Genomic DNA, 72,089 nt, shown 5'->3' with positions numbered 1-72,089 from the left:
TCCCGGGATAAAGTGCAGACAGTAAGATCAATAGCTTTAGTTTTAACAACGGGCCTGGAGCCGTGAGTAGCAACCGGTCAGGCAGGTCAGTCGACTGTTTTAAGGGCGAGCATAAGAATGAGCAATCTGTGAGCCCACGTGCAGCCATTTTATTAATCCTCCTTCAACCTGAGTTTCAGCTGGAGGGCACATTTTGTGAAGGGGATACACCTGGGTTCTCTTTGGAAAAAGTGGAAGAGGGACCACCGCCACAGCATTCTTCCTCACGAGGGAGAGCTGCACACTTCTCACCACCTCACTCTGGGGCCTTGGCATCAGCATGGGTTCTCCTGGCAGGAAGGTACTAGCAGCTTCCTGATTCTCTGGGCGAAAATGTGACTGGTAGCGATGGCCTTCTCCTGAATGTCAGTCTTCCAGATTCAAATGGTTTTATTAGGTACTTAATGGCCTGTAATCAGCCTTTTCATCTTTGAAATGCCTGACTAAATGCTGACTGGCGCAGTCGGAGAACCATCGTTGGGCTGACTTCCGAATACATTCGCATTCTGATCACTTTTTGACATCTCCACTGCGGGTCATTTCTTTGGCATCCCCTGATCCAAGCCAGTGACAAGTTTCCTCTGGTTACAACAGTGATCTCGCCTTGTTGTCCTATTCCCACGACAGTCCCATTGAGTCTCTTCTCAACAAAGCAGCATCTTGTGAAAATACCAGGCGGATCATGAGGTTTCTCTGCTCAGCACCTTTTAACGGCTTCCGATCTCACTTCACACACAAGCCAGTCTTCCTGACTTCGAGCCCCGTGACCTTGCTGCACAGCGTAGCCCCTCAGGCCCTGTCCCAGCTACACGGGTCCTCGTGCGGCTTCTACACACCAGCCCACTCCCACCTCAAGGCCCTGGTACGTGCCGTTAAGTCTGCCTGGAATTCTCATCTAGAAATCCTACGGCTAGCTTCTTCACCACTTTCTGATCTTAATTCAAATGCTTCCTTCTCATTGCAGCATGTTCTCATCTTTCTATCTAAAATTATAACAACCTCCTCCGCACCGCCACCCCAACACAAGCTCTTCCAGGATATGTCCAAGATTTTACTAATTTACGTTGCTTGTGATCTGTCTAGTCCACTGTTCTGGCAGGAATTTTTGTTGGTTTTGTTCATTGTTCGGAAACCAAGAACAGTGTTCTGCATATCCTAGACGCAAGCATTTTGGGGGAGGATGAATGGAAAATAGGGCCGACTTACTCATTTATTTTTTCTATAAGCATTTACAGAGCACTATGTTTCTGCACATGAAAACACTCAGTGCATCCTGACATAGGACCGAGCAGATGTATTTAAAGGTTGGCAAGGTAAGCTGACTCAAGAAAAAAGGAGACGTTGAATCTGATTTGGACAAAAGATTCTGCTTCTAGCTGTAGTTCAAAGAGTAGAAAAGAGACTGCAGTCTTTTCAAAAGAAGAATCTGGATGAATATGATGATGCCTTTCCCCATTTGTGATTCCTCTTCCATGCAGTGTCCAAGATAACTGTGTCCTTTTTAATTCAGGCTTTTGGGGACACATTTCAAGCTACAGAAAAATAACTGCATATACTATGGATTCTATTTCCATTTTTAGCTCACAGACATCCATCCATTATAAAAATGTTAAGAAGTATCTACATTGAACCAAAGCATTATGCCACAGTCACAGAATATAATTATAGAAAATGAAAGTGAAAAAAACCCCCACTAGCTTTTAGGGTTTATTCTCCATCCTCGAGGAAAGCTTCCGACTTAATAACACAGTTTTACAGCCTAACTAAGGTCTGGCACCAGATTCTATGGTCTTAGGAAGGCATAGGCTCATACATTCCACCACTGATAATGTGGTTAAAATTGAGCTTGTTTAATTCCTGTTTTGAATAAAAAGAGCCTTGAGAAGATTTCTAATATATTTACATATTGCCAGAGTCTGGTGCTGCCTTAAGCCACCTTCCTGCGCCCTCTCGCATCTAGCCTCCCTTGTCACGGGAGGGGTGCTGCTGATTTGGAGGGTATGAATGGCTTTCCACTCTGAATAGGGCAGCTGCTCTATTTTTATTCTGGAACCAACCTAAACAACACATATTTCATACTTAGAGTCAATCTTGCGTTGGGCTGAATTCAAACTGCTGAACTGGAAGTGAATAGTCTCATTTTTCTTTATACCAGACTCTGAAGTTGTCAATTCCTTGATACATTTAGAAGACGAGCTTAGCAATATCCATGCCCCCTTTGCTGTCTCTGTCTCTCTGTCTCTGTCTCTCATGTGCATACATCACACCTGGAGTTATGTTTCTAAATATAAAGAAATCTAAAATGGGGGAAATTAAAATATGAGGTCTTTAGGAAAGACTCATTTGCTTTAGGGATGCTAGGCTGCTAGCCTTCAGGAGGTGCCCAGTGACCCTACGTCTGTCACGGATTCACTGGACCAAATGCAATACTGTTGGTGCTTATAACAAGTCACAGAGGCCATGGTGCCTTTTAACCTGACAGGACTGCATTTCCACATGGGATGATCAGAGCCCCCAGGAAAGAATAAATAGTAGATCACTTCCTCTGATGTTCTGGTCAGAAGACAAGGGGTGACTAAAAAGCTTCAAGGGGTCTCCCCACTATTTGTGGGTTTAAGGTGGGGTGTATATCTCATCTTATCCCATGAACTCCACTTACATGTGTCCCCGGATTGATTCAGGAAGAAAATAAAAGTCCACCAGGAGCACTATGGGGCTTTTCCAATCTCTGGATCATCTTTGGAGTGAAAGTAGACTGGCTTTCCGTGCCGCATTTAACTGTGTCGTTTGTTTCTCCGTCTCTGGGTTTTGATCTGCTGTGTTCCTTCTGAACCCGGCTCGCTGTTCTTCCGGAATCCATCCCTGGTGATTTCATCCAATTCTGTGATTTCATTGGTCACTTCTTACTCTTTCTTTTTCTAGCCTATTGGGAACATTGCTTTCAGTGTCGCTTTTCAGAAATACCATTTGATTATTTATTTCCTTGCTAAAAATTTCAATTGTGTTAGGTTCTCTACAGAATAAAATTGAAAAATGTGATCAGCATATATCAAATGCTCAGAAATATTATTACAAAAGCTTCAAGTAAGCATCCAGTTACTTAAAACTAGTTTAGATAGCTTTTCTTCTCAAACTCACCACCCCTTTATGTCCATACATATTAATACAGGTCCCCAGATAGCTACCCAATGCTTTCTTGTAAAATGCATGTATGCATACAACAAGATTTATAAAACCTACTTGGAACAGGCATCTGACCTTGATAACCATTATTCATTTAAATCAAATCTGAAAGTAACTCTAGTCTGTCCCCTAATCTCTTTGCCTAGGTCCAATTGTTGATTAAACTTCAACGAGTTTATCTTTTATGTATCTTCCCTTGATTTAATGAGTTAGGTTGTGACTTTCTTCAACAAAGCATTGTTGCCAAAGATTAGAAGTAGAAGCTGATAAAGGTGCGGATACGTTATCAGAACTTTTGGGGGAGGGATTGGTTTTTGACAAAAGATAAAGATACGAGGCTGCTGGTTGTGCTAGTCCCTGGGTAATGGGAGAGGGGTGAGGTCATCTGGACAGAAAAGTCAAGAGTTACATTTTCTGGAAAAGGAAAGTGGGAGGACGAAGCTGTCTCCTGGTGTATCTAGAACCACGTGACGTGCTTGTTCATTCTGGCTTAGTGCCTGTGTTTAGGATTTGAAAATTGCTCTCATATAAACACAGAGATGGGTCAATAAATACAATTCGACGTCCACGTCAGGCCAAGTTGAGGAAGAGAGGACCGGACTTTCCCTCCTGCCTCCAATAAGTAAAACCCAGGGCGAAATACCAGAAACAACAGTTTTCAAGCCATTTGACGTCAGGCAACTGAGAACGACAGTACATGAGAAAAGGAACACCCAATGAAGGGAGCCCTATAGGTAATTGTCCCAACTTCCTGACTTAGAATTTCAGCGTCCTGGTGTTGAACTTACAAAACTGTATACTCTGAGCAGGTGCAGTTTATTTGATGCTAATTATTTCTCAACGGCGCTCTTAAAAGCAATGACAAAACATTTGTCCGACATCTACCATGCGTCCAGCACCGTGCTAAGCACGTTCACTAGGGATTCTCATTTAATTTCTCAATAATTTCAATGAGCCGACCTAATTTTGCCATGTAATTTATATTCATTTCACAGTTGGGTAAACAGAGGTTTGGTGAGTCTAATTACGTCGCTGGCCCCAGGTGAGACAGCTAGTTAGGGCAAGACCCAAACTCAATCAGTGTGGAGGCCGAGCTATAAACCCTGAGCTAAAGTTTTAAAGCTGAATTACCTGTAACAGGGTTAAAATGCTGATTCTTAGTTTCTACCCACGGCTTACTGAATCTTGAGCTCAAGTTAGGAGTTCTCATCTCAACCAGTGTCTGCAGTTTTTAACAGTTATTCTTGTGAATCTTATATGCGCTAAATTCCTCTCCAGTCATTCAGCAGGAATTCTGCGGGGCTTCTGCTACTGGTTCACTATATTGCATATAGCTAAGTATTTCTAAAAAAGCTGCAATAAAAAGGAGGTTTTCAGTGGTGCCTCCTCCTGGACACCTCAGTTATGAACTTATGAGACCAAGCCCAGTGCTGATGCAGACATTAGTTTAATTCTTTGATTTTCATTTGGTACCCTCTTTTCAGAGTCTTCTGATGGCACTGTACCATTGGGAAAAAAAAAAGGCAATAAAATGTGAAAAAAGATTCAACTTATTTTTTTCAGTTTTATTTTTCCCTTCTATTTTTTTTTCCAGCTTTTTGAGATAGAATTGATATCACATTGTGTGAGTTAAAAGTGTACAACACATCGATTTGATATGTCTGTATCCTGCAAAGTGATTACCACCATAGCATTAGCTAACACACCCAGCCTTGAGTAAGTGGGTCATTTTAAAATACATTTTATATATTTTCATAACCTACAATATACTGTTATCCTTATGGAGCGCTCTAGTGAGTGATTCTGTTCTTAAAGGAAAAAAGGGCTTCAGGCTCATAATAAGATGGGGTGTCTGCTGTGGGTTTGGCTATCTTTGTTGTATTTTTGAGCAAGTTATTTCTGCATTTCAGTTTCTTCACATCTAAAATGAAAATGCTGCACTTCAGCTATGCTACTCAGTAAGATGGACACTAGCCCTATGTGGCTATTTAAATTAAAATTAAATTAAAAATTCAGTTTCTCCTTTGCACTAGCCATTTATCTGGTATTCAGTAGCCAGATGTGGCTAACTTCTGTACTGGATAGTGAAGATTTTAGAATACTCCCATTGTCACAGACATTCTTGAACTGTCATGGATTTATTGTCCTCTCTGGCTATGTTGTGCAATAATTCGTGCCTGGCTTACCATTATGACATATAAAATTTTACAGACAAAATCGAAAAACTCATTTTTTCAAGTCTCTACAATTCTAAGCAAAAGCTCATTGATATCAGCTTAGAATTACACTCTCATCTTTAGAATTAAACCGCCCCAAAGATGACAGTATAACAGAAAGATATTTCATTATCTGCCATTTTCTCCCTTTCCGCTGGTTAACACTCCTAAGGGAATAAAAGAACATAGTTTCTTATTTTCAACTAAAGGTCTTTTCTGGAGAAATATCTTTTGATTCCTTCTGTTTCCTTGTTCTTCCTTTCCAGATAATAAATATTATATTTTCAAAGACTAGAGTGACCTTAGATAGCTTCTACAGTGAAGTATACAAATGAGCATATAATAAAAACTCAGCAGTGATAGATGGAGACATTTTAGAATCTTAACGTGGTTCTCAGAGTTATAGACAATTTTATATCCCTTTTGCCCTCAATTGCATTTAATGTCAAAATGATGCTTTTATAATAGTCTTACCATACTCTCTTGTAGAAAATGTACTTAGATGTATTAGCAATTCATGGAAGATTTCTGACTTACCCTTTCTTTCTCCACTGCTGTTATATACTCAGGAGCTTTCTATAATATTTTGATTCAACATCTAATCATTACAGAAAAAACCCAGAAATCTATTTTGAGGTCTTGGTAATCTTTCTTTTGCTAAGAATGGTCGAATGTAAGTATTTAAATAATATAAGAGCACAGATTCAGAGACAGAGTTAGTTATAACTTTATCAGAAATGCATAAAGAAATAAATCATTACTTATTGGCATAATTAAATCCTTGACTCTGGACTTTGGTTATAACTTTTATAAAACCAACAGTTTCTTTTAATTTGGCTTAACATGCTTGCATTTTCTAGCAAGGCATATTGAGGTGTCACGGGGAAGGAGCATGATAAATCATGATCAGGTGAAGTCATCTTCATCTCAACTAGGCTTTCTTTGTGGTTGGCCACTGGCAAGGAGTGGGACAAGTGAAACATCATCGGTTACTTTGTCCAGGGAGACAATGGCTAGCTGAGATCTAACCGGGATTGGCAACAAATTTAAGGAGTATATTTAATGATGAAGACTAAAATATAAGGGCTCCCAGACAATGGCAGTGGTATAAAAACTCTGAACTGGGAAAAATAATAGTAACTACCTCACTGGAGCCCTGTGAGGATGAAATTCTATGTATGCAACTATAGTTATAAACACACATACATACGTACACATAGGCATGTACATGTGTATACACACGTGTGTGCATATAAATAAATTACATATAGTTAAAGAATTAAAGCCAATAGCACAAGAATTAGGGTTTGGCTAACTTTACAGAATAAATTTTATGGTCTATAATATAGAAAGAATGTAATGATAGAAATAAGCTATAGAGACATTACTTTAGAAAAACGTGTTCGAGTTCTGAAGAGCCTTGGGAATATCGGTAGTCTGTGCGGTTATTACTGGAGAAGGAGGTCGTTTGTCAACTCCATTTTCGCATTTCTGCGATGTCTAGAGTATCTTTTCACAGACTCATTGTTTTCTCATAGGCTCTTCTACAGTCTCTTTTCAGATCATGCAGGGGCTGTTTAGAGAGTCCCTGACTGTCACCATGGCTTTTTTTTTTTTTAATGGGCAGCAATTAATCTCACCTGCTGGCAAACAAACTTTTTTTTTAATTAATACTAAGAAATTTCTGTAAAAACCATTTTAAAATGTGTTACAACAAATAATTAAATTAAATGACTTGTGATGAACAAATGCCTCCTGAATATTTCCTTTGACAAGTAGTATAACATTAAAGAACTGAAGAGACTGAAACACACTGGAAATCAGCAGGTGCCCTTTTCACAATTGCAGCTAATTTGTCTGGCTTGGTAAAAAAGACAAAAGAATCAAACACATGTAGGATCACTTTTGGTTCCACTGTTGACAAACCCTGTGTCTTCGGGCTGGTCATTCAGACTCACCATCTTCAGCTTCTTTATCTGAACAGAGGGATCTATGGACATACTACTTATTTCAGATGAAGTATCCAGAAAACACAGCAGCTCCTCCAAAGTGGTGGCTGCTGTTACCATTTAAATTACAGATCAAAAGAAGACCACATTTTCATTTACATAAAATAAATAGGACACTCTTCCAAGAAACGGTTTTATTCCATAAGCAGTTGTTTCTGGAGCGAATTTTGATTCTCATCACTTATTTGCTTAATTTTTTCCTTACATTTGTTGCTTCTTAAGGCTAGGTCTTTGGTTTTGCAAAGATTCATGTTTAACCCATCCGAAAGTAATATAGTGTAATTCAGCCTTGAATTCTCAAGTTGATTCCAAGAGATTTGAGCCTAATTTGTAAATAATCTTCCAAGGGGTAGTTTAGGGAAGAGGGCAGAAGAAGAAGGTTCCAATGTAAGCCTGTCGCCTCTAAAAATGACTGAGGTTTGCTGTTACCGTCTCCAACGTCCTTCCTCAGTGACGCATGTGCTTCTATAGAAATAATTAATCGACTCATATTTTAAGGACTATTCATTTATTTGCTTTTTACTCTTTGGGTTTTGAAACTATATACTTTCCTTCTGAGTAGCAAATACACATCTTTGAATTTTTCATAACTCAACTGCAGCATTTCTAGGAAAAAAGTATTTGATGTGCACAATGCCAGGAGTTATTCATTTCCAATATGAGAATTCTATCTTGTGAAAGTGCGAATGGCAGTCATTTGAAAATACACCCTTGAATTTTTCCTTTATATTTTGGTATCAACATTTTTATACCATGTTTCAGAAAACATACCCATTTTAAGGGTACAGTTTCACAAATACACAGAACTGTGTAAGTCCTGGGTCACGGCGTAGAATATGTCCATCAGCCCACAAGCCTTCTCTCAGCGCTTTGCCGCCAGGCTCCCATCCCCCCACCGCTGCATCCTGGACGCCCTCCTCTCCCTTCTGTCACCACGCATCAGTGACCTGCATCTTCATATCCTGGAGTCATAGTTTGTGATCTCTTTTGGTGTTTGACTTCTTTTGCTCATCATGTTTCTGAGATTCATTCATGTTTTCTAAAGGAGTAAATGTTTTTTTGAGTAGCTTTCCAATGTATGGACATGTCACAGTTAATTTATCCATTGGCCATTTACACTGTTTTAAGATTTTAAACTGTCATGATCACAGCTGCCATAAAACATACATCTATAAGTCGTTTTGTGGACCAGTGTTTTCATTTTTTTGGCTAACTACCAAGGAGTGGAATTTCTAGTTCATATATTGTAAAACCGCCCAAACGTTCTCCATGGTGTATAGACTATTTCATACTCTCTGATGAAATTCAGTTATCCCATTTCTTTGTCAATATTTTGTGCAGTACTACAGTATGTGCTTGTATCTCATTACAGATTTAATTTGTACTTCCCTGATGAATTATGATCTTTTCATGTGCTTATGACCATTCATAACTTTAGTGGAGGTTCCGGTGAAATATTTTGCCTAATTTGTATTGGGTGATTTATCTTGTTTTAAAATTTTACTACATACGTATTTAAATTTTAGTGTTTAATTTTAGTTCTTTACAGGGATAGAAGCAGCACACCGACTCTGTTTCTGGGATTCCTGAATTCTAAATAAGCACAAAGTGTCTACCAAAAGTCCAGTGGTTTATTCTGGGAAAATGTAGCTAAAATCCCTATTGGCTTAGTCAGCTTCACCTTGGGCCTTTATAAGACTTTAAGGGAGGTGAGAAGACTTACATGCTAAGAATCCTCTTATATTAGAAGCTATAGTCAGTATTTCTTTCAGGTCGTATCAGTAATATTAAATCCAATGTTACCTCATGGAATTGGATTTTAGTCTCAATTAGAATTGCCAAGATCGCCCAGGACTCTCAGTTTAATCTTTCTCTCTCTCTACCCACCTCCCCATCCCCAGCACACCCTCCTCTGTCTCTCTCATTTGTTCTCATTCTCACCCTCACTCTGCCACTCTCTCCCCAAGGGGGTAATTCATTTAATACTAGTTTAAGAAAATCCAAAACTGATATATTGATGGTCATTTCTGAGAAGCTCTCAACTCCTCTGACTATATGTTAATTCATTCAAGATATCTACTGACTACTGATTAGAAATGATAAAGAAATGAATTTAGATCATGTCACTAATTCCTTATGAAAAGACTGGCTATAGTGTTACATGCGTAAGGAGCACTACTCCAATAGTTCAGTTGGTCAATCGTTTCAAGATACCTTCATATAATTCAAACGCGTGGCACACAAAGCTTGCTGTAACAGGCACTTAATAACATTTGAATGAATAGTAAAAAATACAAACATTGAAAATTCTTGAATTTGTACTTCTTTCTTTTGTACTTAATTATTAAAATTAGCAAAGTCATCCAGAAGTTTCTGAAATACTTCTGCAAGTTCATGCCTTCCTAATCCCAACAATGAGATTTAACTGAAAGGTGGCACCACTGCTGGAATTCAGAAGGATCTGCTCTCCATGAACCACTGGAAATTTCCAGTGGCAATAGAAGTTCTGAACTGAAGACATGTAGCACACGTGAGTGAGTAATGACAGCTCGTGCGACTCTGCAGCATCGTCCGTGATCGGCTGCGCGTGAGCTGCGTTAAGGCCGGACTCTGCCAGGACCTTCGCCCCATGGGAGCCCCGAGGGCGGGGCTGACCGCTGAGCCTGGGCTGGGACACAGCCGAGGCGCGTGAGCCACAGCGAGGCTGCGGTCACCACGGTCACCCTGAGTCAGCAGTGGGGCGGTGCAGCCTCCCGGAAGTATGCAGTTGGCTTGGAAGCACCCAGGGCAAGGAGATACTGGAACTCTTTATCCACTTTGTTTCTTAAGGAAAAGGGTACATTCATGAAATATGAAATTGCCTTTGGAGTCACCTGGCTTGGGATCGCATTGAAGGTCTGTGTCTGACGGAGGAGCTGGCTGGCCTCCAGCTGTGCCGAAAGGAGTCAGTCCATCAGTCTGAAGGGAAATGTGACACCAGACAGCAACTTCAAGCTGTATGAAGAAACAAAGAACTCTGATGCAGATAACTACGAAGTTCAGTGTGAAACCAGAATTATTGAATTTGTTGGCTTCTAACTCCTCGATCTCGTACCTATATGATTTAAAAGACAAGTGCATAAAGCAACATTGTACATCTATGTTAATGGGTACGCAGTGTATAAAGATATAATTTATGACAGTAACCACACAGTGGGGAGGGAGCCAGCTCTGTACGGGAGCAGACTTTGTGTATGTTGTTGGAGCTAAGGTGGTAGCAACTCAAACTAGACTGTTACAAATTTAGGATATTAATAGTAAACCCCATGGTAAGTGCTAGGAAGATACCTGAAAAATATTCAGAAGAGGATATAAAAAAGGAATCAATTGATACACTAGAAAAAATCAATTAAACACAAGAGAAGTGCTGGAGGACGTGAACATGAGAGGCAGAAGACACATAGAAAACAAACAGCAAAATGGCAGAAGTGAGTTCTTCTTTACCAGTAATTCAGTTCTGTGTAAGTGGAATAGACAGCTTTCCAGAAAGATACATGGATGTTCAATGCAAGAAAAGATGCTCATCTTCATAAATTATTAGGAAAATGAACATCAAAACCACAATGTGATATCACTTCACACCCACTGGGATGGCTATGGTTAAAAACATAATAAATACCAAGTTTTGTGAGGATGTGGACAAAATAAAGCCCTCATAAGTTGTTGGAACATGAAATAATATAGCTACTATGGAAAACACTTTGGTGGTTTCTCAAAAAGTTAAACATAGAATTAGCATATGACCCAGAATCTCTACTTCTAGGTGTACACCCCAAGGAATTGGAAACAGGTACTCAAACAAATACTTGTACACAACTGTTCATAGAAGAATTACTCCCAGTAGCCAAAAAAAGTGCAGAAACATCCCAGTGTCCGTCAGTGGATCCATGGATGAACGACACGTACCTGCAAAAGGACACTAGACGGCCATGAGGATGGTGGGGGGACCAATGGATTCCACAGTGTGGGTGGGCTTTTAAAACATTCTTCTAAATGACAGAAGCCAGATACAAAAGGGCAAGTGTGCTACGATCCCATTTTTATGAATTCTCTCAAGCAGATAAATTCAGAGAGCAGAAAGCTGACAGGTGGCTGCCAGGGGCTAAAAGAGAGGAAAGTGGATGATTACTTAGTCGGTCCGGGGTTTTCTTTCGAGGGGATCAAAACATTTGGAAACTAAATAGAGTGGTGTTTTGCACACCATCATGAAGGCAGTAAGTGACTCCAAACTGTTTTATAGAAAGTTATGTGAGTAATAAATACCACACTCGTCATCTGGCCGATGGAAATGCTGTCAGGCTGAGTAATCACTCTCATTTGGGCTGGCCTCTTACACAGCATCCTTTCTCCCCCACGTGAAATCCTTAGCTGTGTTCCAGCAAACCTTGAGCTGTCTGAGTGGAAATTGGTTCATCTCACCTGATCCAAGGATACCGCGGATCATGTACTTTCTGATTTTGCTGACCCTCTGAGCACAAGGTTTCTGTTTACTATTAAAGAGAAGATTTATCTTACAGACTGCTCATACAGTTTTCTGTAATGTGTCATGGGCCTATCTGGGGCAGGTAAACTTGTCAAGAATCGGTTGTCCAAAAACACCACCACAGAGGACTTTATTGTCAATGATGGCATCTTATTTTTTCATCACATGTAATAATCTACTTCCAAACAGACTGGAAGTGGCTTTCAATACAAACAGAAATCAATCATGGCCTTTGAAATTAATTATACAAAATGACTCTTTTGTTCTGCTCTGAAGAAGCTAATCTATCCTGTACTTTATGTGGCTTTGGTCCATTTGCCCAGACTTCTCCTTTCCTTCCATTCCCCATATACCAGTTTTGTTTTTGTGGTTCACTTATATTTGTCCTGACATTACATGTAATTCTTCCCTGTATCCTGTTTTGACGTGCCCAGGTGTGCTTTGCTTTGGAACTCTCCGTGTAACCTCATGGTTCCCTCCACCCCACTGCAAGCCTTGATTCTGTTCCCCGTCAGCCTAGTATCAAGAAAGATGCTGTGTATAAATAAACATATTTTTTTTCAGATTCTTTTCCATTATATGTTATTTCAGGTACTGAATACAGTTCCCTGTGCTGTGCAGTAGGGCCTTGTCGTTTATCTATTTCATACCTAGCAACGTGCGTCTGTTTGATGCCCCAGCTGCCCCCCTCTACCTGCCACTCTCCAGCCATCTTTTCAGATCCGCCACAGCTCTCTGCGGCTGAAGGAACACTTCCTCTGTGCCTACACCCTCTTCCTGTAGCACTTGTGGGTTTCTCTTCTGAACATTTATAATTTTTGAGTTTTCACAGTTTGGTTCTTCCTTGTGTCACGTGAGAGGCTAGAGGTTCACAACTGTAGGCTATTCTGCACCCCCTACCCCCAGCCTGGAACGTTCGAGAAGGTCTGGAGACATTTTTGGTTATCACAGCAGGGGATGGGGGATGCTGCTGGCATCTGCTGGGGAGCGGCCATGGATGCCAACAAACACCCTGCAACAAACAGGGCAAACGCTGCAGCAAAGAACGTCGGCAGTGCTGCTCGGAGAGACCCTGTGCTAGATTACAAAGTCATTTCTGAGGGCAGAGAAAATGTCCTGTTTGCCCTGTATTATCTGTGTCTAGCACACAGATTTTTCAATAGAGATTTATTGAATTTTTTTAAACTTTTTTTATTGAGTTATAGTCAGTTTACAATGTTGTGTCAGTTTTATTGAATTTTTGAGTATGTAGTCACTTATGTAAATGAAGCCATTGGGGAAAAATGTTTTCATCATTTCATGTTATAAAAATGCCTTATAGGGAACTATATTCAGTACCTTGTAATAGCCTGTAATGAAAAAGAATGTGAAAAGAAATATATGTATAACTGAATCACTATGCTGTCCACCAGAAATTAACACAACTTTGTAAACTGACTATATTTCTATTAAAAAAAAGCAAAAAAAAGTCTTATAGACGATTCTTACATCAAAATGCTAGTGCACAAGGGGAATAATCAGAATATTTCATAATCTGAGCAGTCAAGCAAGAGCAGGTAAGAGGCTTGGACATCCGTTACTGTTGTACTGGTGGCTCCAAGGCTGAGTGCTGGTTTTTGTCTACACAGAACACAACCACTGAACTTTGTTTTTTTTTTTTTCAAATGCGCTCTAGAAAGCGTTGTGCTCCTGTAATAAGCCTCTACTAGAGAAAGAGTATTTTATGATACAGACACTAAAGTAGATGAACTAGTCCTCCCTTTTAGAACAAGGGCAAAAACATTAGCACCATGAGTTCTGAGCTTACCCTCCATCATCTTACCAGAATTCCTGGGGGGCCCCTCGGCCGTAATTACACCCGTCCAAAAGAGAGTGGCAGTTTCAAGCGTTAAGGCATACCTCTGCTCTTTACCTTTAGTTTCCCCACTTACCACACTGCCGCACAGGGTACTGTTGACTCATTTGATAAACTGCCTTGATAATGCTGTTTACACCTCTAGCGGTGAAATGAATGGAAATTTTATTCCATCTGAAAGGTACAACTCTTCTTTGAATTATCTCAGAATGTATCATAACCGTGTACTTTATGATCAAATAATTAAGTTAAATATTCAGCATGGCTCATTGAGTCTTTTTGCAGGAGCGCATTTAAGGAATTAAAAATTGGTTTTGGATGATTTCTTCTCCTTAGAGAATTATTGTATTTTCTGTTAATCACAAATTTAGGAAGCATTGCATAGTTCTCAGGGCTATGAACATTCGCTTCACTTCTTAATCCAGTCAGACTCTGATGCCTCTCCAAAGAACCGGGCATTTAAATGCAAAGTTTTCAGTAGAGATTGCTTAATTAGCTTTTAATAAGAGAAAAGATATTAGCAATGGCTGTGTCCTCCCCTTTATTCAGAGAAAGATAAGAAATTCCAATGTTAAACAACATCACTGTTCTATGTTCTTTGGGAGCCCTCAAGGATGTTGCATTTAATTATACTGCAGGACGCAGGACTTTGTAAATAATATTACTACTTCAATGCATATAATTTGTGTGCTTGGAAATTACAGTTCATAGATAGGAAATTAATAAAACCTAACTCTGTGTAAGCATCATTCCTTATTGTACAGTGAAACGGACAGCAACAACCGAGTTTATGCTTCAGTGTTATTGGAAGTGGATGGTCCTCATTAAATTTAGCTTTAATACAAAGGAACATGCTAATGTTTCATTCAGTTACTTAAGTCATTGAATTCATAAGATGCGTGAGACCGGGAGGAACAGAGAAGGTACGATGGAGTGTGAGCTCTTAACCCTCCCAAAGTCCTTTATCTACTAAACGTGTTACTCACATTTGCATATATACGTGCGTTATAGTTTTGCTACTTCCAGCAATGTAGGTCAAAGTATTCCTTCCTTCTCAGCATCTTTGTAAGTGACGCCCACCCTGAACCTCAGAAGAAGCTTTACATTATATTTGGAATGTCTCACATCCAGACCCTCTTCTCCCCTCATTCCCTGATGTCTCCTGACTCCAAGGCTCGTGTTTATGAAATAAACAAGCTATTGCACACTTAACACACACAAGTGACAGGACAGTTAGCATTAAAATCAGAAGGTGGGTGCAGAGTTCCTTAGAGGAAGGGAAAGCAAGGTCTTGAATGGATCATTTCACCAGAAAGTATATGTAAAATGTCTCATCTTTTGGCTCACGTCCTGTAGTCCTCCTTTTCGGTAGCTCTGACAAATACAGAGATGTAACTTTCTCATGGATCTCACTGTCTGTTAAATAAAAGTTTATCAGTTCTTTTAGTGAGGAAACGGACTTTTCCCTTTGTTACTGCATTCCAAAAGAGTCCTTATTAGAATATGAAGGATAATCAAAACTTAAGTTGTATTTTGATTAAAAATGTTAAAATGTACATGGTCATTGATTTGATCAACCCTTAGTAAAATCTGAGGATCAATCTTTAAATTTTACTTCAAAGACAGTAGTATAACTGCACAATGAGTAAATGAAATGAAGGTCTAACAACATGTCTCCGAATTCTCTTAGGGTTAATTGTTCAGTCTTCCTGTAAAACTTCTTGGTAAGTTAGTGGACACAACCTTGCTTTTACATTCCATAAGTGTGAAACACAAACACTGTAATGAAGATGATGTCTCATCTGCTGTTTTGATAGAAATAAGCCAGTGCACAAAATGGTAAACAGGACATTCATTTGTTTTAGTATATTTATAATTTCTTTGTAGGAGAAGAAATATAACTATCTCCTTCAGAAACATTAAAAATCGAACATGTGAGCAGACATCCCATGGTTTGCTTCCTAAGTTTCTTTATCCATAAGATGAACTCAAAGAGCAATTTCCCATTAATTTAGTTTAAAGTTTTGGCCATCTTGTTCTCTTATCTTTACTGGAAAAAAAAATACCCAAGTTATGCCGTTCATAATTATTTTTTCTTGGTGTTTGAACATTTTTAAACGTGACTGCCCTTCTGCAGTAGTCTCCTAACCAACCCCTTGCCTCCTTTTTCCTTCATTCTATGTCCAAACCAGATTAAATTCCTCAAAGCACAGCTCTAGTCATATTATTTTCCCAATAAAAAGCCTTCATTGATACCTTAGTGTGCAGTTAAGTCTTCTCTACCCAGGAATCTACCTACAATTCAGGGCCTTTCCGAGCTTAGACCCACCTTTGGTAGGTGGACGTTGTATTTTCTCAGCAAACGGTAACGCAATGTCAGCTCTCCTTCCAACTGAGTCTGTGCCTTGCTGCTCCCCAACTTCGTTCACTGTGGATTTCTGCCCGTTGAGCTGCTACTCGTTATAAACAACACGATTTTAGTTGCACATTTTCTTGTTGGAAACGCTATTGAAGTTAATAGATAGCTCCATGCCTTTTAAGCAGATAAGGGACCCAGGTCACTGATCTAACAAAAAAGAAAAACGTCATTAACTATGTAACTGGACATTTGAAATTGAACTATACGAATGCTTGTGTTCACTGAGAAGGCCATAAAAAGCTTATGGAAAACATTAATGTAGTCTAACTACTTGTGTTAATTGGCAGCTCCCAACAGTTACTGGTGGGGAGAATGTACTGGTTGGCGAAGGCTTTTCTCAGCCTTCCCATCCCTGATAGGTTATATATCTCTGTCGTTAATTATTCCGCGTGCACCTTCTGTTTGCTGGTATTCAGGATCGTGGCACATCCAAAGGTGAAACGATGGCAGGAGTGGTCTCTGCATCAGGAAGCAGGGGGTTGTACTGATCCAGTCCTCCCAGGACCGCGAGTGACTCTCTTGGAGTGAATTAGGCACTCCGAACAGTGAAGACAACAGAATGACTAGACAGGTCATTACCTTGGTGCTCTCTGGCAACAGAGGCCCATGATCTCTTGTGTGTGGCTGCAGTTTTGCTCAGTCTTGGGCCTGTTGCTCTGACTGAAGTTTATCCCCCATGTCCCCAGTGAGATGGCCAGACATCCCCAGATGCCTCCCAAAGGATACTCCATTTGGGCTCAGATTTTCCTGATAAATATATCCAAGGCCTGGCACAGTGAACATTCTCAATAGATGTTTATTAAATCAATAAAAAGGAAATAAACTGTTTTGGGAAAACACAAAAGCTAAAGGAGAAAATTCCTTCCATCCCCATATTTTCAGACAAAATCACATTCAAAATGATGGAGAACATGGAACAGAGGAGTAAAAGTGTGTTCAAGCAGCTTAAAACTCATCTCACCCCTTCCTTTCTCCGTCTTCTGAGAATCTAAGTTACTCTGGATAGTGATTTATTTAGTGCCTGTTGAGTCAGGAGATTTCTTTAGGGAAGTTGCCTCCTTTCATTATTAATCTAATCAACAAGCTTGAACGTTTCTGGAGAAGGACTGTAATCACGGACGTCTTGAGGTTTCACTTGACAGCCTCTTCAGTGAATGGACGTGCAGTGTAATTACTCCTGTCGTTTGAGGTCTGCCAGCGCACCAGGAAGCTTAAAATAAAGCAGGTGCATTCAAAGTAGATAAACAATCAAGGGCGATTTCAGAAGGAACCTAGCTCCAAGGCACTGGGGGACCATCCAGGTGAATTCATTTCTATATGCTCTGAAATACTCTATGCATTTCCCCATAATTTCCCTTTTTTTTTTTTTTATCAGTTTGATATATTTGTTTCTGTCAATTGGATGCACGTAGAAAGTTGTTGTCGTCATCATTGGTTTCCTTCCTTCTTTTCTGCTGTAGGTCCTGGTGCCTTTGACTGCACCGCTAGCGTCTCCCAGTTCACCAAGCTTTGTTACACTCAAGGCTTCTCATCCCCTGGAATGAATCGCATTGTTCTGAGAGCACGACTTTGTGCATCTCCAGTACCGACCCAGCAGCCTCGCTGTGCGCATCACATGCCCTCCCCTCTCTGATGTGCTCCTCACTGCTAATTAACAGTTCTGTTCCCGTGTTCCCTACCAGATCGAAATCTCCTGGGCTCCATAGCTATTTGTATCAAGCTAGAGTGTCTCAAGTCCCTTGAACTGTTGTAATATCCATTGTTAATCAAGCAATGTCCAGGTCAACGCGTACGTCTCTGATTCTACCCTGTCCTGAGGTTCCCGCTTTACCATTGATATCCAGTTGATGTTCCAAGATATCATATAACAAAGCTGAGAAATGTTTTATTTTTGGAGATGCCATTGGACAATCAGTGGCTTGTTTAACCATAAAAATAAAGTCCTACCAGCCCCATGATGAACTATCTTTTGGGTCCTGAGTTCCCCTTAAAATTATTTAAACTTCACTGCTGGCCAAGGTCTTGATCAGACATTTTGCTTCTTGGATGTAGGCTCGGGCAGTTCATTTCCAATTCCGCTATAGATCTATTCCAGTCCTTCTAGTTTGCAGGCTCATTCACTATAGGCCTCAACGAGACACAGTCTCTTTTATTATAGGGTGAGAACACTCATGATAGGACAGACTCTTTAAACACAATGGATTGCGCTCAGACAGACGTCTCAAGAAATTCTCAATCACTTCATTACATGAAGAGACTCTGACAGTAATCCTGCCCACTGGCTTCAAATCTGATGCTCTTCTGTTGGTTTCCATGTAAAAATGGACTCAGGATGCTCTAATAAAAACCTACAAATCCTATAGATCTGCTGGCCCTCCTTTAGCACATGGGACTTCCTCAGTCTGGGGTTTGGAAATGTTGTTCGTCAATTTTAGAAAATTATCAATCACAATTTTAGAAAATTATCAATCACTTCAGGGTCATTTCTGCTCTGTTTCCCTTTCCTGGACTCCAAATTTACACTCCGTTCTGTGGGTCTCTTCTGCCCCATTTTAATATTTTCTTTCTGCTCTACTCTTCATAACTTACTGCTTTTCAGGTACGGAACTTTTTTTTTCCTTCCCTACGTCATGAACCTATTGAAAACACTATCCTCTCAAACTATTAGCTGTTGCTTTTTGCCAGACTTCTCAGCCTCTAAGCCCTAAGGATTTACAAACACACTGAGGGGAAAGTGGAACCAAGGTACTTACCTCCTTTGGCACCTCGGCTCTCAGTGCAATTTGCTGGAGGAGCATGACTTCTATTCTTTGTCTTTCTAACATTATATCACTGCCTAAAGCTCTAATCAGCTCTTCTCCTTTTAGCTGCTATCGGTAAAAATGTATTTCTCAGCTTCATAAAGAAAATTAGTGTAGATACTTTGGGTTAGGGCTCCTTGTGCCACCTCAACAATGATCGCAATTTTCAGTTCATAAAGAGACTTACCATAATTGCTCCCTTAAAAATAATTCTTTATTTACATATATTCCTCAGGACACAGACTGGACACATATATTTGGCTAGAAGGTTGCTAATTTCTCCACTTTGAAAGAAACATTCTGTCAACTTGAAAAATATCAGTTCTTGGAAAGTCTTCCAAATTCGTCAAGTTCATTGATTTTTTGAAGTGTTTCATTTATCTTGGAATCTTATGTTATTTTAGATAGAATAGATTATAATCTATGGTTGAAAAATATTTTTATTACTCTATAAAGTATTTTGCCTGCCGTAGGAGATTTATTCCTTTATAATTAGTTTCTTTAGATCCCTCACCATATTTTTACAATAAATCTTCTGCTGGAGGAAATCTTTCCACTCCTTGAAAAGGTTTTAATGAGTTGTTATTTTCCTTAGGAGACAGCCATCCCTTTTGCCAAGATTAATTGATGGAAATAGCACAGATCACGGTTATAGACATTTTTATGTAATAATGAGCAATTAAAATCTGCCGTATATCAGACTTTCTGTTTGTTAGGTCCAATTCTCAGCAACACTGTCCCCTTGAGAGCAGGACCTAGCACTTTCTGGAGTTTTGCTTCTCAGGATGTGGCTCAAACATCATCCGCACGAAAACTCCTGCTAATTTTTCCACAGCAGATTTTTTTTTTTTTTTTGCAATTAACAATTTGAATGAAAACTAACAGTATGCCTCCCTTCATTTTAAAATAAAAATCCTATGTTTACAAAAAGGTTTTGTTCCTGTTACCTGCGAGGTTTAAAATAACCACTGACGTGTTAAACTTCTGTGGGTCAGAAATCCAGCAGGTCTTGGCAATTCTCTCGTTCGTCCGATGTTAAGTGGCACTTGGCTGATAGCCGTGGGGCTGGGCCAGGGCGTCCGAGACGACCTCGCGCACACCCGGGTGGCTGGACGGCGGGGCTCCGACGGGAACCGTGTCCTTCCACGTGGTCTCCGTGCTGCGAGGTTTTCCTTTTTATCTTTTCTTTCTTCTTTTAAAGGTGCATATAGGTTTATCACGTATCTTTTTTTGGGTTTGCTGTTGTTGTTGGGGGGGTAGGTAATTAGGTTGATTTATTCACTTTTGATGGCGGTACTGGAGATTGAACCCAGGACCTCGTGCGTGGTAAGCACGCGCCCCACCACTGGAGCCCTGCCCTCCCCCCGCGAGGTTCTCTAGCAGAGCAGCCGCGCTTCTCTCACGGCCCCGTCCGGGCGCGAGAGGCCGGGGTGGGAGCTGGCTCTCCGCTTAACGGCTACTTCCCGGTGCTGTAGCCCCCCTTCCCCTGCGCCTTCACGCTGAAGAGGTCACAAGCTAGCCCGGATTCAAGGAGAGTGGACACGAACCCCACAGTGGTTGTGTTCCCATAAAAAATCAGCATTATTGCTAAAACTACTAATGATAAATATACACCTTTGCATTTTCTCATGATTTTTAAAACACGTTCTCTAAATGCACACTAATGGGAGCAGTACTGAGGTATTACTATAATCAGCTCAAAGCCATTATTTTAGAAAGTATAGGCACACTTTCCTGATTGTTTTGAGCAGTTTATATTATTAGTAATTTAAATGTGATTAACATATTTTCCTGAGTGAAATATGAAGTCTCTGTGCTTTGATCCTTTGAGATATAATAATTTATTTCCTGCATTTGTCATGTTTTATACAAAAAATGTATTCCAGATATTTCAAAAAGTACCATTTCTGTCTTCATTCTCATTGACATTTTCTTTTGTTCCTATAGACTTATGTAGAAACTGGTCATATAGGATTATGTGACATTTGAATGATAATATTAATTCAGGGAACACAGTAAGCAACCAGAGTGAGCTGAACAGTTGCCCAGTGAACTTAACTACTAGAAGATAATGAATAGAATAATTCAGAAGGTCTATGAAATTAATGGGGAGAGTTAAATACATACGTCGAATGGATTAAGGCCGATTTTATAATCAGTGTTCCATAGTAAAACCAGACACACATGGAAGTTAGATATACTTTTAGAAGTGAAAATGTTTTTTGATAGTTCCACGTGAAAAAAATTTCAGAACTTCAGTTTAAATCCTTTCATTTGGTAATGATGCGTAGGACTAAAGAAAGTCACTACAAGAACTTAAAACACATTATTTTAGGCAGATATTTTTCCATCAATGTTTTCAAAAACCCATCATGCATAATGAATAATGAGATTTCAGGCCTTATAAACTTTATGCATTGGTGATTAAAATGATTTCTTTTTTTCCATTTAAGAAGATATCTCAAAGCTGCATTACTGTAATAGCAATGCAGAACAGAATCTTAAAAGGAAAAAAAAGACATCGATATCTGTGTCCTCATTACATCATCACTTTGATCATTGAGTCATTGTCGACTGATATATCTAGTTAATGCTAGATTAACCGGAAGGACTCCAATTTAGAGGTTTTCCGAGAAAGGGGAAAAGGAGATTCTAAATCCTTAATGAGATTAATCCGATTATTAACTAAAAAAGAACAAGTTCATTCAGCATACTTAGGAAGCATATTCTAGGATTATAAAAGTTACATATATATATATATATATGAACTACACACATATCTACATCTATATTCTCATTAATTATGAACTTTTAATAAAAGAGTGGAATAACCATACTGCTAATTTAATGGGAGGAAACCAAGTGAAGACTGTAACTCTGTGAACCCTTAACAGATGTCCTAATTAGCTATCATTAAGGAGACTATTTGGTGAATTAAAACTGAGCCTTTCATTTGCTACCAAAAATATATCCTTTAATTTATAATGAAGCAGTTATAGTCTGAAATACTCACCTGTGCAGTGGACAGAAAGTGGGTCTGGGTTGTCTGCAATCAGTGTCTGTCATCCTCACGCTCCTTCCCGCTCCTCACTTGAGACTGGAAACCTAACACTGTTGGCTGAAAACTGTCAAACGGAAAATAAGACAAACCCATTTTCTTAAGCAAAGTTCCGTGGAGGTTTATAAGTGGTTTGTGAAGTCTCAGAGATTGCTTTAAAATTTGGTTTTAATAAAAATAAGGTAAAGTCTGAGCATGCTCCTGTCCCATATCTCGGCTCTGCGACCTGCTGTCTGACCCAGGATCCCATGATGCTTCTGGGGATCACACTGGAGGGATTAAATTGTTGAGTTGTTCAGATGTCAGGATAGAGTTCCACTGCCATAAACCAATAACAAACTCAGTCATAGCAAAAACAGGAAAGTCTTTGAAAGACTGATCCCCGTAGGCCAGTGTTTATACTTTAATTTTATACCTCTTAAATCTCCTAATACTCATATTGTACTCAATATGTGCTTTTACAAGAACAGCCCTTGGGCTGATTAATTAATATACCTGCGGTTGTTTCATGGACCGTCGAGCACAGAAAGCTGTTCTGCTTCCTTTGTGACTCTGCTTCCTTTCCTCTCCTTACTCACAGGAAGTTCTGTCTCTGGAAATCAATTTGCCAATATGCGTGACCAGTTATTAGACAGAGCAGAGTCCCAGGTACCAGCAGGGCACGTCTCTTCACTTTTCTGTGATCACGTTTTCACGTTTGCTGTTTCTGAGTGTCCTTTATGACCACTTCACTGTAGTTTAGGCACAACCAAAGCTTACTTTTCAACTTCAGGATCTAGGAAATCCAGTTCTGTATATTTCAGAACTTCTCAATTTCAAAAGATGTCTCCCGTTCAGCCAGCTCAGGTCTATTGGGTGCCTGGAAGCCCTGACATGGGTGAGGGTGGGTGTCACCGTCCCGCTGGTCCTCCTGACCCTTCCTCACTGCTGTGCTCTTTTCACTCTCCTTCCTGGACAACCGGTCTCCAAGGACTGGGCAAGAAGAAAGGATGGACTTCAAAATCAGAAGACAAAGCATTAGTTATTTGTCAGTGCAGCACATATTTTCTTTATTAAAAATGACAGTGGCTCTATCAAAAGATGTTGTTTCTGGATTCTTCAGAAGCCAAAGCTCTTAATTTTAATGTAGTTGCATTTATGTCCATGTCTTTTCATATGGATTACATTTATTGTTCCTTATTTAATAGTCCTTTCCTATCTTAGGTGATAGAGATGTGCTTCTGTATTGTCTTTGAAAATGTGCTTTTTATAATGGAAGTTTAATATACCAAGCATTAATTTTGGCATAGGTTCTATTCCAATTTTAGTTTTTCCATGTGGATTCTGAATTGACCCAATATCATTCATTATACAGACCACATTTCCCTACTTCCTCACCATCCTCACTTTGTCAAACAAATTCTGTTTAGGGTTTGTCTCTTTAGAGGCTTTTTATTTTTCCATGAATTTGCCTATCTCTTTTCTAATATCACATTATCCTCATAAAAAATGATGCACTAATTGATCTAGATTAAGAGAAATCCTCTAACCTTGTTCTCTTATTCTAAGTCCTTTGTACTTTCACATAAATTTTAATAAATGTTTGCCACTTTATATAAAATTATGCACACACATGCACCTTAGCAAGATTTTGATTGGAATCACATTGAATCTATGCACTGATTGGGTTAGAAGTCATATTTTTAGAAAGAGAGATATTTATAATATACATATAGTAGTAGTCAGGGTTCTCTGGGGAAATAGAACTATTAGGATGTATGTGCGGAAAGAGAGAGAGAGAAAGAGAGTGATTTAAGTAATTGGTTCATGCAGTTGTGGTGGGTGGCAAGTCCTAAATCTACAGGGAGACCTAGAGAAGAGTTGATGTTGCAGCTGCAGGTGATCTGCTGGCAGAATTCCCTCTTCCTCAGGGAATTCTCTTTTCCTTAAGGCCTTCAACTGATTGGGTAAGGCCCATACACATTATGAAGGGTAATCTGCCTTACTGATTTAAATAATAATCTCATCTAAAATGTCTTCGTAGGAACATCCAGACATGTTCAACCAAGTATCACATATTACATGTTACTTCAAGAAGGAGTGTTTGGATTTTTTAAGTTTTTTTTTGAATTTTGAGTTCTCTGTGCACCAAGGCAGAATTTTTAAAACAGGTTTCCATGTTCCTTTTCACATTGGCTTTACTGGTTGTTTTACTGCATCAGTTTCTCTGTTTTGCAGTTTTTCCAACTGACTTAGATCCAGCAGGGCAAAAGGACCTGTTTTTATTTCAGATTATCATCCCTTGACGCTCCACTTGTCCATCTGTCTCAGTCTTTACTCCAAAGTCTTTATGCCAGAGTTAGAGTGGGCTGTTACAATCTTCTCCCAGAATCTACAGTTTAAGTGTAACACTATGTTAGCTATAATACGATTACTATAAAACTGGGAGTTAGATATCTACCAGGTTGCATGCTGATTCCATTCCATTTAGGATTCCCAACCCCTGTGTGTCCCGAAGTGTTGTTCTGGGTCCAACAGAAGTGATTTTTTTCGTGAGAGGACATATGCAATGACTAGATGACATATTTGCTTTCACCATTCATGTGGCTTCTGACTGAGGTCTCTGCCTTAATTCTGTCCTATTGAGTTGTTGGCCCTGCAAGAGATGGCCATCTCTTCTTCCCTTTCTCCCCTGCCCCCACCCCCCAAGACCTACTCACTGCAGAAGTTGAGAATTCTCCTAGAATTCTCTTACAGTTCTTTCAGCAGCCATGTGGGTGTCCAAGGACGCACCATCCGTCCTCACCAACAACTAGGATTAGCTAAGTGTCTTCTTGTTGACTCCATTTCCGACCTGACAGATGAGGTCATTCTCACTTCCTGGGAAGCTGATGCTGGGGCCGGTGCCAAGCCAAGAGCAAAAGAGACAGTTTTACGAAGAGGCAGGCAGCCTGGCCCCTGGTGTCCATGGCAAGGACTCCTCTCGGGGACGCTGGCCGGTTGGTTTTCCCTCTTACTCCTCGCAGGCTGGTTCCTCTTATTTATCAGGTGTTTTAATTTCACTAAGCATGCAAGAGACTTAGGTTTTGGAATATTTATCTCTTCTTTTTCTGATTTTGTGCCAGTTACCTCCTGATTGCCAGAGAGTCAATCAACAAACAAATAAACACTGGCAGAGGTGAACGTGGGTTGGCCACGTTTACTCCCACCAACGTCAAGGGGGCTGCTCTGGTGTTATTCAAGTCACAAATATATAATTATATTCTTACTATTTTGATCTGTTTGCTTGGCAAACTGGATGTGATGATTAACATTTATGTGTTCCTTGCCAAAAAGTACAAAGGCATGTTTGGATACATAATCTCAACTGCATAGTCATTTACAATTTATTTCTGTATGCCACATCATAGAGCTAATCGCTTCTAGGAACTTGAAAGCCAGGAACAGAAAAGGCATAACGGAGCTCTACCCACAGCCATGAGGAATGAAGGATTATGTCTCTGTGAGGGATGCTTTTAGAAAGGGAAATATGGTTCCTTTTTCACTACTCTCTTATTTCAAATTTAATGCATGCTTATTTAAAATTATAACTTAAAAAAATAAAATTAAATAAACAAAATTAAAATATTATCTAGTTTTGTCATTCTGCCAGAAATTGTGCCTCCCTAACCCATTACTTTCTCCCCATTCCGTCTCTGTTGCCTCAAACAGATTCATACAGACATGGGACTTATGGAAATGTATCTGCTCAGATCTGGTAATTTAATGGGTGGGGAATAGTCCTGAAGAACAAAGATGCAAGATTTACTCTACTAGATATTAAGAAATGATATAGAGTGATATGATATAATTAAGACCATGAGCTACTGGCATTTGGAAAGACAAATGGACCAATCGAGAGTCCAGAGACAGACCTGTGCGTACGTATGTGGTTACCTGATTTACAAAAACTGGTGCTGAGCAGTTCAGGGTGGGAAGATACATCCTGTTCAATAAATGATGTTGAAACTACTATATACCCACATTAGACATCTCAAAGCCCACAAAAATTAATTTGAGGTAGATGACAGTCATAAATGTGAAAGCTCAAAGTATAATGCTCCTATAAGAAGGCGTAAGTTGAGGGGAGGGTGTAGCTCAAGTGGTAGGGCATGTGCTTAACATGCATGGAGTCCTGGGTTCAGTCCCCAGTACCTCCACTAAAAATAAATAAATAAGTAAATCTAATTATCTCCACCCTAAAATAAATAAATAAAAATTTTAAAAATGCAACACATAAAAAAAAAGAAGACATAAATTAATATCTCCATGAATCTGGGTAAACAGTCATCTCTTAAACAGAACACAAAAATAGCTAAGAGAAAGAAACATCCATTTAACTTCGTTAAAATTTTAAATTAAATAAATTTAAATTAAAAAACTTTTCAAGCCAAAGATACTTCTAGGTGACTGAAAAGGAACTTTGCATAATAAGACGTTGTTTTTTTTTTTCACACCAGCTGTCCCCAAGGAGATGTCTGCTGACCCCTTGGGATTCTTGAGACACTTTCAGGATGTTTGCAAGGTCAAAACTATTTTCAGAATAATTGTTAGATAATATTTGCCTCTTTCACTGTTTTGACACTCACACTGATATTGCAAAAGCAGGGGTGAGTGAATCCCTGGGGGATCAGCAGAAACAGGAGAGTGAAGAGGAACCGCACTCCCGTCGTGCGATTTCTCCGTAGGACACACTTGCAGGGAGGGAAAAAGGCCAGTTTTTACATAAGAACGCACTTGGTAAGGCAGCACGTGCTCTGTGTGCTCTGTGTGTGTGTTTTAATAAATCTTGATTCTGCTTGCATGTCTTCATAACAGATGAAATGGGAAGTACCCCAGTGCCCCAAGCTTCTGCTTCATAAGGAAGTTAAGGCCATCGCCTACAGGAAGAGAGTCCATGTGGTTCTTTGAGTTTTGAGGGGCCACTTGTTTCCTGTGCCCAGAATCGTATATTCACCGCTTCAGAGCCGTATTCTCAGAGCTGAAATAGGGGGCCTGGCATAGCAGACACTCAAATGTTTGCAGATGAACTGAGTAACATCCAAATGCAAACAGATCCATGATAGGTAAGATTCATTTGCAGTTAACAACAAGTATCGTCTCATAAAAATGCAGCTTTGAAAGTGTGGCTGTCCCAGTGGTACGAGCATTATTTTGTAATTCTGCGGAGAAATACGGTTTATATTTAAGCCATTCCTTCAGATGTGGTACTGAAATTCATTCGGTGTAGGTGAAACAATCATAAAATCTGAGATAGAAGTCTGAGTGATTAATATACATTTTTCCTGTTCCTGAATTTTGAATAAATATGAATATGGGGACTATCTGGACTTGGAAGTAAGATGTGTCATTCAGAAACGAGGATCTAGCCTTTTTACCTCATTTACAAAGAGCATGTGAATAGAAGACGTTCCTCAGAGCCATGCCTTTCACTGATTAATGCAATTTCCTAACAGATGGAAGAAAAGAACGGTGCTTCGGTTAACATTTTGAAATATCACAAACATACATACTCAGATAAAACTGTCTTCAAATAATAGTGGGAAAGGGAAATAATAGTGGGAAAGGGTTGTATCGAATTTAGTTAAACCAATTACACTCTCATGCATCCCAGCTGTAAAAGAAGGCAACGCAGACAGCACTCCGCCCCCTCATCTTTAAGCCGGATTCCTGTCCTGCCTTCCGGCTCTCCGCCGGCAGTCAAGTGTGCCTGACTCCAGGTCCTTTAGCGCTATTACATTCAGACTTGCATGCATGTACATGTGCTTTTTATATTGTCTTTTGTAAGTGGGACTAAACATAGTGTTTTCTTTTAGCATTTAGAACATTTTCATTTATGTTTATTAATCTGTTTTAACTCATTCATTTTATAGCCACTGTATTTATAACATGATATACTACAATTTAGTTAGCCTTTGCTCAATGACACTCAGTTTTTTTAAATTATGAGCAAATATAATGCGTCAAAGAACCATCTTAAACCAGTATTAGAGTGCCCATTTTTCCACATTTTTGTCATAATTTGATATTATTAATCAAACACCTTTTGATATTTTTCATTTTATAGGTTAATAGTGAGGGTGAACCTACTTGAATAGTTTTACTAGCCATTTATATTTCTTCTGAGATAGCCAGCGCATCAAATCAAACCCACAAAGGCATGCCACCTCACACCTTTTAGGGAAGCTACTATTAAGGAAAAAATAAAAGTAACAAGGGTGGGTGAGCAGGTAGAGAAATTGGAACACTTGTGTGCTGTTGGTGGCAATGTGAAATGGTGCAGCTGATACGGAAAACTGTATGGCAGGCCCTAAAACAAAATAAAAGTAGAACTACCATGTGATCCAGAAATCCCACTTCTGGGTATACATCCAAAACAATTGAAAATTCTGGTTTTCACTCTTCAATAAAAGATAAAAATCCTGCTTACATTGCTTGAGCCACGTTGGTGGGAAATTGGAGGATGGCTATTTACACACATCCTGGCTGAACTCAGTAGCTCGTTGCTGGAAAGGTTCTCACAGTTACTTTGTTCCATTGTGAACAATGGGGCTTTTTGGCTCCTGACAACTGAAGTGTCATGAACATGTTGCCCCTTTATAACTGTCTGATTTCGTGCGTAACTGTCTGATTCTGATTTTGACTAACATCCTAAAAGTCGTTGTACTTACTATATATATTTCTCCCACTCTCTTGCTGCTCTTTAAAAAGAATTAAAATGTATGAAATAGTATATCATTTTAAAATGTAAAATATAGACAATATTTTTGCAAAGAGCATTTATTCATCTTAACTTTTGAGTGTTTAACATATCCGCAGTTGTCAGCTGTGCATAGATCACATCTGCGTGTTTGTGTGAATAGTACGTCCTAAGCCTATTCCCAAAGATTCCTTATTAGCCATTGATGATAAGTCATGGAAAGCAGTTTGCTTACAATATGACACACTCACCTGAGCCCAGGTGCCTTTCCTATCTGAATTTCAGGAAGGCTAGGGTAACAGTTTTTATTTGGGGGGGGGCGGTGAGTGAGACAGTGGTGATGATAGAATTCTTTCACTCCCTCTGTTAGTCATAAAAAACCTATTGCTGAGAAATTCAGCAGGTCTCCCAAGGGCCGAGCTCCTCACTAAATTATACTTGCAACATTTTTCTCATCTGTTGATGCCTCCTCTCTTCCCACTTTCTCCGTCCCATTCTTGTTTTCTTAGCTATAAAACATCCTGCCAAAAATGACTTTTAAAAATGGAGCATCTGAAAGCTTATGGGAGAAAAACTCTCAAATGTATTTGAAAAGCAGCAGAAGGGTCCCCATGACTTCTCAGAATGACTAATGATTCGTACAGTGTAAATGAACTCCATTCCTTCCTATCTCCGCACATACACTGCAAGATTCTGATAAACAAGTCCTTCCATCCTGGTCTGCAAATTTCCTGCTGTGATTTCAACTTGGGAAAGTCTACTCCCCTTCTAACCCTGATTAAGTCGGCGTAGACACTGCAGTAAATGAGTAGACAGTGCACATGTCAGCCCCCGATTGTCTTGCGGTATTTCCAATGATAGGATGGAATTAGTTTGTTCTCAAAAGGGCTCTGCGTTCCACACGCATAATATAAAGTTAATTTAGCTGATAAATTGGTTAGGGTTTTCAGTCTCTGATGGAACAATTTTCTGCTCATTTCAATCACATGTGATTACCTAACAACTCTAAGGCAATTAGACTGAATTTTTTTTAGTTTCTAAAAATACAGGTATAGATAAGTATACACATATATGCACAAACACACATGTACAATGTCATTTATAAATTATGCGATGTGCATGCATGTATAATCTTAAGCTTGTTACATAATGAGTCTGTTTAAAATCACATGCTGAGATTATCTTTGTCACCCACTTTCTTTTTAGTTCTTTTTCTTAGAGGTCACCTGACCTAAATCCTAGAGCAATCCCAAACATCGTAACAAAAATCTAGGAAATAGTCCTACCAGAAAACACAATCTGTAGACTTTTGCATGGACTACCAATTGGGTATCAATTCAACTGAGTATCAATTCAAAAGCATTTACTAAAGATACACTGAGCACATGTTATATATGGTGACCTACATTGGACGCCTTAAGACATTTTTTAAAATGTGTAGCCCAAGATCTCAGATTTCAGAGTATGACATAAATGAGTAAAAATGAAGTAAATTATGAGAGTCATAAACTGTTTAGTCAATTTATTCATAAGTGAGTTTGGCATCTTTTGGGTGTAGTTAAGAAAGGGGTCACGGAGGAAGAGGTTGCACAGATGAACTTTTAGGTATGATTTATCCCAAGTTCTTATTATTAAGTTATTCCTACAATGATGATGAATAAGACCAACAAGGGCAGAAAATCTGTCACGAGAGGGAAGACAGGCCTTAGCAGGGATTTTTAGGAGGATGGAGGCAAGGAAAGCAGCTCTGGCCATTTGGACTGTACGTAACACACACATAAAACATGTACGAGGAAATAGAAGAAAAAGCTGGAACCTAGAAAACACTGTATTTTGTGGATTTAGATAAGCATCATGGGCTCATAGATATTTACAAGTGGAGGAGTCAAGTTATCAAAGCTGTGTGTTAATTAGGAAGTTTCTATTAGCCGGTGGGTGTGAGTGAGTCGCAGAGGGGACGCTGGAAACAGAGGGACCCTTGAGGAAGTCCCCCTGACACCTCTGGTCCGACGATCTCCATACTGAGATGACAGACTGGCTCCAGCAACCTCCCCCGTCGTGAATGCAGACAGACTTACCCTCACCAGGCTGTGTGCACCGGCCCCGGGACCCATGCCTTTGCACAGCCCCACACGCTGGCGCCCAGCCCACCTGCACCTGCCTGTCCGGCCTCTGAGCCTCCTCTGAAGGCTTGGCCACCTCCGGCCGGCGCGTCGGGGGCCCCTGCTCCTCGGCACTCAGTCATGAAGGGAAACGGCAGTACTTTAATTTCAATAGTTTGGGCACTCAGCATAGACCCCACCTAAGTACCACTGATTACAAATTCAGTATTTTAATTTAAATGAATAAAGGGCCCTGAATGAATGCAGTCAATACTTTGGATTGTTTTGAGAAGAGAGATGAGGGACAAGCTGACAGATTTCAGTGGAATATGAGAGCTGGCTGTTAAGCAGGTAGACATGCAACACTGGAGTTCCAAAGTCGGCTTCTGTTTGGACCTAAAAATCAGGGCACTGATCTGACAGAGAAGAGATTTAACGCGGTGGGCGGGTCCGGGAGATCCGAGGGACAGAGTGTAAAGGTGGAAGAGATATATTCTGCTTTCGTGGTTTATTATCCTAGACTTTCAACAATCAAGTTCATAGCTATAATTTATTCAACATTTGTGCTTAATCTTCTTTTAATGCTAAATTATACATTTTGCAAGTGCAATTATGCATTTGCATTTAAGCAGATAATATGGAACTCAGAGGTGAGAGCTCTTGTCCTGAGGAGAATCTCCTTCTGTCACGGTGTTTGCTGAAGGGCTGTGAATCAGCCCAGAAAGGCTCATGTTTGTGGTCAGTTATGAGACAGAAATCAGTGCCTTTGGCACAGTTAATCCATCTTTTACTTTCTTTTTCATTAGTCAGCACTGGAGAAATGATTTCTGGTTGCTACAACCTTCAGAATTGGTGTCTTGATCAAATTTATCCTAGCAATATGATCTTCAGAGTTATTAAGTCGTTGGTATTTCCGCAGCAGCGTGTCTATTGGGAATAAAGTTACAAGCGGGATTTAAAGATCATGCTCAAGTGTATTATCCCTGTGCTCTAGAGAAACAGAAAAACTGCCAGTTAAAATTAGTAAAGACAATGAGAAATAAAAAATGAAAATAGAGACAGTGTAAATGGTTGCAGGCATCCTGATCATTTAATTATAATTTTGTAAGAAACCCAAGTGCCATTTTGTAGGACATTTAAAGACAACCGTCGGTTAACTTCAGCTTTCACCAAGAAAATTAATAAAGGTTTGGAGTAGCATCCACAATACTATAATCACACTTAAATTTTCTGAAAAGTTTCAGAAATCATATTTGACGGCTGGAAGACATTAAGTACAAAATGCCTAAGAATTATTAAACCTTGAATACCTCCATTAAAGAGATTTCAGTGTCACTACGAAATCTTGATGAAAATGCTTTCATTATGCGGGTATGTATTTTGAAGCTATACGTTAAACTGATTTTATTGCGCTGCAATCTGTCAGCTCTCATGGGTGTAGCAAATTAAGATAGCTTTCCCGGGCTTCACAGTGTAACAGATTTGGTTCCCGTAGAGCCTGTTAGTGGGGCGGTGACTCCTGGAGGCAGCTGGTAGGGGCAAAGAAGTTAGCATTACCATTTGGTGCTAAACAAAGCCATGTGGCTTATCAATTCATCACAGTGAGTTTAGAAAGTAACGATGTAAAACAGTTGCCCTCTTGATTGAAAAATGAGGTAGACTATAATTTTACACACACAAAACATCCTGTGTTCTTTCATTCATTTTTTTTCAGCGAGTATTTACTGAATGCTTAGATTCCAGATTAGCACTAATGTAAACAGACAAAAAGGGGTGTTGGTACCGTTGAGCGGAAGCTGAGCAGAAGAGCATTCTGGGTAAATGATGGAGCGTTTTCATCTTTAATGGGATGTCTGAGTAAGGTTATGAACAAAGAAAACGTAAACTGGATCAAAGGAAAAGGCATTCTATTTGGGAATAATTGCACATGCAAAATCTTGAAGGTAAAAGTTACCCAGTTTGGCATCAAATCAGTGTTTGAGTGGAGATTTTGTATTTAGAAAAGCAGCCTTTATGTTATTCAAGTGGGGTCTTGCTCTCACATGGTTAAGTGATCAGGGCCAATCACTCGCCCAGCGTACATGGGCCGTGCGTTGTGCATTTTCAGTGTCTGTTTCTGAAGATCCTGTATTTTGTGTCATCTTGGAAACGAACTAGAAGAGATGGCGGACACGAAGTCCCTTGCAGGGGTCGGGATGCGGACTCCCAGAGAAGGACTTCCTCCTCTGAGGCTGAAGGGGAAAGAGGGAGGGGGAGGCTGAGGAGAGGGAGGAGGAGGAGGAGGGGCAGGCGGACGGGGAGGAGGGAACAGCACACCCACTTAGCTTACTCTGTGCCAGGCTTCACTTTTGTTAATCCTCACTACAGTCTCATGTAGTAGTTACTATTATTTTATAGATGAGAATAAACATTTAAAATAATGTGACCAATAATGTATTAATAAGGGGTGAGGCTAGAGTTCACCAGAGCTCATACAAACACCAAATTTATTCTCCCAAACACGGTCTCCCCCAGTCTCTCAGTAGACCTCCTGGAGGACCAGGCAGCCTCAGGTAGCCATTGAACAGAGCACAACTCCAACTTCTTTTCCACTGTTTGGTGAAAAGGTCCTGCCTTCTAGCACAAGGGTTCAACTGCTCCCTCCGACGCAGCTGTGGATTAACGTAAGGTCGGTTGGAATTACTTTACTCCACTGAGTGTCATACAGTAGCAAGCAGTATTTTAAGTGGGAAGTGGTTATTGTAAAAATCTCAGATAAACTACATATATGTTAGCATTTCAAAATCATTCTGATTAGACATAAAACCAGACTAAATAATTCTGAAAAATACCCTCTGCCTGCTCATTACGTAATACTCAAATCCACTAGGTGTTAAGAATTCAAAATAGCTTGCTGGTAGCCTTGTGTTTTTTCCATGCCTCTAGATAATTTATTTAATAGTTTAATAAACATCCTAGCTAATCTTCGTGTTTACAAGCACAGTGAGCCAGGTACCCTTGGTACCAGTGATGGTTAGATTTCATTTCGATTCTAATATGTGAGCTTTTTACAATGTCTGTATTTGTATCTTTGGCTGTGTTACCTCATCCGATGTCAGCATTAAGTTTATACTGTCTTCCTAAAATTAGCTGGACAACGTTCTCTGATTTTTCATAGAGCAAACTATAAAAGAAACAGATCTACCTATTTCTTGAAAGTTTGATAAAATGATCTGGACTTGGGCTATTCTGAGAAGAGATCTCTTATTACCATTTTTGGATTGTTAGTCTCCTCAAATGTTTATTTATAAAAATCGTATTTTACTATGTAGAATGTTATGAAGGTTAATTTAGTAAATTTAAAGTGTCTAAATTGTGTCTGGCATCCTATGAGATCTGTGTTTGCTAAAGAAATTGTAAAAACTATAAATGTATACATTTTGCCATCTGATGGGTTGTTTAAATATGATTTCCTTAGTAACTATGATGTTGACCCACTTTCTATACTGATGAAACATCTGTATCTTCTTTTCCTATTCTACTCTTCGTTAATAGGAAGCAGCTGTTCTGACTCATATTAATATCAGGTCACAGTTCCATTCCTAATCTTTTGAGAGTCTTAAGCTATCTTTACCCTCCGGTTTTATGCATTGTGGTTTACGCTTTTAAAGCAGTGTTGCATCTTTACTTTATATAGTATCTGCATAGTTTAGTAGTTGTGAGTGAATATTTGTGATACATCCAACAAAGCCACAGCGACTTGACTGTAACAATTCAACTCTGTATTCAAATAATCTAAGAACCGTCTTCATTCTTTCTGTTTCACTCCAAAGGCAGGCGCATCCCTGGTGCGCATGATCCAGGAAACTATTATTCCTTAAACGAATGCATTCAGCCTGGCATACAGTCATCTTGAACGAATGCTGAATGCATCTTTGGATTATTCTCTTGTTCCAAAGTACCTTTCAATGTGATTTTAAAAGTGGAGGAAGCAAAAACAGGTTCTGAAACAAACCATGCCTCCAGACTCACTTGTTCAGACTGTTTTCTGATTGTTCATGTCACGTGTGCAGACGCATCCATCTCGGAGGTCTAAGTGCTGGCACCGAACTCAGTCCAGCCTTGGCAGAAAAACCCTTCCAACTCCTGTGGGCACCGTAGCCTCAGCTGCTGCTTTTGTTTGTTTCTCTATTTCTGTTTATTTTAATCACCGTGGCTTCTTCTGTGTTTTTCTAGTAGAGAAATATTAAAAAAAAAAAAAAGACAATGCAAAGGATATTATGCCATGCAATGAGGTCAAAGATTACTTGGACACATGAAGATCCCCGAACAAAGAACATCAATCTAAGACGTTGGATTTGTGTTCTGACTCAAATAGATTAAAACTCTTAAAAATTTTTAATGTTTATTATGCTTTTTATGAAATGTTTATAGTTCGAAGATAGAAAGCAAGTATCAACAACAAATTAATAAAAGTTTAAAATAATACGTGTGAAGTATCAAAATTCGGACCAGGCATATACTAAATACTAAAGAATTGTTAGCTATTTTTTTCATAGTTTTGGTTTATTTGTCCAGAGCAGTGGTAGCACAAAGTAGATGCTCAGTGACGGTGAATCATGAATGAAGGTGAATGTGTAAATGTGACTGTTAGGCTTTTGTTTTGTTTTGTTTTTACAGAGATCTCCTGATGGCATTCACACAGATATTTTTATTGTATGCATTCCTCCTCTAAGTTTCTTATTGGAAATTACCTGGATTTACAGTTGGCATTTTGCTTCAAATATTGTAAATTGTGAGATGATTGAATCATCATGAAAACAGACATATTAAAAATACTCTACAACTTAAGTTTTTGGAATGATAGATTACTTCTGTCTAACAGAGGTCAGTTACTAAGATGATGTAGGAAGTCAAAGTACTTGTGTTATGATGATAAACAATTTGCTGCTTTATATCATTAAGCATTCATTAATAAATCGCATCTCTGGTATGAAGTTTTCCTCTCCGGGGAATCATCTATTTGTTGCTTCGATTTACAATAGTGTCTCTGAACTCTGAGTCCCTTAGCACTTGCGTCTCCACTGGCCGGCTCCCAGGTTGAGTTCCTTCCTATGAACAACTCTAGGGCATAATAATAGAGCCATTCTCACGAGCCTGCGCAGCTCAAGGAAGGTAGAAATAAGACAGTTCTCATCTGGCTTTTGAACATTCTGTCCCTAAACGTGTAAATAATTGAAAATCCTTGCATTATCTTTTGGCCACTCTCTGAATTGTGACCAGGCACATGTTTAAAGATGTGGCCAGCCTCGTGAGTTTCATGCGTGATTCTATTATAACTACTTTTTGTATTGGGTGAACGACACGTGTGTCGTTACAAGGATTTTGTGTTAAGTTGAAAAGTGGGGATCGAAACCATTTTGGAACACATCATTACATATTCTCCATTGAAATGGTTTCTCATGTTCATAACACACTCAGTAATTAAACGTAACCACATACAGCCTTATAGTCCTCTGTCATAATTACTATTCGGATTCATTAAAAACAGTCATCCATTCTCTTACTTAATACTAACTACGTAATAAGTGCCCCGTTTATTCTCTGGAGGTAGTTAACAAAGTCACCAACTCTTAAGGAAGTTGTGAAAGAGAGAGAGAGAGAATTTAACATCGGATAATACAAAGTGGTTTAGAAAAAAGATTGTTAGAGAAAAAGATAGTAGACATTCTACTTTTCCATCAATTCAGTACCACTGCATTATCTTACCAAAGTCATAATGATCTGATGGACATCTTTTTGAGCAGGAATGCGCTTTATTTTTGTTTTTGTAATTTTAAGTTTTCCTGTCTTCATCTGTGTACTGCACTGACTCTATTCACTCCAGGAGAGGTCGAATATTATAATTTAGCACTGAGACCATGAAACTGGGCCAGACGTGTCCAACACCATGTCCCTAATCATACGGTTTGCCCCTGTTTTTCTGATCTTTTAAAATTCTTTGACTAAGCCTTGCCCTCTCATGGCTTTAAACACGTGGGTCTCTTCCCCAAGAGCACACAAGCCTTTCGCGTTCAGGTAGTTTCCACTCCTGCACTGGTGCCCTTGTTCACTTCACCCGGTGCCGTTGTCTTTCTAGACATGTGTAGGTGGCGTCTGATGCCTCTGCTGTAAAATTTCGTATCACCCGACCCCACTGGGTCGTGGTCCTCAGGACTCTGAATTGTAGCTTCCTGTTGGCTGCCTGTCTTCCCAACCCCCCTGTAAACGCCGCGACGAGAGGGCTTTGCTATCTGGCCCACCTCGTGGTTTCACGTCTCACCGGGTGCAGGGGATGTAGCAAGCCTTCTATACATCATGAAATCAGGTGCACAGCTGGTTAGGCGTGTAAATGACACTAGGATATGAAGTCAGTGCTTACCGTGCACGACGCAGTGCTGAGTGATTTATATGCATCCATCTCATTTAATCTTCCGAAAGTGCCAGTACTGTTCACAGTGTGGGAATTATACTATAATCCTTTTACAGGTTTGGCAACTTGCTCAAGGTCACAGAGTGACCCAGCCAGAACCGAAACCCTGTAGTCTGTCTGACAACCAAGTCAACACACTTGTATGCAAAGAATGTATTACATCCAAAGATTATTAAGGGGGATAATCAGTATAGGTTCAGATTTGCATCTGACCCTTACGATTACCCAGTGTCATTAATGATACAAGCCTTTTTACATGTTTCTGTAACGTTTTGGGCTACAGGTATTCTGTGAGAATAAATATATGTCGCAATTTCCAAAGTGGAGGAAGCTTTAAGAGACTGACACAAGTACAAGTGAAAACAGACGTTGAGGACCATCTTTCTGTGACGTTAGCACTTTGTAGTTAAGAGGGTAGATATGAAACCATCAGCTATCTATTTTTTTCTAATAAAAGCTAGAACAGCATTGTGTTTTGAACTATCACTTTTTAAAGTAAATAGCCCACATAACAGTGACGTTCAGGACTGATAGATAAGAGACTGATGGGTGGGTGGGTTTTATGACAGGTGCTCAGGAAGCTCGTACGATCGTGGCACACTGGCTGCACACACCATCACCGAATATTTAGAAGGAGTCCTGAATGTAGATGTGTTTGTTATTTATATTACTACCCATGGTGGTTATAGAGTTTTAAAAATAGTGGAGAGAGAATTTGAAAATAGCAAAACTTTTTGTTAAATGTATTAAAACCCAGGAGGAACAGAATTGTTTTTATGTTTTCTCCAGGTGTTTTGTCTGTTGTCTCTTTTGTGCTCCGAAGCGAACGTCAATGGCCTCGACAGCCTCAGAGGCAGCGGACGGAGGGCGCGTGGGTCTCCGTTGTGTTAGTATCGGTCCACGGATGACTTTTTAACCCTCGTTTTTATGGCTGTCGTGAACTTCTGTGTATATTCCTTAAGCGGATTAGGTGTTCATCGGCCAACCCTGAACTCATTGTCCACAGTCACTCAAGGAGACTGGACGCTCTGGCTCCCGTGTTCCCTGCACGTGGGCAAACTGGTTCCAGGTGTGGCCCTTGAGCGAAAGCACAAGTGGTGAGAGGGGAGCACAGGAGAGGGGAGGGTGGTGGGACACCTGGGCTGAGCGCCGGCAGGCTCACACCGGGTCCCACCAGTGGACACGGGCTGCACAGCCTGTGTCTGCATCCGTCTCCTGGGGCCGCCACAGCTGAGCGAGGGTTTGAGCTGCACAGGTCCTCTTACATGTGAATTTGTTTCAATAAATCTGTACTACAGTACCACCCCATCCGGGCTGGCTGAATCTGCAGGTGCGAAACCGAGATATGGAGGGTCCACTCTGGGACGTGAGCATCTGTGGATTTTAGTATCCACAGTGGGTCCTGAAACCAGTTCCCCACGGATATCAAGGCATGTCTCTACCAGCAACTGGGTGGCTTAAAACAACAGATACTTAGTCTCACAGTTGCTGGGACTAGAAGTCCAAACTCAAGGTGTTGGCAGGACCGTGCTTCCTGTAAAACATATGGAGGAGACATTTTTAAATAGTCTAAGACTGGTCTTTTTGTAGAATGAATTTTCAGTTGTTTCCACATGATTATTACATTGAGTTCATTTTTTTGCAAGCACGATTCACAGATGATAATGTTTATTCCCATTACTGAGTGAATAATATCGGGCTGTCCTGCTAATTAATGCTTATGCTACGTTTGGTCCCCTGGTTGCTGATGACCCTGTGACCTCTCCGTTTTAAAGGTAGATTTGTCCTTTCGTGCTAAGTAATAATGTGAGTGCTATTTGAGATGATGTAAGTACGCCACATGGATGTTTTTGGCACTTGGGGTGGTGCTTAGTGGACGCAGCTATTAATTTTGGTGTTGGCATTATGATTTTTCATTTTGATAATCCTTTCAATGTTATTAAATGCATTTTTCTATAAATAAGAGTCTTTCGTGTTCTCCTTTCTGTCTTTTATCTATTTGGTCCCTTGCTCTTACTCACTTTTTATCATATTTTTGTAGATTCATAGAATCTTACACTTTACCCATTTTTTTAAATCCAGGGACAAGCAAAATACTGCCCAAAAGCTCCTTGCCACCCACCCACTGCTTTTACATAAGCTGTGAGCCACAAGTGCGGTCAGTGTCTCATAATAGTTAAAAAATATACAGAAAAAAATGCTACTTCATGGCATATGGAAATACGAATTTCATACGAAGCCCAAAGGGGACAAGGGCAGGCACTTGTGTGATGAACTCAGTGAGGGCTGGACCCGGGGAGGAGAGAAAGCCCTCGTCAGACACACAGCTCCTGCCACAGAGTGTGAGCGAGGCTAGCGGGGGCCCCGGGGAGACACGCCTGGTCCTCTTTCTTCTCTCTTGCTCACATACGCTCCCTGTACGTCCCACTGGCCAAATCCAGGCAGGAGGCCACTGTCAAAGGGGCCCTCAGGGTCGGCCTCAGGCACCAAAGCCAGAGCATGCAGCAGGAATCGGGCCGGGGCTGGGACAAATGGAGAATAACCAATATACTGAAAGACAGTGATTTCTACAGAGAAAAAAATGAAGCATGAGTGATGGTCTAAATCAGGTGTAATTTTTACAATGAAATCAATGTTACTTGACTGTATATTTAAAAACCCAAACTTCTGTTCTAACGTGAAATAAAATGTAGCACAAATGCAGTGAAAATGAATAATTAATTAATTAATTAATTAATTAATTTACTATTTCAACAAATACTGGCAAGCTTGAGGAAGTCAAAGGGGGAACCAAGCATTTCCGGCTATTTGTCATGTGTACTTCAAAAGTTTGAAAAATTGAAAACTTTCTCCCCCACAGAGTAAAATATTATTTGTTGAGCGTTTGTAATATGTCACAAGTGATTCATACACTTTCTCCAAAGCACTGAGATATTATTATTCTTGTCTTGTGGTAAAAAGAAGCTAAGAAAGATAGTCATTCAGATTTCATAGCTAATGAAAACTAGAGCTTGATTGAAACCCAGGTCTGCCTACCTCCAACAGTTACATATTAATGTCTCTTTTCCATTTACAAGTACATTATTCCGAGAGATTCAGGTTATGTAATGATAAAATTACCAGTGGTTGGGAGATGTAACAAAATAATTCATGGTCACTAAATTTGAGTTTCAGCCACCATACTTAACATTTATTTAATATCGATCCTTCTCTTACTTGAAAAGATTGTTAAAAATCATGTTCCACTGTAGGAAATATTTCTTCCAGGGATTCCATAAATGAACCAAACTGGTTAATTTGTCAGTCTTCAAAAATATGAAAGGACGTGTCGAAAGGAGTAAATAATAGTAAAGAATGCATGTCGGAGAGACTTTCCTCTTCGGTTGTGCTACCTCGTGTTGTGGTTACTTTAATTATTGTCTGCAAGCAAAATTTCCAGTAATTATAAAACCTGAATAGGCAATTACCAGGTGTCACAGGCCTGCAGTTGTTCACAAGGACCTTTTCAGATGTAAATAGAGCACACGTGCGTCTACACACAAAAGAGGCCTGTCACCTGCCGTTCGATGTGACTAACATAATACGCCCGGCCGTGTGTTTAGGAATAAAAGCTCTGCTTCTCCTTGAAGGATGTTGTCAGGTGATGTCTCAGCCAACAGTTGTACAACATGACTCCTCTCAAATCTCTTTTGTGTTCGGTTTCTACTCCCGTGCTCTCTTGAGATGCCAACCAACGTTGCCCATGGCAGTTGTCACAGACGCCACCTGCTGCCTCCATCCCCTGATGGCTTGTCGAATGAAAGGGTCAATTTTATCATATATTTGGACTGAAAAATAGAAATCTTCAGGACTAATTTTGTTTTCTTTTTTTACTCTTTTTTAAAAACTTTATTTTTTATTGAAGCATAGTTATTTACGATGTTAGTTTCAGGTGTACAGCAAAGCAATTCACTTATACATATACATACATTATATATTTTCAGATTCTTTTCCATTATAGCTCATTACAAGGAATTGAATATAGTTCCCTTGCTATACAGTAGGACCTTGTTGTTTATCTCTTTTACGTATAGTAGTGTGTGTCTGTTAATTCCTAACTTCAGAAGTAATTTTGAATGAAAGTTTCCAGTTCTGCATAAATAACAGAGATGCCCTGGGGGAGGAGGTTGGATGTTGTGATCATTGGGTATATATTTCTATAATTTAGTTAATGGTAACATTAGCTTTGAGTTTCCTCTTTGGATGTTCTTCATGGCTAGATCTGTAACCAGTGAGGAAGTTAAGAAGAACAGATCCCTCAGACTGTTTTGAATCTGACTGCCAAAAGCAGGTACCAAGTTCTTTTGGAATAGATTTTCTCTGCTTGTTGACATGGAATCATTATTCTTGTTTTACTGAAATATGACCTGGAATAGTTGCCCCTCCCTCCACCCCTACCCCCAGGAAACCTCAGTGGGGCTTGTCTTCAAAGTGCACTAATGTTTCTCCCCCACTGAGAAGTGGAATCTATTCCTCCAGGTCTGGGATCTATGCTGGCTTATTGACCAACAGAATACGGCAGAAATTGTACTGGGCTAGTTCTGGACTTAGTCTTTGAGGTGACTGGCATCTTCTGCTTTTTTTTTGTTTTCCCATGGAAAGCTCCCTAAAACTAGACGCCATGTAAGCAGTCCAACTAATACAGTCATGGTGCGCGGGTGTCCAAACTAGCCACGTAGGAAGGAAGGATGTGGTGAGAGATAGAATGGATGTAAGAAGACACTAAGCCCTCAGTGTTCCAGCCATCTCTGCCAAGGTACCAAACACATGAATGAGAAACCATCTAGTGAAAATTATATAATTCATCATAAATATATATGATTAATTTTATGTATCAACTTGGCTAACCCATGGTACCCAGATAGTCAATCAAACATTATTTCAGATATTTCTATGAAGATATATTTTTAGATGAGAATAACATTTCAACCAGAAGATTCTGAGAAAAAGTGGATTGTTCTCTATAATATGGGTGGGCCTCGTCCAATCAGTTGAAGGCATTACTTAATTTAAAACCAAACCAAACCAAACCAAAACAACAACAACAACAACAAAACCCCCTCAAACAACAACAACCCCTCCCCAACTTCCCTGGAGGAAGAGGGAGTTATTCCAACAAATCCTTCAGACTCTTAACTGCAACTCTTCCCTGGATCTCCAACCTGTTGGCCTTTCTTGCAGAATTTGGACTTTCCAGGCTCCATGATTATGTGAGTCAATTCCTTAAAGTCAATCAATAGCTTTTCCTCTTGATAGATAGACAGATGGAGAGATAGAGAGACAGACACATCCCATCCATTCTGTATCTCTCAAGAACCCTGGCTAATACCAATTTACATAACCATTTAAAGTCTCTGGAAATTATCCAAAGGGCTTACGCCAAATGAAGAAACATTTATTCAAGAACATCTACTAAAAATCTTTGATAACAGCACGATCACATCCTCCTCTCTTTTTCGCCAATTCCTAGCTCATGCACACATGCAGCCAAATTCACAGAGCTCCCTCTCACCCCTACTCCCATTCTGGGGCCATAAGGTGCCTCCAAGAGAGCATTAATCATAATAGAAACAATTGAAATGTCCCTCAACAATAAATAAACACAATGAGGCAGGCATATCCACAAAATTGAATATTATTTGGTAATAAAATTCAGTGGAGTATTAGTATGTGCCACAGCATGGGTGAATCTTGAGAACATGATGTTAAGTGAAACAGCCTAGTCACAAAAGACACCGTGTTAGTTGGTTTCACTTCCACAAAATATCCAGAAAGGGCAAATCCATAGAAACAGAACATATTTTAGCACCCCCAGGCCTACAGCTGGAATACAGAGCCCCAATGTGTACCGTTTTGTTTTAGGGTAATGAATTCTTTAAAAATTGTTTGTGTTGGTGGTTATACATCTTTCCTGAAAACCAAAGAATTGTGCACTTTACTAGTGTCAAATTATATCCCAGTAAAGCTGTCAAAAATTCAGGGAAGTGGCACATGGTTTTATAAAATTCTTTCAGCAAGCCAGGAAGGAAAAACGGGACGAGTGCAGTTGTAAACGGTTTGCTCCTGAGCCCTGGTCTCAGCTGAGGGTGCCCAGTGGTGGGGACATCTTTATTTTCAGCAATTTTCTCTTCTGCTATAGTCCTTCATGCTCACCTGTTTATCTTACATCTTAAATTTTCAACCTACCTTTGATTACCGGGACCCATCTCACCTAGTGGTTGGGCAGGGCTTCCATCATGCTTTGTACTGGAAGCCAAGTCTACCCCATTCTATATGATTTCTTGTTTCCAAAGGGAGGCAAAGCCAGAGCCCAGAGCATCTGACCTATTCAGACAGACCTCGCTGTTCTTGGGCTATGACTGTGCACTTTGTGGTGTGTGGTGTGTTCTGCTCTGCACCGCTCAGCACTCACTAGCCTTCAGACCTCTACCCAGATTTCAGGAAAGGCATGTGAAAGCCGGATTTCCTCATATCCACTATCTCTTCTATTTTAAAAATATTAGAAATCAATAATAAGAAATAAAGGGCAAATTTCATCTATTCTTATTTTTAAAAAAATTACCAACTGGCAGATGACTTTTTAAACCAAGATAGTTAACAATCTTGATGATCAAGAGACATCAAACTAAACCCCTACTTCTGACCAGCCACTGAAATATATATAATGTAAAAAATCATTTACGTGAAAACATTGTAAAATACCATTTTTCCACCAGAGTTAGCTGATTCCAAATTGTTTCCACATTTGTTTAAAAGTGTTAATTTCTACAAGTTTTCATAAAGTAAATTGACACTTGCATGAATAAATAAGATTTAACACACTTGAATATATAATTTCTTACTTCTAGTTATTCCATTTCTTAGTACATTTATCATTGCATCAATTGCCATGCTATTAAAACAAAGGTATTCATTAAATACTAAAATAAAGATGAATAAAACAGGTCTCACATTACATTGTTTCTGAAGTGGTGCATACCAGTTTCAGCTCTCCTTGGAGCATTTTTAGAAGTAAACCTTGTAATCATGCCCTTAAGGATTTGTGTAAATCACTCATGACAAACTATTATTTCTAAACTGTGATCCACTGTTTCTGATTCACAGATAAATTCTCAGCTTGGGGTTTCAGTTATTTCTTCAGATGTCAGCATATTCGGTAGCTTGTCCTTCAGGATACGAGTGTAGGACATTGTTTACACGAACAGGTTTGACTGTTCGGCGTTGCGAGCACCTTTGAAGGGTGTCCATATGAGTCTCACTAGATGCTCCCAGGGGCTCCCCTTCACCTTTCCAGCAGCAGAGAAAACCCCAGCTTTCGCTGACAACTTACTAGGGCCAGAGAAATTATGTCAATTTTTTTTACCTTGAATTTTTAAAAGATCGTACAAAGGTTCCTTCCTCTCGTTCTTCCCTCTTTCTTCTTTTTTCTTTCCTCTTTTTTCTCCCTTCATCATTATTGAGAAAATTAACTTGATATTCAGTAGTTAGGTCACTTGTGCACCGATTCCACATGCAGACATTTTCATTTCATTCGAGAGGTATCCATAATAGACAGACATTCACAGACAAAGTCTGAATAATTCAAGGGAAGAAAAAAGAGACATAAATAAGAAGTTTAGAAATGGTCCCTTGATTCTGTACAAAATAATGTATTTTATTTTAAGTTAGAAGCCCTATTAGGTCTACTAATTTTGAGAGAAAATAATTATGGTTATTCTTTTTTTAAATTGAAAACAAAATACACCCCTGGTTTTTAATTACTAACATCCCATCTCTGTAATAGAAAATGAGCTGACCTATGACCCCAGGAACTTGTTGGTAGCTCTGCGCCCCAGCAATGAAGTTTATCTCCCCTGTGGTGGATGGAGCATGGATAATAAAGCCATGAATCTCTGAGCACAATTCAACCAGGAAATTGCTTACTTATGGCCGGCAGCAGCAGAAGCTAACTTTCTTTATTAATCACAAGCTTTTTTTCCCTCCCCTGTGCTGCTGCAGCATTGGAGTAAACACACAGCTCAAAGTAAATAAATTCAGTGTCCAAAACCAAGGTGATTTTACCTTAGATGACTAAGGTTTTTTTTTTTTTTCAGTAGATCCATGGATAAATGGGCCAAAGCTTAAGCTCTAGAGCTATTCAAATAAGAAGCTTAATGGTTTATGCAAAAATCACTGTAATTTAGAGAAAAATTATGCCACATGTTGATAAAAACCTGTAATGTAGAGGTGGTCGTTCTAAGCCCCATAAAACATACTACTGCATAGGGAGTGGGAGCAATCACATTTCTCCTCTGCTGTTAACATCTGTGTTCAGATTTTCCTTTTGCAAAGAATCAGAAAAAGATTTGGCTAAAATCATTTGCACAAACCTGATATTCCCCCCTGAAGGCTGGTACCTCTTCAGAGGGAGCAATGGAAATGTCTTCACTAAAACCCAGCCCTGTAGATTCAGCCACATTCCCTGGGACACAAAGCCACATCTAATACAACGACCCCCAAATTCCTCTCCGTCCCTGCCCATGTTTGTGTTGAAACCGTAGTAGTTTGTCAAGACCAGATTAGGTCAGATGAGTGCAAGTGTGAAATGTGAGGTTGAAAGTCTGCCATTCTCTCTTTAATTTCTTCCATTTCAGTGTTGTATCATTTTAATTTTATTTTTCAGATTGTCTGTATTCTTTCAGCCATCTCACTAAGGTAGTTTTCAAGCCTTTCAAAATATTAGAATCAATTTGGGGGCTTTAAAAAAAAAAACCTGGTCACTGAGTCTGACATCCAAAAACTGATTTAATTGAGTAGAGGTGGGTTCAAATCTCCTCGGGAGATCCTAACGCCCATGCAAGGCTGAGAACTAAACATCCTTGTCTTTGCATGCTGATTGCTACAGTCTTGTGGTGAATCGCTCGTAGCCTTCAGGGACTCGTTGATTTGTCCTGGAAACCCTTCATTTGGAGAGTTGCCTGCTCCCTTCTTGGGCATTTCTGCTCCTTCATCCTCTCTCCTTCTTTTCTTCTTCCACTCCTCACTCCTTCTTGGCTTGTTTCCTTCTTTTCTTCCCTCTTTCTTCTCTTTCCTTTTCTCTCTTCATTGTGATTGAGGAAATTAAGTGATACTCACTGTACTGTCACTGTGCACCAACTCCATACTCTGAAGTTTTCATTTCATCCAAGAAGCATCTATAATAAATGCATATCTTTTACAGACAGAGGGTGTGAATAACTCAAGGAAAGAGAAAAAAAAAAAAAAAACAGAAGTAAGACGTTTAGAAAATATTTCCTTGAGATGTTTGGGCTTTGTTTCTACCTTCTTTAGGAAGAGTGGTCTCCACTTCGACTTCCTCTCTTGCCGCACAATTGCATGACTTTTCTGTTAAAGATGGATTTGCCAGCCCCGTTCTCTAGCGTCTATGGAATATATACCTAGACAGATATGGAGGAAGGTATGGATACGGATGCGGGGGAAGGAGGCAACACAGGGCAGCGTCTGCAACAATGCTGTAATTCGAGAAGGGAGCAGACATCAAGGAGGACTGGCCAGAGGATTGAAGCCAAAGCCAAACGAATGAACAAGCTGATCGTGGGGAATGGAGACCCGAGTTCTGAGCAAGTCAGACTCCTTCCTCTTGGCCCCAGAACCACATCTATCTCCGTACCACTCTCTCCCTCCCTCTGTCTCTCTCTCTCTATCCCTCTATCTAGTTTAAAAGAATAAAAGGTGGAAGAACTTCCTTCTTAAGACCTGAAAAATCATCTGAATGTATCTAAATGTAGTTATTCTCATTACCCACGGTGCTTCTATAAAGTGACTGTAAACCCTGCATTAGTGAATAGTGAACCATCACTCCTCAGGGACACAGAATCAGATTTCCATCAGCCTCTGGTCATGACAGTTTTTTGACAACCAGTCGATACAACACACAACCTTGTTCTATGTGTGCACCATTAGAGACAGCTTATTCATTGTTTACCATTGATTTGTGAACACTGAGCTCATGGACAACAGGACGCGACGCGTGCCAGCAGCGAGCTTAGCTAACACAAGTGTTCCCCCTCTAAGGCTCACCACAACCTTCTTGTGCTCAGGGATGCTACACACCGCTTCATCAGTACACTGTGGGCCATTTAAAGTAGTGAAATCACCAACATCAACCACAAAAATGGTGGGGGGGGGGAACCTGGCACAAATCATATCCTGAAAAGGACACGTGCACACTATGAGCCGAAAGGAGATGCCAGAACGGGCACCTGCGACTACTCAGGGTTTTTTTGCCCCTCTGCACATGTCTGCAAGTGATCTGGAAAGTGGCACAAATATTGTTTGAGGTTACAAATAATTTTTTGGTGAATGGTCAAATTCGTGAATACTGAATCCAGGAATAATGACAATAACTGTATTTTTATATGTTTGAAAGCACAAATGTGCCTTTATACAAAACCGTAACTGAATTCAAGCTCCTTCCTAACTACTTGTGTGTGTGCCAGAGATCTAGAAATAGCAAAATTAAAACCACCAGATTGGTAGAATCGTATTCAGTCAGAGATTATTGGGTATAAAAGAACAATTGGTGAACTGGGAGCTTTCAAAACCCAAACAGCTGTGAAGTTCAGAGGCCTGACGTCACAAGATAACTTATAAAATGAAAGTTGGAAGGTCATTTAGTGTCCACGATGACTGGGGGGTTCCCGATGGCAGGGAATTGGTTAAAATTGGTAATCTTATGCCATTTTATGAAGATGATTTAAGTTCGTTTTATGGTGATCAGAGGTATTTACAAGAAATGACCTAAGATAAGTTTAGCTAATGTTCACTAATCAAGCTAGATTTAGTTTTGCTTACGTGACTTAAATGGTTTTGTCTGCTCAGGGAATTCTCAAGTTTGGTTTCCATTTTATATTTTGCTTTAGCAAGTGAGACAACGTGAAAAAAATTACATAGCAAATGTGAGAAATATGAATGGAAAAGTGTTATAGTGGGTAGTGTTTTGTCATTGTTTTATGTGGTGGAATGATCATTATTAGCCTTGACTTTCAGAGTATGTTAGTTATATCTCCAGGCTCAGATGCGTTTTGTGTGTGTGCGTTTTCTTTGGCACTCCAGATGTTCTTTAGTCAAAGAACAAATCTATTTTAACTTTTTGTCTTCTGTTATCTTAATCTTTCATATTATTATCCTACTGTTGAATTACAATGACAGAATTCCCACTTAAAGAAAACAAAGGAACTTTACTGAATCGAAGTGTATAAACCCACAGCTTTAGGATGTGTTCCTAACTTTTTCCTGCCAGTGATTGCAGCACAGAATTGACTTATAGTAGATTGAAAATTTAAGAAGTAAATAAGTGTTTTGTTCACCAGGCAATCCAAAATCAAGTCTACCCTTTCCCACCATAACGTGAGAGCACAGATGAGTCCAACTGAAACAGAATAAGGAAACTTGGTACTTTCCAGAAACAGTTCCTTTAGGGAGTGGCGTTATTCTTCAATTTGAAGTCTTCTAAGTTTTCAAAGACTCAGATGACAAAAAAAACCAAAAAACACTTAATTATGAGTATCATCTTTTTCTTTTTAGTATAAAAAGTGAGTTAAGATCAGGAAGAAAAATTAATTTCATTATGTTTTATTTTCATTTTCATTATGAAATTAAGAATGTAGATCAAGGAGTAAGAAAGCTGCTCCCTAATCTCACAGGCTTGTTTGCCGGAGCATTTCTTCATTTTCGCTATTAACTGATTGATTCACAAGGAAATACTAAGTCCCATCTGTTTGGAGGTGAAGTGTATGCTTAAAGTAGATGATGTCACCAACACTATAAATTTTGTGTTCTGTGCTGTGGAAGAGAATGTACTGATTTGCTGATTTGCCCTAATCTGTGTTTGGTTTTAATTGCTTAATTATGGTCCCCGATCTTTCAAGTCTCAGCACACAAAGACCTCAACGCTCACTGTGTGATGTTGCCAGTTTTCAAACCAATCTCGGTTACAGATACGACTTCATAGATCTGTTTTTTTTCTGTGATTGTTTCTTAATTAACTGTGACTACAGATTATGTGCAGAGTAATATTCGATATTACACTTTATTTCAGAGATGGTGCTCAATAATTCAAAACAATAGTAGTTGCCTGTCGTGAAGCTATCAGGGAACATGACACATATTGAGGAATTTAAAACCGTGTAAACCCTGTTGTAAGACCAGCTGGCAGCCATTCCTGCCACAGAAATGAAAACTGAGATATTGCAGCTTCACTATTAAATGGAGTGTTGGCCCCAGGGAGCAAAGAGGTTTTGTTTGTACAGGAAAATTGCTTGGTAGTGACAGAGATTCATTTCAAACCTTTCATGAAGTTTCGTATGATTTCCCCAGAGATCTCTCCAGGGGTCAGAGAAGAATGGAGAACACAGACCTGGCCCTGGCATCCTTGCAGGAAGGGAAGAAAGTTAATATCGGGGAATTGGAGCTGTATCCATGTAACTCACGAGACTCCCTCATCTCCCCCTTCCGCTGCCCAGTTTCATGTGTGGCACTCTGACAACGAACATGGATGGGGTCAATCCTAATATGAACATGTCCTTTTGTGTGTTTCTTCTCATAAGACCAATGTGTGTTTGGTTAATTGAGGGGTCAACACTGTTTCCAGTACCTGCCTCAATCCTTGGCACCAGGTGATAGTCAAATGATATTTGGGAAAATTTTTAATAACCTTTCATGTAAGCTAATAAACACAGATGGTAATTTAATAATTATTTTAAGGAGAAAAGTGTAATTTATAAAAACTATTAGCAAGGAGACCCATGTTTAATGGTGAAAGGATAGCATAACATAGCTTCTATGGGAAAGTAGTTTGAAGAGCTCCAGCACAATTAAAATGTAAATTCTTTCACCCAGGAATCACATCTTAAAAAATTTATCTTTAGGCTGTTTATTGCAGCACTCTTTAAAATATTAAAAGATTAGGAATCATATAAATATCTAAATACCTCATAAAAAGTAGTTAAATGAATTACGATCCTTTGATATAATAAAATGCCATGTAGCTGTTAAAAATTATAAATAAGCTCCATGCATATACTCTCATAGAATTTCTAAAAAATTACTGATAATTGAACAAGTGAGACACAGGATATTATGTAGGGTTTGCTATAAGAAAAGTTGTCCCTGGAAAAATAACTGAGCGGCCAAGTGTCTGTGGAAGGAGGCGAGAAGGAGATTTCCTATTTAATTTTGTGCCACTGGAATGTATTGTTTTATCAAAATAACTAAATTTTATTTTAAAATTATCACAATAGCAAAAATATAAATTAAGACAATGATTTAGTGACTTTTCATGCATTTTTGTTGTATGAACTTTGTTGTTAAAAGTGTAGACATCACTTTAGTGTTCATAATTTGTTCTATTTGATACTTTTCAGAAACTTCCAGTAATTTGGAAAACTCAAATTCAGGAAGTTCATTGTTGAAAATAATAGAGTTAACTCAGTGGGTGAGATGTCCCTCTAAATATATTTAAACATAATGTACAATTAAATTAGCATTTTGAACTATTTAAGTAATGTTTGTTCTTATTTTAACAGCTCATGATTCACAACCATTTTAAAAGATCTGTTTTTCTAAGTAAGTCTGTTTAAAAATTTCCCTTTAATTACTATATACAGCCAGTAATTTGTGATTTTTTAAAAATTTCCCCCGAGTCATACTGTCAAATGCCACATGGTCACTTCAGTGAGGACATTTCAACTAAGATCATTTGAGTATTGGAAAGCCTTGTTTTTTATTCTGGAACAATTAAAAAACATGTTTATTTAGAGTAGAATATAATTTAGATTACTCATAAAATTAACATAACATGTAAAAGGGAGAAAAAGAAAACAATTTTTCATACAAATAATTTCAGTTCTTAAAGAGAGAAGTGAAAAAAAGAGAGAGAGAGAGAGAGAAGTAATGGTAGGTTAGAAACATCATTTTGGAACCGTCAGTAAAATAATTGATTCTGGTGAAGAGCGTCAACAGTTACCAAATGACAGGAAGAAACACGCTTGAAGAAATTACTCAGTTGGGGGCCCAAATACCCTCAACGGCTTACTCATTAATGACAAAGGGAGTCATTTACGTGTACATGGAAAGAGCTGGTGGTCACCATGTTAACCAAGACAGTAGACTTGGCATGGCCAACATTTTCAAGATGGTACTCATCCTAACAAGATACCAGAAGAAGAGAAAACCCTCCCCTAGCATTGTTGGAGAAGCATTTTTATCTGAAACCCAATCCTGAGGGACATAGACAAACACAGAACATGGGAATGAAATCGACAATACAGTATGGCTTTGATGTTCAGAAAAATTTGATGACACCAAAAAAAACATTGGGAGACTTTGATATGTAAAACTCGCTCAATGCCCATAACAAACAAATATACCATGCAAACCTTAATTATATCTTAGATCAAATCAGAAGAGTTATACAAATATCTTGGGCCATAGAGAAAACTTGGACATGGATTGATTGTAGGTCATATTTTACAATTATCGTTCATTGTAATGGTACTGAAGTTAGATGGAGAAGGTCGTTCTACTTAAGAGATGCGCCCTGAGGATGTATGTAACTTACTTTCAAATAATTATACTCTGCATTGGGTTACACTTACATATATGCACACCCACACACATTCCTCTGTTGTTTTATTCTGTATATATTTATTTATAAATATAATAAATTTAAGCATAAACATGTATCTATGTATCTACATATCTATCACTACCACCTCTCTTTTTATGCTTAAAAATGTATAGATAAATATTTCTCTACATAACCACATCTATCTAAATCCCAAGATTCATTTTTCTGACTGCATGTCTGCGTGTACAAACTCCATGGTTGATCTCTTCATAAATTAAAACGTTATATACATTAATAGCAGATTTAGAAAAGAGAAAATGACCCGTGTGACAGTGTTCTCCATTTTTCCCCTCCTGAGCCCAGATTTATTCTCCGGTCTTCTGTGCCTTGATCTATATCTCAGTATGCTGACCTCTAGAGATGGTTTCATTGGAATTCTTTCCTTTGAAAACTTTAAAAGCTGATTTACATTATCATATGAAGCATGCTTATTTTATGTTCTCTGGACCCCTGAGACTGGACAATAGTTATAACTGTGTTAGTATTTTTTTGAACATAGTAATGTGCCAAGCCCTGGGTTGAGTATTCTGTACATATCAGATACATTGTGTTTCACTAATAGCAGGTGTCTATATAAGACAAGAGCTACTGGTGTTCTGTGGCTACACATTTTCTGCAGACCTCTTAAGGGTTTGTTGAAGATGAATACATTTCTATGATGAAATATAAAGCATATGCATTTGGCTTTACATTAACACTGATACAAACATGTCTATTGTAAATGGTAAGGGAGTAAGTTTCTGGAATAAAGTACTTGTCATCCCTCAGCAAAGATAAGTCAGAACCTTGATCCCATGTGGCCAAAAGTCTAGGTTAATCTACTCCAGCCTCATCCTCTCTCTCATTTGACTTCAGGCACACCCTGTAGCTTCATCCTTCCACGCTGCGGTCCTCTTCCATCTATGCTTGGACGGACTGTATTTTCAAATATAAAAATTATAAAGCTAACTCTATACTTAGACTCGCTGAAAATTCTCTCTATATTGTCATCATGACTTGGATTGTAAGGAGATTTTCTTATTTTAAAACATTCTTAATAATGTTGAGAATTTGTCTCACTCAGGGATGGCTGCTTTCAGCCGTAAATCTGTTCATCTGTAACCTGTGAACAGTAATTAGGCTGCTGATGAGAAAATAATGTTGTGTAATTTTGAAGACTACATCCTAGGCTCTGATTTGAATCCCACTGGCTGTTTGACTTGGGCAAGTATTCACAGACTCTGCACTTCAGTTTCTTCATCTGTAGAAGGGGAAATAACATGGAACCTACCTCATAGTCTTGTTGAGAAGATCAAATGGGTAAATAGAAGAGCATAGAAGAGTAAAGGGAACACGAAAATCACTTAATAAGGTTCCCATGGTTGTTACCAGTAGCAGTATTACCAGAATTATCATTTTCAGTCTAGTTGATTTTTGAATGGAATTCAAGATGAAAGTAAATTTTATTATAGAAGAAATATATAGATACAGTGACAGAGCAACTTCATTAAAAATTCCTTCTGTGCACCTCACTAAAACTATTTAAGCTGTTTCCCTACTTAAACATTTTATGATGTCATAATATCTTTATTACCACAGAGTGAATATTCTTATGAAAAGTCGAAGCTCTGTTCTGAATATATATTATTCAAACATGCATGCTTGTAAAAATGAGACAATTCCACTAAATACATTAAAATATTACTCATTCATTTTGAGATAATTTTAAGAGAGAAATATGTTAATAAGTGTCTAATTAGACATCCTGATGTCTGTATTTGAAATAATCTAGTGGAATAGTCTTTGCCGTCATTCAAATACATTTTGAATAACAGTGCTTAAACACTGCTTCCAACAGCTAATATTTTAAAAAATTGACTGTTTTCTTGTACAAAGCCATACATACCCTTGAGTTCATTTGCTACATGAAGTGAAACCATTTAAACTACTCTTTAATGAAAAGGTCAGTATACAATGAACAAATCAACTTCCATCCCTGAAAGATGGTTCTCAATCCATCTGTTGATAGTAAAACCTTTTGGGCCTTCAAATATTGTTCCAAATGTTACTTTTTAATCCAACTGAAATTTTTTTTTCTGATTTCTAGACTGTGATGCCAAAAGGTTACATCTGAATATCAAGTAACTCTCTTATTCCTAACAGCTGAAATTTGTAAGGTTAATCATGCTTGGGAGAAATAAAACCGCTAGACTGTCACGTGTCCTATCATGAACCCCGCAGAAGCAAAGCTAACCTGTTGGCATCTGGAGCAAATTATTTTCAATACCTTCTGCTGTATATGACAAGTTGTTTTGATAACGATCATAAAATGTGTAACATATTTCAAAAGAACTACAGGCATTGCTTTAATTGTCTCCACTTTTGCCTGATTAATTAATTAATTTATTGAGCCCCACTAGATTAATGCTTTCCATGTTGGCAAGGGCATTCCACTGCAAATTCTTACGGAATTCAGAATAATCAGGAGCTAGTGGCTGGTTTTATAAATACATTAAAACAACTGCAAGTTCCTCCAAATTCCTGCAGGATGAAAAAGTATGACTTTTTATTCAATAGCTTCTGTATCTGCCTAAAATTTTGAACATAGGTCATTGATAAAAAATATCAAAAATAGCTAATTAAATTCTTAAACGGTGAAATGACACTTCTGACTGCTAGGAAATAGCAAAATTATATGTATATAAATGCATATATTTAAGTCAACACCTTAAAGTTAAAAATCACTCTGCTAAGAAACTCCTGCTCATAAAATAATGACAGCGTAAACTATCAGAATATCTGGTGTGGGGAAAGCCTGCGCTCCGTAGATAGATCATGCTTCATATTTCAAATCGAAGTGCTATAAAAATATTCCACTTTAGATAAAAGAAAGAACGTTAAGGCCAGTGCTGCCCTGGGGCAAAAGCCAATATAATGTTCACAACATTTTGTGGATGGTGAACTTACCAGTTGGTAAAGATTGGCAGTGTTAGTAATATGTATTTTTCCGTATAAATACAAATATTTATGCCCAATTTTTGAGCTATAACAATGATAATATAAGGTATACTTGGGGAAATTAGAGTAAGATAATTTTAATTTTCTTGCATTATTTAAAAAGGGAATAGAAATAATGAATCATTTTAGCCCTCAATAATTTAGGCTTGTATAGTAAAATTTCAAGAGTAAGTCTGTTAAGAATCAAGGTAGAGTTTTTAAGTCGCAAGCATCATGGGGAAATACAAAATAAGAATATAAAAGATTATAAACTCAACTGATCACAAGAAGCCGGGGGTGGGGGTGGTGGAGTGAAAAAATAAACAAAGTAATGAAAATGGTGTATCACTAACAAAAATACATAGAACTATCATTTCCATAAGGAGAGACTGACAAATTCATCATTGTTGTGGATAATTTGTTTTAAAAGCTGGCCAAAGTGCTTAAGGTTAGAGAAAATTTAAACAACATGCAAATTGATTAGAACAAACATATACATATACGGCCAAGTTAGAGGACATGAATTTTTCCAAAGCATGAAACATTACAAAACTTGCATACACAATAGTCCACAAGTCCTAACAAAATTTTAAAAATAAGAGTCATACAAGAAAATTTCTCTGATCAGAATGCAACTAGTCAGTAATCACTAACCAAAAGGTAAAGTTACAATTGAACAGCAAAAGAAAACCAAACTTCAGAGTGTTTCATGAATCAAATAAGAAATTATGATTGAAATTACAAGGTATTATCTCATAAACTCTGCCCAGATCGAACTAGAGACCAGGCTTGAAAGAACTGTCCAGCCTGGATCTTAAACCTTTGTAGATTTTCTTCCTTAATTTTCTCAGTTTGAGATACTATTAAAATTCTGTCAAAGTAGTGCTCTCTCTTACTGCAGTAAATCTAATAAGCTTTGTTTTTCTTGATTAACATGTTTTTCTGAAGGCTTCTGGAGAGTCAGCATTTGACAGAAAGCATTTCATCTGAAATTACATTAAGGGGCCTTAATAGACGAGCATAAGCTGAGACCTGGTTTTCTGTGTTTTCACTGAATTGGGATGAATATGAGTCGCATGGCTAATATTTTTCTGCTTATGTACAAGACAAGGAGCTCAAGTCTTTCTTCCACAAAATAGAACTGAAAGGTTAAAAAAAATGCTACATATCAAAACTTCAGTGAGGTAGTTAAAGATGATACTATGGAAATTTGGAACTTTAGGTGCATAATTTAAATAGATAATAATTCAGGCTTAAAAATAATGATACAAACATTGAAATGAAGATGTCAGAGAAAAGAACAAAAGATACAGAATGCACTCATTGGACAAAGAGAAGTAAATGATAAATAGAAAAAAATGAATTAGAAATCAAAAGATATATTAGGAGGGGCTCAAAAGATGACCCCTTGCAAGCAATGGAATGTTTTAAAAGTAGCTAATTTTACTTTTTACAAATTGATAATCAAGTCATAAATAAAAAATATGATTAATGGAATTGAAGCCAGTTGGCCTGATTTGAGCCTTTTGGATACGTTTAATTATTCTTCAGTGGTAGCCTCTCTAAGACATATTTAAAATGCAAAGCTGAATTTCTCTTTCGTAGAGAATTGGGTCAGCCTCTACCGGTAGTAATAAAAGGGCGAAAGAATATGTTTCTCCTTCATAGCACGTTTCTCTTTTTGCACTGAAAGGAAACACGGACTTCACATTGGCAAAGCTTCTGTGATGCCTTCTTTATCACTAGATGTTTTCCTGGTTTCATTAGAACTTTTCTTGATTGCAACTGCTAATTCTTTGTTTTTAACAGAAAGAATGAAAAGAAATTATCTATTTGGTACAATGATGGTTGATTCCAGGTTTACTTCCATCACCCACGGGAGTGAGTGTGTGTGTGTGTGTGTGTGTGTGTGTGTGTGTGTAGGGGGAGGTGCATCTATCTGTCATCATAATCATCTATTTTTGTTATTTAAACTCAAAGATGTACACACAGCAAAAATGAATAACAAAAGACATTCTTCAGTACCAGATGCTCAGAGTAACAATAAAACAGACGCTTTCAAGCACAGTTGACAGGGAACCTTCTCTTATTGATAATTTACATTTGCTCTTGAAATCACAGCATTTCACTCTCACGGGCAAACTCAGCTTTATTCTTCTCTGTGTTTTCCATTTGTTGCCACAGGGAGTAAAACCTTGAAGTCCTGAGGCTTGAAACTGGCTGAATTTTTTTTTATTGGTCTGAACATTTTCTATACAGACACCCAAAAATTATTCTCAGATTATGCAAAATAGAATCTTTAAATTTAAATATTAATGATCTCCTCCTCAAGTATTTAAATAGCCATAAATTCGTGTATCAGTTGTGGTAACATTCAGTGTCCTTTTGGTGTGAAATAATATTTCCCCTAGGCAAAAGGGCATGAAGGAGAAGTCTTGCTCTTACAGACAGGTGAACAGATACACAACAGCCCCGAAATTATTTCTGCTCTTACAAAACATGTGGCTATATTTAAAAACAATTTGTAGCTAAATGCAGCCTTTGATTTTGATACACATTTCTTAAATTATGGCTGGTTTTCAGTTCTTTCCCTATATTTTTTGGCAATTTTCCAATTTTCTGTGAAATTATTTTTCATATCTCTTGCAAATTTTTTACTTGGTATATTTTTTCTTTTTATACTTTTATTCCTCTTTGTAAATTAAGAATATAAATCCTTCATCTTATGTTTTTGAAACCTTTCTGTGCCTTATTTCATTTTCTTGGTTATTGTAATTTTGTCTATATGAGATTTAATTTATGTGGAGAGAAGCTTTTTTTTTCCCTTTTATGGATATCATGTCTAGGAAAAAAGGAAAGCTATCAATACTTCAGAACTAGAAATAAATTTATCCAATTTACTTATTCTTGTATTTTGAAGTATTTGTATTTTATTTGATTGATAGGAGCATTGTTCTGCTATAAGTTGAGCCCATTGTGTTTAGTTGTAAATGAAGATTTTCATTCTTTTTTTCTGTAGCTAGAAACATTGGTTATTGCATACCAACCTTTCTGCGCTGATTTGAAATGCTACTGTGGTCTAGAACACATTTCTGTGACAGCTTTTATTTTCCGACGACAAGCACACCAACACATCTCCCGCTCTCTGTGCTCTTCTTTCTACGTGGCATTGACACGACTCCATTCAGAGACAGGCCCGGGCTCCCTCCTCTTCAGCCGGGGAGCACCTTCAATCTGACTTGGCAGACAAATTATGGCAGGAGGGATGCTGTGTGACTCCGAGGCTTGGTCCTTAAAGATACGAGAGCGTCTTCCTTGGCTCATGTAACCTCCAGAGTCCTGAGCCTCCAGACAACCTACAAGCCCCTACAACCACCAGTGGAAAAGATGGGTGGACAGATCCCAGACAAACTGCCAGGATCTCCTGGGGGGGCCTCAGGTGTGCCAGCCTCCAGCAGTCTGAGTCTTCCAGCCTGAGGCCAGACAGGTCAGCAAGCATCGAAAGATGCTTCAGCCGCCAGCCTTCCAGACACCCAGTTGCCCCCCAGAGGTGTGGAGAGGAGCCAGCTGCCCCTTCTGAGCTCGCCTGATTGTAAATGTCTTACAGGAAACTTTGAGGCGGAGGGTTTTACAGCAGTCGGTAACTGTGATGATTCTCACCTAGCTTTCACTTTGTCTGTTCTGCTCTAACTCACTGATTTATTTTTTATTCCTTCATAGCTATCAGCTTTTTAAAGGTCATTCTACCTTTACAAAATACAATGTGGTAGAAAAAAAAGTTATCTGTATTACTGAAAATATCTTGGATTTTTTTCTGTCTTTCCTTGTTTGTTCTTCCAGAAAAGCAAATTATTTTGATACCCTCAAGCAAAAAAACCCAAACAAACCTAAAAACAAACAAACAAATGAACAAAAAATGACAACAAAACAAATAAATGCTGTTTGGTTAAATTGTTATCCCATTAAACGTTAGGCACAATTAGGAGACAATTTCATCAGCTCCAAGAGCAAGCTATGCTTTAAAATTTATTTACATCTTTGTTTTGATTCAAACAAAAGGTTTTAAAATTTTATTCGTGTAAGTTGTTTTGATATAGACTATTTCCTGCCAATGAGTGCTCAGTAAATTTAGCTGTTGTAGATTTGTGGCTTTTAAAAAAATTTCGTAGGACAGGCTTTATTTTCGATCTGCTCTTTTACTATTGTAAGTGGGATTTTTAATTCAATTATATTTTAAATGGTTATTTTCTTTTTACTATTGATTGATGCATATTAATTTTATTACTAGTCACCTGATTATATTCTTTCCATTTAAAAGATTTTCGATGGCTCTTTCTGGGCTTTTAGTTATATAATGAAGACATTTAAGCCAACAGAGGATTCTTTTTTAAAAAAATAAGTTATCTGTTCCTATTCTGCAATAATATTTTTATTCGCATTTTTGTTTCTAGCCTCTTGGCAGTGACACGGGGCAGGAAGAGCATTCTATGCAGCAGGACTTGCTAAAAGCACGGGAATCCCAACGTCACCAGCCTTTTGTGATAAGAGCTCCATTGTTTTCCAGCCCCTTAATTGTCTTCACGTATATGGAACCATGTTTGTCTGGAGACGGTGGTGGGAGGCATGGTTACTTGATTTTTCAGTCCCAACTTTCCCACACTCGGGCTGTGGGATGTCCTCAATGTACTTAGCGTTGTGGGCACACGGCTGGTGACGCGGGTTGGTGGAAGAATTACCGGAGACCTAGGAGAGTTCAGGGAAGTTTAGCAGGTACGTTGCCACAGGCACCAGCAGGCCACACAGGGAGAGGTGCCCGCGTGAGCCCCGGGCGGGCGTGCAGGGTGTTTCTCTGTGAACACAAGGGGTAGGGGCTTCGTGATCAGTTCAGGAGCAGGTACCTGACAGGTTGTAAGACTTTTCTGAACAGGGTTTACAGCTTAGGTTAAGGGCAGGATTTGAGGCCTGTCCGCCCAGGGTATTGTGAGCCGGGCTATCTCCTGGGGCGATGAGTTTTGTTAGGATAAACACACATCAGAAGACTTCTTTTTTTTTTTTATCCTACAGAAATGCAGGTATTTGGAGGGTCCTGCCGTGGGGAGTGGGGGTTAAGGTGTCGATGGCTCCAGGCACACAGAGAGCCCGGGGAGGGGGGTTTTCTGACTCCAGAGAGTGCCAGCCAGCTCACGCTTAGCGCTATGATTTCTTTCATCAGCATTTTGTAATTTTTGGCACCCAGATCTGTACATCTTTTGTTAGATTGTCTAAAAATGGAGTCTCCCATTTTCTTTGTAGTGATTGGGAATGGTCCTCTGCTTTTAATTTCAGCTTCTTCATCTTGATTGTTAGTATGTAGCTATGTGAGTCATTTTTGTGGGTTAATTTTGATTTTGGATCCTGTGACCTTGTTCACCTAACTTATTCACTCAGAGATTTTTTTTTTTTTATTTCTTGAGATTTTCTACAGACAAAAGTCATCGGCAAATAGGAACTGTTTTATCTCTTGCTTTTCCCTCTGTATTCCTCTTATTTCCTTTTCCTGCTTTTTTGTTCTGGCTGTAATTATGATAATGATTGATTTTATGTGTGTTCTACCTACTTGCACATGTTGCCGGTTCCTGACTTGGTATTTGGTATCAGAAATAGTGTAATCAGTTCACAGCGGTGGTAGGAAAGGGCTTCCTATTCCTCTTCTGCCTCTGGGACGCCAGGACTCAAGAAGGCCTTTATCTGAATGTGACTCTGCCCTTTACTCTTTGATCTTCAGGATGCTGCATTCATAAACTGGGCCTCTGGTTTGTCATCCAGTAAATGCTTTTGTTTTGTTTTGTTTTTGGCAGGCCGAGGTTTAGGTTTTTATTTATTTTTTTTTAAAGGAGCTACTGAGGATCGAACCCAGGCCCTTGCGCATGCTGAGCATGCGGTCTACCGCAGAGCTGCACCCTTCCCCCACTCATCTAGTAAATGGAATGATAATGCTTATTTCAGGGAGAAAGGACATTTTGGCTCATTTTTACTAACAAACATTACCCCATCCTGATTGTCCTCCAATAGACGGTAAGATAAACTTCTAACTTGATCCTTTAGAGCTCAAGACAATGTTTTGGCATAATTATTGATGGTTGAAGTCATTCTCAAAGGAGCATGAAAGGAACTAACTTCCCTGAGGCCACAACTGTTGATTCTTCCTAAGAAATCATGCTTGCTTACTCTCCCTTACCATTTTTGTGCTAACTAACTCCCAAACTTCTCCCTTACATTCTTCACAATAGTTTTAACCCAGAGGCTGTGCTCCAGGAAGAAGGCAATGGGCGGATACTCTCAGAAGAATGGACAGACCCTCTGCAGTTCCCCTGTGAGGCCAGAAAGATTCCCTGCGGTTAAGGGGAAGGCAGCAGCCCCCTGTGGAGCGCCCTGATTCTTACCACCTTTTCTGTTCCATCCAGTGTTTTTCTATGAAACTTTGAGACCGCAGCTCCAGGAGGGATTCAGCCTCTAAGGCAGAGCCCACTGTGGCTCCCCTTTGCCTGGAAAATAATAAAGCAGCTCTTCCCTAACCCTCCCAAACCCTTCCTCCGAGTCTCAGTCAGTTTTCAGGTACAGAGGCTGGTTTTACAGCAACCTTCTGTCTTAAAAAGCCCGAAATCATCTTCCTTACTCCTTGTCTTTTTCGGGGGTAGTCAGACCCAGGCAGAGTCTACAGCCTTGGGAAGGACCAAAAATGTGAGCCGCTGACCAGTGCAGGTCCGGAGCTGTAGCTGGAACCGGGGGCTTTGGGTCCCTCTCAATCTCTCTGCCACTGAGTGTAGGGGACAAGGCTCCCTGCTTCCTGATGGGGAGATGTCCATTTGCAAAGGTGTTTTGCTTAAACACGGTGACTGCTTTCTGTGAAGGGAAGATCTAAGTCAACATTGCTAATGTCCAGAGGTATTATATCCTAGAGCACCGGTGTAAATTCTGATGCCATCAGAAAACAGGTTCTCTCATATTTAATTCTATCAAATCACCATTATTTTTCCCTCTGCTTCACACAGGCATCCAGAGCAGAGATTAGAAAATGCACACAATTAGATTTGGTTGCAATTTAGAAATGCTGTCATCCATGGAAATTCATGTCTTAATTATCACATTTATGTTGTCATTTTTTCCTTTTTTTCTGATTATGACTAGTGGAGGTTGCTTTATTTCATTCCAGTGTTATTTCTGTACTTTGGCAGCCTCAATTTATTTTTCTATAAGAAGGCAATAAAATTTGATTTTTAACTGTTAAAATGATGCTAAGATATGCATAAAAACTTTCTTTTGTCATCTTAAATGTATTAAAATATTTCCAAAGATTATTTCCATGTCACCAGGCAATGTAAGTTACTCAGTTCTGAAAATTCATGATAATATGAGTTTCAAGTGAAATCTCAAGCCATATTCATATGAGTCAAAGCATTTTTAAACTGGCAAAGAGTTGAACGTTTATTCTAATGACTTCTGTTTTTGTTAGCCATACTTTTGCTTGTAAGCATTTCCATACCCCATACTCTGTGACCAGTTACATGGATATATGTAAAGTAACCCAAGGGTTAAGAGTAACCCAAGATATCTTTATTGACAGAGGGCCACTGATTTTGAATGCAAACATTAAAAACACAGGTGCCGGGCTGTCAACGGTTATGCATTTTTGAGTGATTACTGCATTCCAATGCTATTGTACACGAAATATCTCCAGACAGGCAATTGCCTTGTGAGATTGATCTAGACTCGCTGGTGAATATAACTTTTAAAAAGATGGCATGACTAATTCTTTACATGCTAGAATTGTTGTCATTCTAACACTTTCTTCAAGGATTATTCGCTACTGCATAGTCTGCAGCTTGTATCCCGAAAAGTATATTGATGTCCAATTACAACTCCCTCCCGTGTTAAAATAGAGTAGCTGCAGCCTTGAAAATTGCACACTGATTAACTTCCCTCCTCCCCCCAAAGCCTTCTGTCTTGTGCTGCATCTCTGTGCTGTTTTCCTCGCTCAGAACCGTGGTCTTCATTTTGGCCACTTCCTGAAGTTCACGGAAGGACTGGGAAAAACTACAGGGTCTAACTGTCAGGTCTCAGTCACCTTGAGTGGCATAGACCTGCTTCCTGCCTGTTTGAAAATGCCCTCACCACATACAGCTTGACTCTGACAATGCATAAGCACTGAGACCTCACCCGATTCCTCCCTGACTCCTCTCTGGGCCGTTTTCTGAGTCCCCCACTCTCTCCTCTCCATTTATACCTCCCTCTCTATGTTCATGGATGACCTCTTTGCAGGTGTTTAGAAAATCTCCAGTATGAGATGAATATCTTACCTTTTCTTAAATTCTGAATTGCCAGAGACAAATCTCACGAATGTAGTCACTCCAGCACGTAATTCTTAGCAGGACAAAAATCCAGAGGGTTTTATTCAGGTTTCCTTTCTCTTCTACGCTTTGTCAAGAGTCTTTCTTTTGACCTTCGTGCTGCGCAAACCTTCATGTTCTGTGAGGTGCTTGCTCTTTAATGCTTTGAAATTTCAATACATTTCTTTTCATGTTTTCCATATTATTTTTAATCCCTTAAATTCCAAACTCGCGAGACCCTGGAAACCCAGACTAGGATGATCTTAGCCATAGGTACATGATACTACAACCGGTTTACTCACAGTTGCTTAATAAAATCTCGGCCCTTCTAATGAGAGCTGTTTCTTACTCAAGCTGCAAATCCACAGACATTATGTCTTCCATTCTTGTAGCAGTTCTTTTATGTGTGATCCTCCCTGATTAGGTTCACACCATATTCTCTAGTTGTAGTGCATTTGTTTAAAAGCATGTGTGTGTTTTAAATCAACTACACTTCAATAAAAAAAGCATATGTGTGTGTGTGTGCATTCCATAGATTCTAAGAGTCAGGGAATTTATACGGAAACTTAGTTTGCTTTCCCTCAGAATCTAGAACGTACTTTTCTTTTTATTGAAGTGTAGTCAGTTTACAACATTGTGTCAATTTCTGGTGTTCGACATAATAGTTCAGTCACGCATACACGTACATATGATTGTTTTCATATTCTTTTTCATTATGAGTTTCTACAAGATATTGAATATAGTTCCCTGTGCTCCACAGTATAAATTTGTTGTTTATCCATTTCATATATAGTAGTTAGTATCTGCAAATCTCGAACTCCCAATTTATCTCTTCCCACCCACTAGAATGTACTTTTGAATAAATTATCTGAACATGTGCTTTTTGAAACATTGACTGGAAAGGTTTCAATTTCTTAGCGAAAGGGATTTAATATAAATAAGATTCAGTTATGTGTATTGACCATAGTCAATGAGGCTGCGAAAAGTGAAAGAAAATAAACACACATGCTTCGATGTAATATAGATTTTGCTGTAGACCATGTTTACAAATGGCTAGCTGGAGTGTTTTAAGAGTTTTTATGTCCTTAATGCTTTGGTTGTTGCATTGAGTATTTATATTTTGACTGTCTTATGTCCTCAGAGAGAACGTTGCTCTTTTTCTCTCTTTAGCTGAGTTATAATTAAGTTAGCTCTTAAGTGTGCCTATCAGGAAAAGTCAGATTTTTGTGACTATCATGATTAGATTAAATCCTCCTAGCCTAAATAGAGTTGTAGTTTTCCATTAACACATATGATATTTTATCATGTTTATCCCATCCACTAAGCTGTACAATCTGTAAGGGTAAAAGGCATATCAGTGTTTGACAGTCAGTTACTTATGTTAGCGGAGCCCAGTACACGGTAGCCCCTTGACAAAGATTTTTAATTAAATGGATCAATTCAAAATAGTTTTGTAGTTATTATTGTGTAGATATTAGTCTTGTAAGGAACAGATAGTGTATCCACATGATGCAGGCATATCTAACCTCTAAGTCAAAGAACATTTCCAGAAATCTGAGAAGAATTAAAACAAATGATTTTCCACTTAAGCTTTTGTAATGGTGCCCTTCTTGTGAGATTAATCTTAACCCCAGGGGACATTAATAAAAGGACTGGCATATATTTTTATATATATAGCCCTTGTTATAAAAGCCAAGACCTTTCCAATTGTAAATGATGACAAAGTCTTGTTCAAATAATAGTGTGGGATCTATTGACTCACGAAACCAAGAAATACAGGGAGATGACTGACTATGGTAAAATCCGTGCGAGCAGGTCCAAACAGTGTGCAATGTGATAAAAAAATTAATGTCTATCTAATATCTATCATCTGTCTATCTGTCTGTCTGTCTACCTACCTACCTATCACGTATTCTCGCTCCCACTCTCTGTCCCTAACCCCCCTCCAGCTTTCTCTTTTTCTCTTTCTTCCTCCCCTTCATTCCTCACCTCTCTTCTCCCATCTCCTTCTTTCCTCCCTCTTGCTTTAGACATCACTGCTTAAGAACTGGCATTATTCTCAGTTAGGGTCATTCAGAGCGATGTAAAAATGGCCACTGGCAGTTTCCATCTTTCCTCCTTCTCACTTAACAGTACAGGATCAGTAAAGCATCTCTTTCTAAATGGCAGGTGCAAAATCCTCTGATAAAATTCTCTGTAATCGATGATGTAGTGTCACAGGGCAACTGCTTCTTCAGCCCCTGAAGTGACTGGGCTCAGCCTTGGGACATGGGGAGTGAGAGCAGCCCCGTGGGAACAATGATTCAGAAGCGGAGACAAGAGGTGCCAAAGTGGGTGCAAAGGAGGCGAAACTGTTGCAGCAACAGATAAAGTAAGGGTGGTGAGAGGTGGTTTCATTTCTGGCTCTGAGTAGTCTCATTCCTGATTCTAAAGTGAGACATAACAGCAACTTGTGTTTTATACATTTAGTGGGAAAAAACACTCCATTGAATGACTCATTTTACTTTTGTCAGTCTTTTAGAATGTTTTTATTTTAAAATATCTTTGTTCCTTTCTCAGCAGCAGAACTAAAAATTCAGATATCCCTTTAACTTAATACCCTCTGAATCCTAATGCCAGGATTTGGAGGGCAGTTTTCTATTAAGCATACGATTGATGTATAGCTTTTATCTCTGCTTCTTTGTGTACTTTTGCCTGAAATGTTTCCTTATGTGTATATTCTATTCTTATGTAGAGTTGCTGTCACCGTAAGAGGCTGCCTGGCGCTGGCATCCAAATGCCCTATTATTCTTCCTCTTCTTATAAAAATAGAGCATAACTTGGAACAGATTCTAATATATTTATAACTATTGCAGTTCATTCATCATTGATTTACTTTTATTAATTAATTTGTGCAAGTATTAAAACATCAAATATATTGTTAAAATAAGTCTCGGGGGAGGAGGGTACAAAGCAATACGTACAATCATCTTCGTCTTTTTAGGAACACGTGACTGAGTTGAGGGACTCACCACAAGAGCAGTGCCCACCAGCGGCACTGCAGAGCCCAACCAGCGGGAGACACGCTGCTAGGGATTCAGGTCGTTACAGAGGGTGCTCGCTGGGATGCTCACAGAAGGAGAACTCTCACAGACGGACTGCAGTTTAGAAGTTGTTGGGAAGCAGGAGGGAAAGTTTCATAGTCTTGCATGTTTCTTATCAAAATTGAAAAATTTCTTGCCCAGAAAAATTTATCTTGATGATAGTATGAAACAGTCATGTGGTCAACTTTATCTTTTCCTGGGTGATGTGACAATTTTTGTTGTGGTTATTTGTTTGTTTGTTTGTATTTGCAGGTCACTAAATGGGTCTAATGTCCAGGGCTGGGGGACAAGAACACAGAAGGAGTTAAATAAACTAATCTCTGTCTTTTAGATCTAATGTAGACCTCTAACGAACATGATTTTTTTTAATTTATTGAACTCTATGAACTAAAATCAGTTTAGGTTATAACTGTTAGTAAAGATGGTGTTGATAATGAAAAGAATAATAGATTCCAGTTATTGAATTTTAATATGACAGGCATAATTTTTAGCCTCTTACTTATGTGAATTCACTTATTAAGTTATAACAAAACTGTTACCTTTACTTTAAAGCTATAAAAATTGATCATAATATTTTCACCAGATTATTGATTTTTAAAAATTGTATATTTTAACCAAATGCATTAGCTTACAATCCTTCCTTGGTGCTTTTAATTTCATAATTTTCAAATGAAATAATTTGGCTTTGAATCAATTTCATTAAAAAGAAACAAGCAATAAAAATCATATTAAATTATTTATTGATATAGTGGATGCATAGTTTTGTTCTGTATGGAGGAACTTCTTAGTATCTTAGTCTCCTGCTAATTAATCATACTGTTTCTCTTTGAAAACAGCAGGAAGAAATGACACAAGGTGTGTGTTCATAAGACAAAGGCAATTTGTAAATATACATTTTTATAAATGACTCATTTTCCTGAAAGTGATATAAATGACTGTAATTACCCTACTGGTATCATTGCTAATTAGGCATGATTTTTACAAGTTATGTCTTCTCACCGACTAATATTTATCACCAATGACATGGCATTAATAAATACACCTATCATAATTTTTATGTGGATTAAATGAAATTGCACATCAGTACACTGAGGAAAATGGTGCCTACTCCCTCTACATGTTTTGATGTTGTTTTTACAATTTTTCGAAGTACGTGTAGTAATTATATTGTATTTTTTCGCATACTTGTTTGGTAGGGATTGTAATTGGACTATGAATAATTTTTACAAGGTCCTGTATTTTCAGGTAATGAAAACAAGTCATAACTTCTTTATATGTGTTTGATTTGTAAACGAACTAATGACACCATCTGGATCCTGATTTCCAGGATTTTCTTTGGAAACTTACTATTGGAACCATTGGATAAACCTCTTCCCATTTAGGATGTTAGAACCAGTGAGATCACAGCTAAAGGCAAAACAATGTCTTTAAAAAATGTCTTTATCCATTTAAATGATTTATTTTATACATATTTGTTAGATCATTTATAATGTTATTTTCCTACAAATGCTTTTTAAAGATGTTTCTAACACACTACCTCATAAATTTTATGCAACTGTGTCCATTAAATGCCAAAAATAAAATCTCTAATTATTGAAGGGTGAAGCTTACACTAGCTTAAAAACGAAGAAGAGTACTAAGTATGGGGTTGAAGATGACAAACAGAAACTTAAAGTTAGCAAGGCGCGAAGTTCACTAGCGTTTCTTAATGCTGAATGAGAAAACTTAACTTCTGCTGCTCTATAACCGGATTATAAGGGCGACCTCTAACTGGATAAGCTTGTATCTACTTCAGTATGTCCCTGTCTTGGTAAAGGAAGCTTGGTGCGTATACGTGTTCCCATGTATGTACGTACAAACCCGTGTGTGTGTGCACATGTGTTTGTGTCTAATTGGTGCCAGAAACTGCACCAAGTACTCTGCATGGAGAATAAATGATGCATAACGCATGAAAGGATGTGGGGTACATGTTGATGGAGTGAGTGCACAAGTGTGACTTTCCTGGGGAAGTGGCTTTTGAGCTAAGACGTCACAGAGCAGTTGGAAAGAAGATAAAGAGCAAAAACAAGAGAGTTCTGGTCGGTGTGAAGGCGCATGGAAATAGAGAGATGATAAAGGACTGTTAGGGAGAGGAGAGGGTTTGCTATGGGGACTAGTGTGCAATATTTGATTATCTGAACTGGTGTGAAAACTCTTATGCTTGGGGAAAGAGACCATTCTTTCACCCACAGACACGTACATATGTTTATTTGTAGCCTTGAAATTTGTTGAAGTGATAGAAAGTATATGCTCATAGAAAAATAATTAGCTAGACAATTTCTATTTCCTGTCTTCTAGGTCAGTTTTATGACCATATAAACAAAAGTTGTACACTTTGGTGAAAGTTGGTAAAAATATAAATATTTAAAACAGTATTAGATACAATGTTTACATGCTATGAATATGTGTACAAAAAATCAATGTGACTGGTTTCTTAAGGAAATTGTTACAGTCTATTAAAGGAGTAAATTCAGTGAGACATATTTATTTAATATCCAAAGAAAGTTAATATTTTTAAAGTTCAAAGGTAAATTCTCATCTAGCAGATTATTTATATTATGCTTGGGTGTGTCTAAACACACACATATTGACATATATTAAAATGAAGGAAGGCAGGAGTGTGCCATCAAGATTCCCTTTAAGACAGGCTTCTGTGCTGCTAGCATGTAATAAACTTTGCCCGGTTCCAAGCATCCACCACCCTGCAAGGGCCACCTCAGAACCACCCAGCTCAGGTCCCCAAACCACATGAATACTTTCTCCAAGTTTCTTTTGTATCGAGAAAATGCTAAGACCATCACGGAGGCATTCTCCCGTGTTATAGTAAGTCGAATACACTCGGGGCTCAATTGCTCAGCAATTTTATACAGTAGTCTTTGGTGAATTCAACAGTTAGCAGTATCCATAATAATTAAAACAAAATGTAAGTGATACACAGGGGTAATTTTTATGGAAGATATAAATAAAATTATTGAAAAGATAATAGTATTTTGAAATTCAAGCTTCATCAGATTTTAGCCTTAATACTAGCTTTGCGATGTTTTTACTAGACTCTACCTTAAACTAGTTTGAAGAGCTATCTCTCATTGAGATCATATTTCAATTAGATGAAAAAATAAAGGTTAGATTTTCTGCTTGAAAATGTAATTTTAAAAATATGATGTGACTTCTCTGTTATTGACAGACAGATTAGCTGTGAGTGTAAGAATGTCTATTTCTCCTTCTTAAAAAGATTGAACCGGGAGCTAGGTCGTTCAGCGGTGCATCTGCCGTGTGTCGGGGGTGTGACAGAATGGGAGCACTTACAGCCCAAATTAAAATGTCTCATGTAGTTTCCCAAGTGATTCTGAAATGGAAAAAATAAAAGCCAAGGTCAGAAAAATGTCACCATTTGAACAAGCTGTCAAGCAGCCTCCAAGGAAATATGTCCAGATGACTTCTTTATACATAAACTTAAGCTGTTTAAGTGAGGGGACACAATTCACGTGCGCCTTCATTCAGCCTCTCAGGACCTGAAAGAAAGACATCTTTCTCTAGCTCCTCCGGGAGAAAAGGGTTTACACTTATTTCCTCTTCTAATTCTCCCTATTCCTCCAAACTTCTGCGGTGGGGAGCAAGAAATTGTCTGTGTATTATAATTTCAAAAGGGGCTCGTACTTCGGCATGGGGCACCAGGGGAAGAGGGTCACTAACGAGGCAATGAACTTGCTAGGTCTTCTGCAGCAAAAAGCGTGAGACCACTGGGCCCTGGGAGTTCTCCCCGCGACCGGCTCCCTCCCTGGCCGGCTGGAGCACCTGCCGGTCTAACCCTATGTCAGCTCACATTATCTGCCTACATTTTGGCGTTCACAGGTGTGTTACTATTGATTATTGTTAATGTTGATTTCCAAAATTTGCAAGGATTGTGGTCACAAAGGTTTAATATTGGTCTAAAATATGGGATTTGATCATCTTAGAGTGATTGTTTAAACATTTATAAGGAAATGAAAAAGATAATAAAGCTTTTATAGTAATGAGGGGAGCAGGTGACATACAAGTGAATCGTTTACTTACAAGGGAGGCACGTGTAGTGAAACTTCCCGCCCAAGCCGCTGGGGCCGAAACTGAAAAGGAGGTGAAGCACTGTTGGCAGGACAGAATCAGAGACACAGGCAGAGCTCGGGACGTGTTATTCCACGGCAATAGGTCCACTAACCTCTATCCCGACAGACAGTTGAAATCTCACATCTGAACGACACTGGCTTGGTGCCTCCACAAAAGTGCCTTAATTGGGCTGCAATGGAGAGTAAATCCTCTTAAAAGATGGTGTTTGTCAGAGCAGAGCGAGGGCACGCCGGGTCCCTGGTCGTTACACCTTATAACACACCCACAGAACCGCACTGCTCACCACGCTGCCCACAGGGCCTCCCCAGAATACGTTATGAACCATTCATCTTTCAGACAGCAAGCTCCCCACGCTGCCAACATTCTTCCCTGTCACCACAAAGTAAACCGACCAACCACCACTGTTTAAGAGATTTTTGTCTCCTCTTAAAACGCAAATGACTAAAAAGTGTTTATAAAACTGATACTTTCATAAATCAGGGGTGCCTCCTCCCACAAAGTATAGAGAATTCAATACTTGCTTTAAAAATATCCAGAGAATGAGGAACAGTACCAGGCCTAACAGATCACACATTGACGTCTTCCCTGGGTCTTCCTAGGAGTGCTGAGTGAGTAGTGCTGGGACTTCCTAGGAGTGCTGAGTGAGTAGTGCTGCGTCTTCCTAAGAGTGCTGAGTGAGTAGTGCTGGGTCTTCCTAAGAGTGCTGAGTGAGTAGTGCTGGGTCTTCCTAAGAGTGCTGAGTGAGTAGTGCTGGGTCTTCCTAGGAGTGCTGAGTGAGTAGTGCTGCGTCTTCCTAAGAGTGCTGAGTGAGTAGTGCTGGGTCTTCCTAAGAGTGCTGAGTGAGTAGTGCTGGGTCTTCCTAAGAGTGCTGAGTGAGTAGTGCTGGGTCTTCCTAAGAGTGCTGAGTGAGTAGTGCTGGGTCTTCCTAGGAGTGCTGAGTGAGTAGTGCATCACAGGACGTACCAGGGCGCCATGGCGGCCCCGGGCAGAGGAGACCGTGGGCCATGGCGTTTCCAGACCTGAGCAGTGACCTCTCTGTCCCTCTCACCCCTTTGCTCTCTGGCCTGCGGCTTGGGGTGTTAATTATGGGACGTGGCGCAGAGTGGAGACGGTGGTGCCTTCCATGTTCCACGTGGCATGGAGAAAAGGCCACGCGGTATGAAAAGTCTCCTCACCTGTGTAAGTTTGGGGGGGAAATAATGCTCCTTTATGTATCACAAGTGAGACAGCAAATTCACCATCACAGCAGTAAGGCTCAGTGTCCCTGCAGGGTCTCCGTGACAGGTTCTCCTCTACTCCTGGGTTTACATGTAGGGCCCCGGGGAAGCAGTGTGCGTGCGTGAGTGCTTTTCAAACTGACAGGTGCTCGGGGGGAGGCAGGGACCAACTAGCAGTTTCCTGGGCAGGGGCTGTTTCCCCCGTGAGTCTCGGAGGGCGTGCG

The sequence above is a fragment of the Camelus dromedarius genome, chromosome 28 (genome assembly GCF_036321535.1).
Source record: "Camelus dromedarius isolate mCamDro1 chromosome 28, mCamDro1.pat, whole genome shotgun sequence".
NCBI classification, from domain to species: domain Eukaryota; kingdom Metazoa; phylum Chordata; class Mammalia; order Artiodactyla; family Camelidae; genus Camelus; species Camelus dromedarius.
This window is presented reverse-complemented; position numbering follows the sequence as displayed.